The sequence below is a fragment of the Coptis chinensis genome, chromosome 5 (assembly GCF_015680905.1).
Source record: "Coptis chinensis isolate HL-2020 chromosome 5, ASM1568090v1, whole genome shotgun sequence".
NCBI lineage: Eukaryota > Viridiplantae > Streptophyta > Magnoliopsida > Ranunculales > Ranunculaceae > Coptis > Coptis chinensis.
The window spans coordinates 80,452,407-80,524,495 of NC_141460.1; the positions used below are offsets into that span (position 1 = coordinate 80,452,407).

At 37.6% G+C, this 72,089-nt stretch overlaps 3 protein-coding genes and 1 pseudogene across 3 annotated transcripts; 3 read left to right on the forward strand and 1 right to left on the reverse strand.

The window, feature by feature from the left end:
- Positions 1 to 3,124: 3,124 nt before the first annotated feature.
- On the reverse strand, positions 3,125 to 3,583 carry LOC147499204 (uncharacterized). The gene has a single exon (XM_086563438.1). It carries the CDS (start codon positions 3,581 to 3,583, stop codon positions 3,125 to 3,127), a length of 459 nt encoding a protein of 152 aa, XP_086419564.1.
- An 11,708-nt stretch (positions 3,584 to 15,291) lies between these two features.
- Positions 15,292 to 16,698, forward strand: LOC147499205 (uncharacterized; annotated as a pseudogene).
- Positions 16,699 to 37,277: 20,579 nt separating this feature from the next.
- LOC147499206 (uncharacterized) lies at positions 37,278 to 37,670 on the forward strand. The gene has a single exon (XM_086563439.1). The coding sequence runs from the start codon at positions 37,278 to 37,280 to the stop codon at positions 37,668 to 37,670; it is 393 nt and encodes a 130-aa protein (XP_086419565.1).
- Positions 37,671 to 38,941: 1,271 nt separating this feature from the next.
- Positions 38,942 to 44,808, forward strand: LOC147499207 (uncharacterized). The gene is made up of 4 exons (XM_086563440.1): positions 38,942 to 39,715; positions 39,905 to 40,487; positions 40,603 to 40,946; positions 44,437 to 44,808. Exons 1-4 carry the CDS (start codon positions 38,942 to 38,944, stop codon positions 44,806 to 44,808), a joined length of 2,073 nt encoding a protein of 690 aa, XP_086419566.1.
- Positions 44,809 to 72,089: the final 27,281 nt, after the last annotated feature.

Below are 72,089 nucleotides of genomic sequence, written 5' to 3' on the forward strand. Positions count from 1 at the left end.
AAAAAAATTCCCATGGACTTGGGTATTGAACCTCTAGGAACATTTTCACATACACTTAAGACTTCTAAGTTGATACAGTTACTCAATGAAGATAGAAATTCCATATTACTTCCAGCTCTACTTCCCAATCTATTAGAACCAGCACGTATTCGGTAAGGGTGTTACAAGCTTCCTAAATCTTCAGGCACTGGTCCACTTAACTAGCTACCTGAAACTAACATAGTAGTGAGTTAGTCCCTTCTTCAGATGTTTTATGACCTCTGTTCTACTGAGTTTTTTATCCTCTTAGGCCTGTTTATATTTCTATAATATAAAGGGAGAGGAGTTATAAAATGGAGACATAAGGCTATTATAGACTGGGGGTGAGATTTAAAGCTTTCTTTTGCATTTGTTACACTTTCTCTTCTCTGTGTTTCACTTAAATTTTAGAAGCTTCTCAGGTGAAATTGTCATATATTCTGTATAGGCTACTATCAGTAAGGATATAAGAAAATATTTGTTAGAAAGATTTTATTTGATTTTAAATATTTGTTGACATAACATCACAATAAGAGTTTTGATTCTATGACCACCAAATACATCGCTTTTCATTACCAGCATGTCATCTCATGTTCCATGATAACTATAGTATATACCGAACCCTAATAAAAAAGAAAAAAAAAAAAAAAAAAAAAAAAAAAAGCTTTAGTCTACTGCCAAGCATGGAGAAATTAATCATGTCTTGATAGTAAGCATCAAACTTGGTCTTGGAATTGAAGCTTTGACAACATATCAATAGGGTCATACTGTTGTTAATTGTCACAAAAATCCACTGGTTTAGCAATCAAATCTTTCAATAAATCAAATTTGGCTTATATGTTAATGCATCTCATTCATCCGTACGTTACGTTATTTTAGGAAAATTTTTGTTTATAAATGTAATCTTTGTACTAACTTTTTATTGAATTGTTGCAACAGAACGGCTGTAGCTATATTAAGGTTAAATCTACATGCAGACAAAATGATGAGTAAAAAGGTACTTTTGAAACTGAATGCTTAAGAGGCTAGGTGCAGATATAGTTGTAGTTCTTTTGAAAATTTGTAGGTAGACAAAATAATTATCATGTGAGATAACTTGGAAGTGATAAGAAAGCTGAAAAATAAAGGCAGGGGAGTTGGATTGGTGACAAGAAAATAGAGTCCATATCATTGGACCTCCCTTATCAAATTTTTGTTTGGAGTTATAGATTTAATAAGTTTTTGGAGTAACCTTGGAGGCAACTTGGGAGTCTCAATACAACAAGACTTGGGTCAATACTATGTGACTGTTTTGTATATGTATATGTATGTGCATAGACTTTAGTCTTTTCTTAGACGTTCTTTTTTTACTTTTGTCATCTGTAACTTAATAGCTTCTATATTATGGTTCAAAAGTTCAATACAATTCTGCTATGATGGAGATGTACAGTTATAAGAATACTCATTGTTATACAAATAGTTTGGCTTAAAAACACGTGTGTATGCACGTGCATCTTACTAGTATATATATATATGAATAACGTTATGACGCCACTCGAGTCATAACATTATTCATTTTTTTTTATTAATTAAATTAAAAGCTACAAAAGAAACACAAAAATCTAATAACTATTATTTACAAAATTAATATTGAGTGCTTATGGAGGGTGTATGCTACTTAGATTGTTTTGGATTAGGATGACCTTTGTTATATAAACATATGCATCAAATTCATTCATTTATCAGAAAATTTAAGAAGTCATTATCCTATCAAATATTGTATTTTTTTTAATCTAAAAATATCCAAAAAATAAATTCCTCTATCTAGCAAAATGCTACGACATAACAACCAGTCAATATTTCACACTCATTGTTAGCTGATCTAGATTCAAATCCTCACATACAATGAAGGGTTCCTTATTTCCTAACCATATGTATAAAAAGAAATTGAGAAATAAACATCAAAGCTCAAAAGTTATGAAATACACCTTCTCTCAAACTAAAGAAGAACTTCAAGATACACGATATTAGTTGTGTGGTTTGAAGAATCAGGAGGGAGGATGACACTGATTCGTTTTGAAAAAGTGCATCTTGATAACGCCACATATAATTGACCATGGCTAAACACTTGGTTTCACAAATCAATACCAACATACTTAACAGACTGCCCTTGTGATTTGTTTATCGTCATTGCAAACGACAATCAAATCGAAAACTATCGTCCGGGTCATTTGAAATGGTATTTCATTGGTCGGCGGTGTTAATGATATTCTCGGGATAAAGCGTACATTCCTTGCTTTTTCTCCAGTTAAGATTAGAACTTGCACCCCGTGTGGCTTTGTGCACAAAATCATCAGGCGCGTGCCGTTACAAAGTCCATCTGTTGGCACTATATTTCTCAGCAACATTACTGGGCATCCCTTCTTGAGAGTAAGCTTGAATGGAGGCAACCCAGAAGGATCAAGTGAGTTCAAGTACTCTATCAGATAGCTATTTGCGTTACCACTATCAACAACACTGGTAGCACCTAACTTGTTAGCAACTAAGCAAACAATTTCTTCCCCAGGAAACATATCTAGTGCAGTAGCATTTATAGTGCTAACGTCATTGTTGTGTGCTGAAAGGATAGTCCGCTCGATCAAATAATTTGGGTCAGCTTCATACTGCTCACTTAGATCGGGATATACATTATTTAGCAAGTCATGAAGATTGTTACAATTTTGAATCTCTGGCGGCAATTGAATACTTTCTTCTTGTTTCATTCTAACCTGAAAATTTCAAATGAGAGCATATGAGATGAGTGATTGTGTATAATTTAAAATGGTCAGCAAAAAGCATTATTTTTTTCAAGAAATTAAGTAATACCTCCATCAAGAAATTGGAGAATAACACGCTCTCACGGCAAGTCACCGCCTAATCTCATATTTTGCACTAAAGATAAAACATTGATATGTTTTCGTGAGCAAAGACCTTCTCGATGATGCACCTACAATATCCTCACATTCACCTTGTGGTATTAACCGCGAATTTGTCAAGTCACCGCCTAGAACAACAAATGATTCCACCAAATGGTCTTTCATTGTTACAAATATCCCTGAGTGAACGGTCAATCGCTTCAATACAAAACCTATGCTTTGATCAAGACTTCATCCCAAATTATCAGTTTTGTTTCTTTAAATAGACCTGCTTGGAGCGAATCCTTTTTGAAGCCGCACATAGAGTTCTCCAACACATCAAAAGGAATAGAAAAAGTTGAATGAGATGTTCTACCACCATCTAATAAAAGCGACGCAATACCAGATGAGGAAACTGCAATCACAATATGTCTTAGATGACGACATTTAGTCAGAATCGTATTATACACAAATGTCTTTCCTGTACCTGCAACTCCATTTAAGAAGAAAATTCCTCCTGCATTTTGCATGACTGAATCAACCATGGTATCAAACGCATGGCGTTGCTCATTGTTAAGATGATTAATGTTACGGTTGATTTGTTCATCTTGTAAATCAAACTGGAGTTGGTGTTGCTCCCAAATTAGTCTATTTCCAATCCATTTGTTCCATTTTTTGAGTGGTTGGGGCATCGGGGGAAAGTCTTCTAGAGTTTTGTTTTTAGATTCCATGAGGAACTGCTCCAATAGATGCAACCCATAATCACACCGTAGGAAAATTGTGTATTAATAATATAATATAGGCTATATGAAGGAGGCATTAATATAATATTTGTCACCTGCTCTTTTGATGGATTAGAAATGTTGAAGATAGTTCATAATTTGTGCGCCAGGTCGTTCCATATACTTGTTGAGAATCTATTCCACAACAGATGTCGTTGCACTGGATTACATCCCAACAGAATAATGCCGAACAATCTCCTTAGCTGATATCCAGTATTCATTATCGCTGCTTCTTTTAAACAATGTATCCACTCTCTATCATCTTCAAGAAGTCCACATGCAACACACGCATCCTTGAATGTTGGATGAGGAATACCTTCAAATTTGTGTAGATCATCAAATGATGTTGGGCCTTTTACGATGCTCAATAGTAGACGCAAGTAAAACCTCTCTCCCTCGTTGGGCTTGGAAAAATATATCCTGCCAATAGCATAACCACTGCTTCTTTTAGTCCATACCTTTTTTGTTTTGTGCCAAACAAAGTGGTCGGGGAATTCTTTGTAAGTATAGGTCCGAGAATCTGGATTTGAAGCACAACAGTCGAAGAATGAAATAAGACTCGAATTTTGTCATTTCGCCCTCTTAAGAATATTCTCCATCGGTTCCTTAGGGTTGAACACAACATGATGCATACCTGGCAACAAATCATAACTTAACAGTATGGCATTCCAGTATAACTTAATAGTATATTGATGAAATTTGTTTAATCAAGTGTTAAATACCTGGCAAGTGAAGAGATAACCTTACAACAGTTGGAAACTCTTCATGTAAGGAAAACCCAAATAGCCGCCAAGCTGCTTCTGGTGGTCCAATATATCTGGCATCAATGTACTATTTAATCTCATTTCGGCGTGTCAACACCATTGTTGTTCTCATTATTGCTTTGTAGATGGATGTACTTAACACATTGCAATCCTGCACACACTTCAACATTAATGTGACAATTAAACATCCTCACCAACTGTGGATTATATGGGACAATGTTCCTATTATCAACCTCTTTGTCTTTCACCATATAGACACGTCCCGTGTTGTGACGCATATAAAGTGGATAACCGTCTTTTGTATTGTTGTCACGCCCTCAGAACTCATGTGGAAAATGCTTTGTGCACTTTCCATACACGGTGAGTTCATATTTTTAACACCACACGGTCCATGGATCATACAGCTTTTTATTGTATAAAAATGCAAGGGATCCTTATCTGGTTTGGGAAATTCTACAGATATAATTCGATCAATTTGGGCTGCGGTATGAATTTTATCTTCATGCTTGAGGAAAAAGAGTGCATGCATGTGCGGGAGGCCACGCTTCTGAAATTCAATGGTGTACACATGAGCTACTTCACAACCAAACACATTTTTCTTCTTGATAAATTTCATTAAAGCTCTTCTCTTCAGTTCGAAAACACGGGCAAGAACATTAGGTCGATCAAATGCATTTTGGTTCTCCAAAAGGGCATCTTGCACTTCTGGCCAGTGAGGATTAGCCATCATCGTAAAGAATATATCTAGATGCTTATTGTAACGTGTTATAGCCATCGAGTCTTGAAAGATCTCATACATGTACCTTGGACTTCCAATGAATGATGATGGCAAAATAAACCGCTGACCAACCCGGGGATCCGTTACTCGCCTAAATCTGTCAAACTCATGTGCACTTCAGCATGAAGATCCTTTTGGTGGGTTTAATGATAGTATAGCCAATTTTGCTCAGTAGAAGCCCAAGCATCACACAAAAACTCCTGAAATAATTTTCCACCACGGAGTATTGCTGAATATTTAGTATGACGTTCAAACAAACGATATGCATAGAACACCATCTGAGTCAATCGCCTCGAATTGTCGTCATTGACATCATAAACTTTCATTTCGGTTGACCATCCAAGCTCACCTCGAGGGAAAAACAAAGGATAATGCAGGGGTAGATAAGCGGGATTACATTCATCAATCCGCTTCAGTGCATTGCCTGATCTATAATGAAGAATGATATCTCTTGTGCTTCTGATTTTAGTTCCATCCCCAGGTATAACAACTGCAATTTCATTTGCTGAAGGGAGATTGTATCACCATCGGTCAGTAGATGTATTATAATGGAGATAAGCTGCCACGTCATTTTCCTTAGCTGTGCGAGCACTCAATATATCATATGCTTGACAAATTTTTTCAGCAAATCTATTACAATCCGACGATTAATTAATGACATCTAAAACATCACGCCTCAATTCTGGATTTCGCGATGACGCACATCAAGGGCACCGGCTGGGTCATAAACATAGAGTCGGGCATAAGTCGGATCTTTCTCGTGTTACGTAGTAACAATTCAATTTGATGGCGTAATTCACCATGAACGGTGAATGGAATAGACCGCTACCATCAATATATTTGGCCATCCGGTGACAACCGAGGCCGGTAAATGCATTAGCCAAGTTATCTTGGGAAGATGTTGTCTAAATGACCTAGCTTTGGCATCACTACCATCATATAGATCTTGAATCACAGGAGGCAATGGACTAAGTAGAGGAAGACTGACTTTTCCTTGTTTGCAACACATCCCGAAAAAGGGTCTTTTGACTGATGTATTTGCTAGCCTTTCATCTTTCCAGTGCAGAGCTTTACAAAAGGAGCATTCCACATCCATCTTTCTAAGATAATGGCGGACATTGTTGTTCATATTAGCAGGTTCTGCCATATTGACACCAGCTGTAAGAGGCTGAAAATAATCATCCACATCCATTTCGCTTTGGGTGTCACTAACATGTAGGAAAAAAAATCATAATGAGTTAGGAATGAAATTTTTTTTTATTGAAAACAATGCTATAGAAAACACAATGAAATTCAACTTACATATATGAAGACATTGATACTTGAATATTATGAAGGTCTGCTTCTAAGTTCCTTCTAGTTCGCTTGTTCATTCTACCACTTATGCACTCTTTTTCTCTTCTATTGCGTTGGGCCAACTTGCGTCGAGAAGTCTAAGAAGGTGTATAAGCATTGGTCGGACTAACACTAAGATCATCCACTTCCATTTCGTTTTGGGTGTCACTAACATGTAGAAAAAATAATTCATAATGGGCTAGGAATGGAAATATTTTTGACTGAAAACAATGCTATAGAAAACACACAAATAAATGAAACTTACATATGGGAAGACATGGACACAGATAAATTTTGAAAGCCTGCTTCTAAGTTCCTTCTTGTTCGCTTGCTGCTTCTACCACTTATGAGCTCTCTTTCTCTTCTATTAATTGGGCCAACTTGCGAGAAGGAAGGTTTGAGGGTGTAAAAGCATTGGTCGGACTAACATTATGAGTGGATTGTAGAGGAGTAACTACAACCTCATTTTGCATAGGAGGTGATTGGACTTGATGGCCTTCATTTCCTTGTTTTTCCAAAACCAACATTTTATATTTGATAAAACATAACCATCAGAAGGCAGTAAACAACCACTGCATATAATGAACGTATATATGTTACATACCTTAGCAAGGGTAGCAAGCACATGGTCAATGATCCATTGTTTATGCTCATGTACTCGATTTATATAATCCAATTCTCTTTGCTGCATGATGCAAGTACATGAAACGCCGCATAAAAAATTAAATGAGATCATTGTCAAATTAACAAAAGAGTTTTTCTTTGTTACAAAATTTAAAAGTTTGAAATCATGTAAGAATCAAACATAACCAAACTGTGAAAAGGAACTTCAAATACCGAATGATGTAGTAGGGTTCATTGGTAGATTTAGGTGGTGCGTCGACAACAGAAACATCAAGTGCACTTGCAGGTGGTGCCTTATCCATGGCTGATAATCAAACATTGATAAAGAAATTACAACAAATAAATGAAAGTGGTATACAACTATGATCAGGAACAACTATTAAGGGAGGTTTGGAGTCGTGCAAAATGCAACCATGTCACCAGTACCTCCAATTAGAGTTATTGACATTTGTATAATTAAAATATAAAGAGTTTCGATCCACTGGAACTTCTACCAAAGCTACACGCATGTACTATACTTTAGTGTGCATAGCAAAAGGGTCTAAAAGCATAAAAGAGGCAAAGAAAGAAAGTGCAAGAATTGAATAATGGCAATGTTCGTCTCGCAAAAGAAACAAAAACAGCATATATAATCTAAAAAGATTGCTTCCCTTTTGCCCAACTACAACATAGCATTTTTCAGAACACGGATCGCAAGAGATACACAATGGAACACTTCAACATTGCAATCCAAATGATAAATTATAGAAAAAGTTCTTCTCGCAAAAGAAACAAAAACAACATAGTCTAAAAACATTGCTTCCTTATTTCTTCGCGGGAAATCGAGTTTTCTAGTATTATATCAGTACAATTATCTCCAACATTGGCTTTCTAATCTGACGGGTCATAACTTTTTGGTTCATGCAGTTATTATTATGTTGGAACAACAGAGTATGATAAAATGTACAATGTAGTATGAGCTAAATTCGTCCCTGACTAATAAGACGCCCATTAGCCTTTAGGCACACAAATTAAGATTTTACGCTGGGACAAAAGTGAGAATGGTGAGGTCGATGTAAGTAATTATATTTTTGGTGGTAAAGCTAGAGAGACTAAATAAGCTGCAAGTAGTATTAACTTATCGAATCGCTCATACTATAATAAACTTTGAATGTCAGCTGAGGAGGTTCATTTGTCCCAGGAATATGTTCATGCGGATAGTTAAGAGGGCTGCATTGTCACATAATATGAGCACACCATTAATGCAGGTATTCCAAATGGAGGTGGTTCTAAGTTTTTTTTTATTATGGGACTTGCGGATACCTGATCTTGTCCTTACTCTTAGTCCTTTCCATATTTCCTTCTGTGTATTGTCCAAGACCACATCAAGACCTCAATAGTTGGGACTCCCCACCATTGCCCAAAATCACCATTGGTCAGGTACTCAGGTCCAATCCATCTATCTTACATGGAGCCCCTTCACGTACAAAGTGGACAAACTCCACATTGGAATCTCACAAAACATAAAAATTCTCTCCTTAAGTGTCCAATTGTTGATCTCCCTGATAAAACAATTACCCATATATTTTCATTCCCTCTAATTCTAGTTACATATAGGTGTGAGAATAGATAGTGTATACAGAGCATGTCAAAATTTTAAGCTAGAGAGAGAGGACATACATCTATAATGAAAAAGTCAGGTATGTTTATTTTCCAAGTTAAGAAACTCAAGGATACACCAGCTTTCAAATAATGTGGTCCTCAGCCTAAATTACAGGAATATCTGGTTGAATAATTCATACGTTAAAAATTATGGCTTACTTGCTTGGAGACAAAAATTACCTGCATGTTGTTGAAAAAGTACCTGTTATGGGGTTTCAATCTTGTCCCTTCCACTACATATCATATCAAATCTACCCTGTCATAAAACACAAATTAAAACATGCATATGCTGATATGCTAGTACAAAGTTGAATGCTTGAATTGGTAACTACTAATTTACAAACTCTACCACATGTACTACCATTTCGTGTTGCAATAGCCAGAGACACATACTACCATTCTGTGTTGCAATAGTCAGTCAGTCTGGATTAGATTTATATAGCGTTGGATCAATCAATATCTTTTACTATTCATGTTGTAATAGTCAGTCAGTCTGGATTAGATTTATATAGCGTTGGATCAATCAGTATCTTTGAGTCGTAGTTTCCTAATTGGAATCAACTTAGATTAGATTTATAGAGATATCAGATATGATTTAATATATATATCTATGAGGATTAATATCAATGGAATCAAGACGTATTAAAAGATAAAAGATAAAATTGTTTTTATCTTTTATAATAGCTTATTCCTCTTTAGTTTATGACATATATATCTATGATGATTAATATCAATGGAATCAAGACGTATTAAAAGATAAAAGACAAAATTGTTTTTATCCTTTATAATAGCTTATTCCTCTTTAGTTTAGTTTAGAGTAAGTAGGACTCTTAAAATAAATTGATTTATGACCGTAGGATCATCCGAAAACTGCTTTCTCCCCGACCGCTCGATATAAACACATAAAAAAACCAAGCTATTTTATTAGACATACCTATATATATCTATGAGGATTAATATCAATAGAATCAAGACGTATTAAAAGATAAAAGATAAAATTGTTTTTATCTTTTATAATAGCTTATTCCTCTTTAGTTTAGTTTAGAGTAAGTAGGATTTTTAAAATAAATTGATTTATGACATATATATCTATGAGGATTAATATCAATGGAATCAAGACGTATTAAAAGATAAAAGATAAAATTGCTTTTATCCTTCATAATAGTTTATTCCTCTTTAGTTTAGTTTAGAGTAAGTAGGACTCTTATAATAAATTGATTTATGACCGTAGGATCATCCCAAAACTGCTTTCTCCCCGACCGCTCGATATAAACACATAAAAAGACCAAGATGCTTTATTATATACTAGAATTTAGCCCGTGGCTACGCCACTCAAGCCATATTTTATAGTTATGCATACTGCTTGAATTTGAGTAGTTCGATTTATGCAAGTACCAAAATCTGTAGGAACGAAGAATAAAAATTTACGTGAAGTACCAAAATAAGTAGGAAGAAGAACGTATAAGTGCCTAGCAATTATTCTCTAAAAAATTTCTCTAGAAAGAATACATATTATCATAGATCATCAAAGATTTACCAAAACAAAAGGGAACATACTGAATTTTATAGTTATGAATATTGCTTGCCTACAATAATTTGAATTTGAGTAAATCGATTTATGCAAGTACCAAAAACTGTAGGAACGAAGAAGAAGAATTTATGTAAAGTACCAAAATAAGTAGGAAGAAGAACGTATAAGTGCCTAATAATTATTCTCAAGAAAGGATACATATTAAGCAGAGAAAGGACAATATTGTACTTGCCGAATTTGAAAGTTGGCATTTGTTATTGCAGTGACCATATTCCACATCTTCATCTTTTTCCTTTTTCTGACCAAAAATTAAGCTCTTATTTCTGTTGGGTCACTTCCTCTAACAGCCAATTACCAATAGCCAATTTCTATGTAACTCTATTTTACACCAATCAGTCCTTTTTCTTTTCTTCTTCTCACTTGATATTTTTGCGACATATATTGCTTTTAAATATCGTGTTCTGCTCAATCACAATGTGGCTGAGTTCCTCTCCCCATCCTAAATTAAAGAACCACTATAATAATTAGATAATAGAGAGTACCTGAAGAAGTTTACTAAGAAGACTTGGAGGAGTGTCTCTCTTGTGCCCAATCTACTTGCTGAATCCTACAATCAGAAGTTGAGAAAGTAATGAGAATTGCAAAAAGTTCATAACATGAGTATTGAGATTGCAACAACTGATAAACCGAAAACGACAACAAATTTAGGAAAATAAGATTGGTTTACTAATAAGTAAATGTTGAACAGGTATACTAATATGCATAGTACTATTGTTATTATTACTAATGCTAAATTGAAATCCCCCATTTCAATCTCGTTAGAATTAATTATAAATTATGCGTGGTTGTTGTTTTGTGCAACAGTGCAATTGTAAGTTCTCTTTAATATGTAGGTAAGTAAAGTTTGAGTCAAGTTCCAAACTAACGAACTTTATGAAGTAGTGAACTGAATATATGGTTACGATCTTATAACAAAGTGAGAGCGCAATCATGTGATGCAAATTATCCAAGAAATAAAGATATCAATCCCATAAAAACTTTCAATAACAAAGACAAAGAGGAACGTACCTGTTACTGAAGAAAAACTGAACTGGAAGTGGCTCCATTCTAGATTATAAAGTTGATCGATACAAAAAAATAATAAATAATAATAAAAAAATACTCTAGCTAGCTTTCTCAAGGAATATGGTGGACTGTAGTCGACAGTCGGTATAAGTCAACGGGGTAGCATTAGTGAATTGCTAAGAATAAGGCAATAAGGTGACAATCAAACTAAGAATTAAAGACTCGCATAAGAATTGGATGAAAACACCTTCTATTGCCGTTAGAAAAAAAAATTTATATGTAAATTATTTGCATGAACGCAAAGGGGTAGATCTAAGATGCAATGTGTTATTATAACCATTATGAACAGATTTGGTATAGGTAGAATTTTAGAAGCAAAGATGCTGATCACAGTGAAAATCATAGAAAAACTGCCCATACCGGATACACTTACTTTTAGCGATAAGTATGAGAGCCTTAGCTTCAGTTTATCTATAGACAGCCAACAGATGAAAGGGACTACCTCATTTGGTTCTCTAGTTTGGGAAGATTATGGAGCTAAGCATACAGTGAGGAGTCCCATTGTGGCTTATAAAATGGTTTAGGAAATGGTTATGTTCGGATGACAGTGATTCAAGTGGAAGACTGTTGTAGTATTGGCTATTGATGATTAGTCTAGTGTAGCCATTTTAGAGCAAGACATACAAACTTGTGTAACCCAAGGTATAATTTTTTAACACCGAAATAAATGTGATACTTGAAGTTTAGATAAGTATGGCATTTATGAACATCAGGTTGCTTTATGTTCATAAAAAAATTCAATGATCAGAAATTCACTTCAAGTTCCTTAAAAAGATGGTGTTAACTAAAGATATTATCAAGTCAACTATTTCTACTTCTACTGAGTGGATTGAATTGGTAAGTGTCTGATTGAGCTACAGAATCCATGTTCCTAACATCATAACTATGATCTTTAGTAACATGTTGAACACCTTGCATTCTAATCATAATGAAGATTTTATAGCTGGCCTGTGAGACATGGTTAGTATTTCTTCCTTAGCAACTCTGGGTTTCTCATGTTTAGCCGAACAGAAGTTCTTTTATTTCATATATATAACCACAAAAAAACAATCAAAATGAAATATTCAATCCTTAACAATAAAAGCAATCAAACTAAAATGATCCAGTCTAATCAAATAATAAGCTTGTAAAAAAAGTATTACTAATATATTCTATGTTGACTATACTTTTAGTACACCTAACACGAGATGATTATTTGTCAAGATTAGATAGCTAACAACATCATAACTTTTTATAAAAAATTCCATTTCCCCTTACATATTTTTATTTCGCCTGCATTCGGATAAAAAACAATTGAATAGCTTTAAACTAATAAGAATTTACAGATGTAGATAAATGAATAGAGCAGTAGTACTGTAGATAAAATTAAGAAAAACTACAGAGAATCAAAATTACCAAAAGACGAAGTGCAAAGAAAAAAACAAAATAAAATAGGGACACAATACCTGACTTGAAAACTGAAGGTCACGTTGAGAAGAAAGGAAGAATATAAGTTGACGTTGAGATATCACTCATCAATTTCCACCGTAGAAGCATTTTCATTCTCCGGCCACAAAATGGGCAGTTTTTAGTAATATTCCTTCTTCTTTGTCAAAATGCACGGGCAGTTTTTCTATGATTTCACTGTGATCAGCATCTTTACTCCGCATAATCGCTCTATGAGTGAAAGAGATTGACTTGCACAGATGCCGAATATGTAGGTTGGTTGGATAAATTAGTGTTCTAAAAAACGTTAGGTGGTAGTCGGGCGGTGGGAGAACGCCTAGCCCGTCTAGGCACTACCTAGAAGGCCTAGGCGCTAGACGGTTTTTTTTCCTAATATATATAGTAATACATACATATACTACAAGAAATGAAGAAAATCATTTACCATAACTCAAAAAATAAACACAAACAAAGATACTTATTACAAAAATGCGTAATAGTTGAGGAATATTGACTTCATATAAAAACATACTCTTTGTTATAGTGACATATAATTTACATTAGACTTAAGTCTTTTAAACTCATTCAAATCTTAAGCCTACACGGGCCTTTTTTTTACATTTAATCATTAAAAAAAAAAAAAAACTTGACTGGACTGCCTAGAGGCCGCCTAGACCCACCTAGCCCGCCTAATCGGTCTGCCTAGACCCGCCTAGTCGGTTCACCGACTTTTTAAACGACTAGGGCCTAGGCGAGTCGGTTGGGCACTGCCTAGCACCTAGAGACCGCCTAGACTGATTTTTAGAGCAGTGGGATAAATTTTTGTAGGCAATGGAGAATGGAGACCGAATGATTGAAAAGAAAAAGGGGTTTTGCCCTCCATGAAAAAAAACTTGACTTCTTTATTAGAGTCTGCCTTTTAGACCCGCCTAGTCGGGCTTCAATCGACTTTTTAAACGACTAGGGCCTAGGCGAGTCGGTTGGGCACTACCTAGTGCCTAGAGACCGCCTAGACCGATTTTTAGAACAGTGGGATAAATTTTTGTAGGCAATGGAGAATGGAGACCGAAAGGATTGAAAAAGAAAAGGAGGGGGTTTGGTTTTAAATAAAACCTTTTTGTTTTTTATCTATGTTATTTCTTCGGTTGGGATTTAGTTTGTTTAGAGGGTTTTCTTTTTTTAAATAAAAAAGTCTTATAATCACCGTTAGATCATCCCAAAACTACTTTCTCCCTGACCGCTTGATATAAACACATAAAAACCAAGTCTGTTTTTACTTTATATATATATATATATATATATATATATATATATATATATATATATATATAAGCTCAAGCACATTTTCTCTCCTCACCATATCACTCCATTTTGCACCTCGAGCAATATGATTGGCTCCTAAAAAATCTGATGGAATAATAATTAGTGACACCTCCCTAGGTTTGTTTAAATCTCCCTAATCTATTCTTAATTTTCTATGGACTCCTCAAATTAAAAAAAAAAATAACAAATTAAATAAACCTTATACAAATTCTATCGAAAACCTAACTTTTCTCCTGAAACTACGATTGTCTCTTATCTTCTTCCCTACTAAGCAAGAGTTCACAGTAGCCCCACTACTGCATCAAGCCAAACTAGCAGCCATGGCACAAATACTTATGGCTATCAATCATACATAAGTTATCCGTGCAGAAATTAAGGAGAAAGATTTATCCGATTAAAATTTCAGTGGATTCTATATAGGTGAGAATCGTTTATGCCATTTGAGGTTTAATAAATCTGATATAAAATTTCCTGTTTATTGTGTAATTTTTTTTTGGGCCTTTGTTTTTTCTAAATGTTTCTGGGTTGCATGATGAAGGAGCAGGTTTGATACTAATCATCTTCTTTGTCATATGAACACAACAATCAATGTTGGATCCACTATGTTTATCCAAGCAAGGGAACTATTTTTCCAAAACCTATTACCCTAACCAAAAAACCCTCGAGTAAGAAACCAAAAAGTTCCATCAAGAGAACAAAAATGATTTGCCAAAATTGCGGTTGTGTTAGTAATATAAATATGTATATACTAATATACTAATACATTTGTAATACATTTACAGAATAATTATCATCATAAAAGCTTAGATACCAACGTAAAATTTTTGTTTTTCTCTTTGTTTCTCATTTTGCTTCTCTTCATGAGTTATGCCATTAACTTTGAGGATATTACTCTATGAAATAAAAACCTGGAATATATAGTTTTGGGATTCACCACTTTGGTGTATTGTTAGTTACATACGAGCATCTGAGATGATCAAATTCGGGGTACTAAGCTATGAGAATGATAGGGTTGATGTTGTTGTTTGATGCAAGCTGGTTCTATTGCACGAAGCTTTAAATAATAGAAAACATGGACATTGGCAAATCTATAGAGGATCAATTCTCCAAGCTGCATCCATGCTTTCCAGTGGATACAAGAATCGCCAAAGTAGGAGCTGGCCCAAGCGGCTTATCGTCAGCCTATGCACTGGTTAAGCTCGATTACAAAAACATAACCGTGCTCAAGAAATACACACAGTTGGAGGCACGTGTGAATCAGTTGACATAGAAGGTATGCAGTATTTTGAAACCAATGTCCTTGTATCAATTGGCATTTTCTATGCAAAATTCTCATATTGTGGATACCATATCTTTTTACAGGAAGTTGCAAAATTCAAAGAGTTGGATTCCACAAGTTCACACTCATTGAAACTATAAAAAAGTTTCAGGACATGAAATAAGTGGAAAATGATTATGTGTCTGTAATTCCTATGACCTTAAAACTCCAAGTCAGCTTTAGTTAGAAACAACTATTTGATTAGTTTGTCAGAGTTGGCAACTCAAATGTTAAAGATTCAGTTCATCTTTGCAGGAAGAGACAAAGAACTCAAATTGAATTGGGATACATGCAGTAAGTGAATTGAAATAGCATCTGACACAACTCCAGAATTTCTCGAGTCTCATGGACTCAAATCTGTCCCCAAGGCGGTGGCTTATGGATATACATCGTCCGGATATGGCTTTGTCGAAGACATGCCATATGCTTATATACATGAATTTATCTGCACTTCTATGGCAGGTAAGAGTAGGCGTTTTAGAATAGGATATACGAGTGTTTTGCATACGATTAGTCAATCTTTGCCAATAGAAGTCCATTGCAGCACTGAAGTTCTAGCAATCACACGCAACTCTTCTGGCATTACCATTGATGTCAATAACAGTGAGGGAGGAAAATGAATTTTGGAATTTGATAAAGTCATAATCTTAGGCGCTTTTCCTTTCAACAGTGGAAAAACTTACAAATCTCCTTCTTCAACTTCAGCAGGTGCACCAAAATGTCAACTTCGACTGTTTCATAGTGTTTTATTTTCCATCTTAGTAACTTTCAAAAGTTCGTCCTAACACAATTTTCTTCCTGCAGCAATCAAGACGGGAGTCATAGGTATGACCGAGCTCGAAGTGGAGTTGTTTAGTAAAGTGCAGTCTATCGATTACTATACAACTGCTTTGAAAATTAAGGGTGTGGAACATATCCCTAAGGGGTTCTATTACTTCGGGAATTTCATGGAGGATCCCAAAACTATTGGTCATTCAGTTGCAATGCAAAAATTCTATGAAGACATATATTTTTCTATTATGGTCTTATGGAAACTCCAAGGATATCAGAGGACCAACGGTGACAAAGGTTGCAATTGATGTGGTAAACAAAATGGGAGCAGAAGTGCAATCAGTTGTTTTACAACAACGTTTTAAGTATTTTCCTCATGTTAACAGTTAAGGTATGCTCAATAATTTACTCCAATCTGTCCATTTATTTTTGTTCAACATTTATTTTGTTCAACATATACTAACTTTTATGAAAAGTTGGAATCCCGAACTTCAAGGTCTCAATAACACTTATTATGTAGCGGTTTAATGGCATTTGAGCTCCGCAGAGAGAAACTCATCTTATGCCATGGCCTCGGGCAAGCTAGTCGTTAGCTGTTTTTCCTTATGTAAAGGTAATTTTGAAGATCATTGCTTTTCAAACCGGGATTTATGACATGCATACTCTACAAAGCGATTGTTATAACTATCGTGAAAGCGTTATGTTCTACGAGAGATTGTTACCGCTTCATTCAGGTTTGCGATCCTCGAATATTAGAGGAGCTAGTTCCTAGGATTAGAATTTCACGATCCGCTTACTACCCTTGATGGCTATTTAAAGCATTGGGGACTCATAGATAGAATCAACACCTCGGCCCGGCTTTCGCAATTGAAAAACATTATTTGTTCCCGACTCTTCGATCTCCGAGGGTGTGACGCACTTCTCAACTCCCAAAACCCATAAACACCGGTTTAAATATCGCGGATAATAAAACCCATAAAAAATTTTTAACTTGAACAAAAGTCTTCATCATGACAAAGATTCACAAATAAGATTAGGTTACAACTCTCCTTTCAATAACTCTTTAATAAAATTTTACAAAATGAAATACAAAAATATTGTCTAGATCGAAATTCTATATCACCAAAACAAATCACGAGGATCTAAACGCTTAAAAAACCAAAACCAAACTAAACTCCGTCAAAACTTATCAACTATGTTCGTTGAATGAACACACCCGATAAAACTGCAAACATTATAAAATCTTTGGTGTGAGTAGCTCTAAAAAACATCATACAAATAATTAGAAACCTGGCGGCTTTACTTATGGCGTTCGAGTTCTTCAAATAGGAGACTAAACCTCAATCAAACTTATCAAACTATGTTCATTAAAGACGAACAATCACAATTAACTTCCAGAAACCACCGTAAAACGGTCGCAAGATTATAAAATGTTTGGTGTAGAGTAGCTCCAAAAACAAATATATACTTATACAAATATATACATAATCCATTATGGCGCATAGTTTTCCACCGGGCTTTTTTAAACTTTCAATTCGACTAATATGACATGTCTTACATAGTTTCTGATAATTAAATCGGTATAGTTCCTCCAATCGATTCCACATAACTTCCCTTAACCACACAACAAACTATCACAGCGATCATAAATAAGGCATGTAGTTCCTCCTCCATCGAGGCAATTATCTAAGTAAACAAATAACCAACCAAAATATTACCATAATTAGATTATTTCGCGCCTTTCATAATGTCCCTAAAATTCACGTCAGATCTTATTAATTTTTATATGGTTTTAGCACCAAATCGATAACCCAACGGAGAAATACGTGTACATCCACATGCCTCCCGCACATAATGAACCACTCATAATAAATCCACCACTGGCGGGATCGCACCGAATTTAATTGAATGTAAGCCATTATGTAAATATAATGCGGCTCAAAATATTTTCATTCGTATATTTTCGCGCGGAAAAATATCTATTATCTCATCGATTCCGTTATTCAAATTTAATAATCAACGGTCAAAGTTCGGGTCAATATTTGAAGGGCCATTCATACATTTTACCTTTACCAAAACTTAGGTTCTAGTTTCGCCATCCATTTATTGAACATATAATTTTTATGGCGGTTACATTACGTCGCAAATCATCTTATTACGTTCAACCATATAAAATATCAACAGATATTTAAAGCATTGGGAGTCACTCATAGATAGAATAATGGAAAATTTTTAAATAAATTATTTAATTAATTAATATAAATAAATAAATACGATTTTAAAAACTCAAATCCAAATTTAATCAAATTGGGAAAAATTATTTATACTTTTTATTAGCGAAGAGGGGAAGTATGATGCCACAAGACATAATGGATAGCTTCATGCCAATGCATCTTGCATTGCTCATAAGCTTAGGCCCAAAACTGAAACTCGAAACCAAAAACCTAGTCTTCCCTCTTTCACCACCACTAAATCTCATCCTCCAATCATGGCGACCCAAATGAGCAAAAAAGAAAGAAAGGTGTATTCCCTCTTTCCCATTCTCTTACTACTATCTTATTATATTATTATTATTATTATTATTTTATTATTATTATTATTATTATTATTAACTAATGTGTTCATTTTGGGTTAACAATTTGTGGATGAACAAAGGGCCCAGTATTTTTTGAACCCCACTCACTGAAACTAGAATCAAGTCGATTGACAAGAGCACTTGTCAAGATGGTCAAGCCCAACTGGAGCCCAAAGGTCTTGAAATCATTATCCGTGCAGCAGCACCCAAAACCCTTCCACTTTCTCGGAATTAAATTAAAATAAAAATCTCATTTTTTGGCTCGTGCCGATATTTATATTTTGCTTATTGGGTTATTTGGTTTGTTAAAGGTGAGAAAAAGGAGGATTAGGAACCAACATTTGTCGTTTAGAAAATTTCAAGTTTCCTAAAAATAGTGTTGAGCTTTATGCTTGAACCAAGGTTAACAATAGGGGTTTTATCTAGATGAAAGCGCTTATTGCTCAAGCCCAGTATCTTTAAAAACGATATAAAAATGCTTCCTACATAATTTCAAAACAAACCTGGCCTCCAAACATTGTTTGCCGTATAATCTCATTTCTTTCATTAGAAATTAATTATATTGATTTTATGTCTGTGATTTGAGTAGTATTTTGATTAGGTCATTATTACAACGCCTTGGTTATGTCTTCCAAAAACAACTTAATGGAGCAAGTTAAACCGATTTTTAAAAACCCCATATGGAGACACATACCAAAAATTTTACAACTTGATGCTAATTAAATTTGTTGTTTCCTCCATTTTGCATGGTTTTACTTTTTAATTATCATTTTATTGATTGTGTTTTATTATTATTATTATTATTATTTTTTCTTGCTTATTCATTTTGGGTTATATATATATATATTTTTGTAATCAGCCGAAGTATTGACAAAAACTTAAATAAGATGGTCACTCAAAGGAAATCAAATCTAAAACACCCAAAACTTTCTCGGTACAAAATTAAAATAAAAATCTCCTTTTTTCCAGATCTTTTATTTTTTGCATATTGGGTTATTTGGTTTGTTAAAAGGTAACCATAGGAGGAGAACATCTCTTTACAAAATGTTCAAGTTTCCTGAAATCCTCTTGAACTTTGTAAAATTATTTTCCACTTTTGAATATTATATAAAGGTCTCTTCGTCTAAGTTTTGCATTGGCATCATTTGTTTGCGGTTAAAATTTCTTTCAAAAATTAATTGAATTTTTGTAGAGATGTTCTTTATAGTTAGCAGATCATTTGCACAAAAGATTAGGGTTTAAATTAAATGATTGTGTGTTTTAGATTTGGTTTGACTTATTTATCCTTATTTTCTTATATTATATATATTTTATATTGTATTATTATATATATATATATATATTTATTTTTTTCAATATTTTTATTTTTTTTTAGTAATGAAACAATTTCAATCAACTTGACATAATCCTTATCAAATATATTATCATTAAGATTGTTGAATATTTATTTTTGGTATAATATATTTTACAAACTTATGTTTATCAGAACTTTTGATATAATATGATTTATTGTGATACAATACGAGTATAATTTCCACAATTTTTGTTGACTTAAATATTTTGGGTCTCTGTTGTACTGAACTTTGTATGGTTTAGTTATTATCTCTATGATATCTTTTCAATTCCCTGAATATTTCTCTGAATTTTTTTTTGCGTAATCCAGGAATTTGTAGTGTAACAAAAATTAGGATATGGGCTATGTCCAATTTGGATTTATATACCTATTGATCATGATGCAATGAAATGGGTTTATAGTTTTTTCATGTGAAATGGGCTTGGCAATTTTGTAAATTTGAGATTGAACACTTTATAGTCATGATGATTGTTGAATAGACACATTATAATCTGTTAGATGACAAAATGTGTTCAAATGATATTAGTAGTACTAACTATTTGGCTACTGCTTAAAGTTTGAACGTCTCCTTACAGTTGTATTTTGAGGTAAAAAATATTGTAGTTTCATGGCATTAATTATTTATATTTAGGTGTTTCATTGCATTATGAGTAGGTTTACACACACCAAGCATAGTAGCACTTATACAAGTATACATTGGTAAGTATACATTATGCATTTTCACCCTTCAAAAACTAGCTCATGTTCAACATTATAGATGCATAAGAATGCATTGGTAACTTTATTGTAGTCATGGTAATTGTAATAATGACCAATAAAATATTCCAAAATACCGTTGATTAAACAAATCTCCAATTCCATTCCATCTTGCTTTAATGCCTCTGTAAGGTTTCCACATAACTATATATAGTGCAAGTCTAGGGAAACCTTCCCATAGGAATAATTGATTCAAGTGTTTCACACTTGATTGAGCAATTGTACTTAATACTTTGAGTTTCACAATATAATTAGTATATATTTGTTCTAAACTTCCTACACCTTTGATCTCTCCAACTTCACTTTAGTGAAACACTTATAGACTTTTAGACAAGAAAAAGATTTGGTGTGGGTGTGATGTTGAAGAGGTCTTATAAAGAGTTTGGATTGAGTTGTTCACGTTTTCATCTTACGGAAACGTCATACAAGGAGGCTCAATGTTGAGGCTTCGACATATATGACCAAAAGTACTCTAGCACATGACTCCTAAGGAAAAAGAATTGCATTATTTTACTAGCACAACTAGCATGGTAAATAATGTTTCTCATCTATGTTTACGGTAATGCAGTTAGAGAAAAACAAATAAGTTGGGATTTTTGAGCAAGTAGGCACAATAACTTTTGAACTTCTTTCAATGGAAGATGTAGTTTTTTTAGACAAAATGTGACAAAAATAAAATCATTTTGTGGTATGTTTGAACTTTTATACCATAAATTGTATAAGAATTCAGATTATTCTTGAACTTAATTGTTGTTGTATACTCGAAGTAAATTAAACGTCTAAAGCATTTTTTTAGTACATTTTCATTACAAATCAAATTATTGAGTATCCATTTGGATTAGAGTATTTTACAAAATGATCAATGATATTTCAGATAATGGCTCTATTTGTGTGTGTGTGTTAAATTTGTCGATACTTTGCATCTCCGATCCGAATGTGGCTATTATAATATGTGATCCAATTGGGGAACCCAAGCTGTGCTATTTGGGAATTTGGCCCTAACGAATTCTAACCCGCCGCCTCGACCGACCCGACCCTTAAGCCCTATAAATCCCTCACAACTAAAGCCCTCACAGAGAGTTTAGGGCGGGTGGTCGACCGACCCTTTTTCTAGGGTGGGGCTAGGGCTAAGGTTGGCCCGACCCTAATTCAGCCCCTAACCAAGCCCTAGTTATAGTTTTACATTTTCACTATAAATATACGTACCATAATTGTCCAACTCTTTGTTAAATATTTTAAATTAAAATAATATTGTCCTTTGTAATTTATCACCTACAGTCTTACACCCAAGGGTACTTCCAATAACTTGTCTTATATAACAAAAATTTGTCAACCTATATAGCAGCCATGAAGAACAATGAGCACTAGCCTAATAAAAAAAATAAGACTTTATTCCTTTGATTATCAAATCAAAGTCTAGAACTTATTATTCTCAATTTATTTTCCCACTTCTTATAAATTATATTTTTATTCACATCCAAGCCAAGTCTATAACTAAAGGTTTCCGGCCCACACCATTAAAGCCGAAATACGAGCGGACATTTGTAACATAGAAACCAAAAAATAGTTTAATTGTCCTAAAAAATGGCATTTGTAAAACGAAGAAAAATATATAGGCCGACCTTTAAAGCCTTTAAAGAGGGCTTAGGGTGGTCGGGCTTGAGATTTAGACTTGTGACTTATCGACTTTAGGGCCGGTCGACCTTAATAATATCTAAAGGGCTTTTAAATGTTTAGGGCCGGGCTAGCCCGACCCGGCCCATTGCCCACCCCTACCGGAAAGTGGTGCTGGTTTTTTCAGTGCTTTTCCTCTGCAGGTAAAAACTACATTAGTAGAATGATTCTAAATTTTACGCCAAGTATATGTTGTATAACTTTATTGATTTTTCTTTGTTGATTTTACCTATGGTGTTAGACTTTGAATTCCCTCTTCGTGACTTATTTTATAATATAGAAATTTAATGTGTCCTTAAAACATGAAGGGAATTGGAAAAAAAAAAAAAAAAAAAAAAAAAAAAAAGAAATCGAAAAAATACGAAGTTTTTTATATATGACCGATTGTGTTAAGGACAACGGTTTGTTGTTTAAGGAATGCAACAGGGAGCTCTATCTTATGGTGGCTGCAACAGCGCTACCCTCCTTACTGGTCCTCTTCTTGCACCAAAGTCAATTAGAGAAGCTGCTCTACAGGTTAGTATTTTTCCAAATAAAAAGCCGCTCTTCAGTATTCTTAGATTTTTTTTTTATTATTCTTTTGGTACCACCTTGCTCATATGAATTATTCAATGCGATAATTGTCTTTTTACTGCTAAAACAACCACTCAAATTAAAGATTTGATTATTGCTCCCCTTAAAGAAAATAGTGAATTTTAAAGAGATCATATGTTTTAAAGAACATCAATCTTTTGGTTCCACACACATTTTATAGCAGAAAGACCAAAGGCACTAAGGCAGTAGCGTCTTTGGGCATAGATACTAACAAACATTTCCTTTCAACATTCAGGTGGAGGTGGACAGTGGGTACATAGGTAAAAAATGTGATTTACGTGGTGGTTGGCCTCTCAATATTGTTGTGAAGGGTATCGTGCAAGATGTCGACCCTGTCACAATATTTGGCAACAGGAGACTAGGGAAGGGGAACTTCAAAGTTTATGTGAAAACATAGCATGTTACTTCCAAATCAAGATGACTGAAACCAAATGAAAATCAACACATATTCTATCCAGTGTGTCCTCCAATCCGTTCCTACCCCGAGTAAATTCAAATAGAGAATAAAAAATCAATTAGGTGGAACAAAAAATTTGGAACTTTAATATATATATATATATATATATATATATATTCAAATTCAGAGCTGAAGTAAATTAACTGAAAGAGATTAAACAATATACAATCTTGCACGCTCTATGGCTATGGTTGGAGATTCATCAATAGAAAGTCGGTGAAAAGATAGATTGAAATCTAATCAATAAGATCATCTCCACACTTAATATTCAAAACCCGACCCATAATTAATTTCAGAAACCCAACAAATCACAAATCTAGAAGTAATGAAAAAATAAGAATTTTGTTTTTCTGAGAGCAATTAATGGAGAAGGAGCATCCGTGCACTTTTTGGGTTTAAGTAATTTTTTTTTCTCGTTACTTTTTGTTTGTAAGTAGGCAAGGGTTTAGAGATTTTTGATAGAGGCGAGCAAAAAGGAGAAGTTGGTTCTGTGTTTAGAATACGTGGGGTTTTTTTTTTTGTTATTTCTGATTATATTTAAGAGTGAAATGCAGCTGATTTCAAGCTTGGGAGATCAATGTCGATACTCAGTAGTCAATACTATGATGGAAAGGCGACAATCTATCGTTTCATTTTCTAGAAAGTGGAAACCAATGAAGAATTAAAAGAAAGAATTGGGTTTTAACACCTTCCACTACCCATAAAAAAAAAATAGTAAACTGAGAAGTTAGTGAGAATAGTGAGAAAAAATTGGCAATGCAAGAGTAACTCATTGGTGGCTGCTAATAAATATCGTACAAAACTTCACTTTGCTCATCAAGAAGCAGTCGCACCAACTTAAACGCAAAAGAAAAATCAGTAAGCTGTTCATAATAATTAGAGGAATGTTTGCCTCTCTGTAGCTAGAGGAAATACTTTCCCTTCTCTATGAATCAATGCACATACACACAGACACACTTATCTATGGGTTAGACGTCTACCGTGGGTCTAAGAATTCATTTCGTATATTGACTGTGACTTAATATTTAAGAGAATGTAGTAGAAGTCATAAACTTAAATCGATATAACCCAAGAGTTGGTGGCACCGACTATTGCTTTATTAGCTACGCATCGCTTAGATTCATCTGCATATTGTTGCTTCAGACCAATATAATCAAGCCAAATTACTACATACACACATTGTCTAAAATCTAAATCAATACTTCAATTGTGTTACAGTTATAAGAACTGCTATAAAAGGACACCAATGTTGACATTAGTAATTATTGGAGATTCTAATTAGCACTAATACAGTTGTACCAAATGCAGCCACAAAATATCCCCAATCACATTTATACAGCCATATTCTCATTTCCAAATGCCAATCACAATTTTTTTAACAACAAATAACCAAATCAATTGGAAGCAGAATATAGAGAATTAAAGTTGATTCCTGCAAGTTCTTTCTCACTAGAATTTCGTAGAGATTCAATTACGCTATCGGTATAAGAAGCTTTCTCTTGACCATTAATCAGCCTCGCTGGTTCAACCAAACAACCGTGTTGACAGAGTTAATGGGTTATTAAAGAATCTTGGTTTGAAGAGAAGGGTGTTTTAGGTTTTGTGTTCGAACAATTGAAAACAGGAAAAGAACTTCGATTCATGTTTTTTATAGGAATAGTTTAAACTATAGTTTGAGTTTAACTGTTACCATTAGTCCAAATCATTAACTATCACATCTTACTAAACAAAGGCACGCAGAGAGAGAGAATAATTTTAATGAAAGATTAAAAAAAAAACTCAATAAATTAGTAGAAAGTATCGCGGCCAAGACGATGTTTGGGTTGGCACTATAATAATCTCTTCAAATATGTAAAGCAGACACAACGCTTGATTTAATATGTCATATACTGCACAAGACAAGTTGTTGTTACCTTAGACAATTTGCAGTGATTGGGATTTTAGAATTTATAATTTTTGATATGTTGCTTGTAGGTGTGACAACAAAACTGGAGGGAAATCCTAAAGGTGTTACTGATAAGTTGGGGTTTGTATGATTTCTAAAAGAATTCACTAGAAGGAGGGGCTCCAAGCATTCCATTAACTAGGTGATGAATGTAATAAATTATGTTTTTTTTTTAATCATGGTTTATGTTATGCTCTATTTCAGTTGGGTTGGCTTTATTAAGATTTTACGCATTTGAATTGAGTGAATATATATGCTACGAGATGGGCATATTAGCTTAACCAGTCAGAATTTGTTTTTACCAATACACATAATAAATTTAATTTGAGTTCTACTGAAGTAGGAGTGAGGTTACAAAAAAAAAATGTTATGAACGTGTCAATTTCATTAGTTTCCTATGCCGAGTATCGTAAAATATTAGAGTTTCTTATATTGGAATTTTATGGCATTGCTAACGTCAGTTATTTGGATAATCAACCTACATAGTGTCTAACTTAACCTACCTACACCGATATTAATTTGAACAATTCATACATTGTTCAAACACTTTGATCCAAGCTCTATAGATTTTTTGCTAAGCTAGCTAAGAATTTTGATAGACAAGGAATTTTGATCACACATTGTTCTTGATGGGACTTTCAATAAATTACACAAGGAATAACATATTTTCCTAAAGGTATTTTTAGTTTTCAAGAGTTCTAAAACTTTTCAATTGAGGTAATTTTTTTTCCCATATCGAAGATTAGTATTATTTATGTTGTAAATGATAGGCAAAATAATTAAACATAAAGTCTGACCTACCCAAACTTTACCGAAATGTTTACGCCGTTGCAAATCAGTTAAACTCATGCAATTTTATTTCGAATACCCGAGCAACAATTTCAGGGGCATTTTCAGGTTTTAGTCCCTTAGAAACCTTGTTCAGTGCCATTTGAATTTCAGGCCACTTGGGGTTGCAAGTAAATGTGGAGAAAATATCAGGAGTTCCAGCCCATCTGGAAATCTAATAATATTAAAAGAGCCCGTTCAAATAATATACATGCATAATAATGCCTTTTTTATCACTATAATTGGAGTATTAATTATCTTGCAAATCCAGTAATTGAACCCGTTCAACAAACGGGGACCGTTTTCATAAAATTGATTTGATTTTTTTTTAATATTTTTTGAATTATTATGTATCAAAAAGTTTTAACTATAGAATATTGTAATGATTCGTAGAAAGGGTGTTGAGGCATAATAATATAGTATTAATAAAAGAAAAAAAAAATAGTTCAACAAACATAATTAATTTGTTTTATAAACAAACCACTGACAAATCCTAAAATTTAAAAGTAGAATCTATATTTCTTTCATGCACAAATTCAAATTGGAAAACTCATTGAACTCAAAATTTATCTATTGACACTTTTTAATTGATTATATTTTGACAACCACTCATTTCCCCTAATTTACACTTTAATTTATAGGCGGAACATGTTCAGTTCACATTTTGTGAAAGTTTTAAATTATTTACTTAAATTACATAAATTGGCACCCTTCACAAAACGGTGACCGTTTTCATATAATTGATTTTTTTAATAATAGAATGGGGACCCCACCCTGATAAAACCTTTCGACTTCTTTTTGTTGTTTAATAATAGAAGTTTGATTAAAGTTTTGTAAGAATGTCGAATGAGGCGAAGATCATAATGAAGCCACTTGAATAGTAAGACAATCCCAATTATATAAAAAAATATATGATAAACACCATTTTAAATGCAAAATTATATTTGTCGAGACTTTCTCACTACATACCATACAACTATGTTTTGAGGTTAGTATGATGCATTTGCATTCAGTTTCCAATTTTCCGTTAATAATTCTTTGATGGTAGTTCGATGCATTTGCATCCATTTCCGATTTCATTTAATTATTTTTTGAGGTTAGTTTGATGCATTTGCATCCAGTTATTTCCAATTTTTCGTTAATTATCCAAGGTGGTGTGTAATACCAACTTCTATTGATCCTTTTGTAGTGTCCTTGCAAACATGGCATAAAAATATACATGATTCACTATGTGGGATCATCATAGATTATCTAGTTTCTGATTTCCCGTTAATTATTCTTTGAGGTTAGTTCTTTTCATTTGCATCTAATTTCAAATTTTCCGTTAATTATTTTTTGATTAAATTTCATATTAATTATTCTTTGAGGTTATTTCAATGTATTTGCATCCACCGATTTCCTGTTAAATATTCTTTAAAGTTAGTTCGATGTATTTGCATTTAATATTTTTTTAGGTTAGTTCCATGCATTTGTACCCAGTTTCCTATTTCCTGTTAATATTCTTTGAGGTTAGTTCAATTCATTTTGCATCCAATTTTTGAATTCCCGTTAATTATTCTCTGAGATTAACTCAATGCATTTGCATCCAGTTTTCGATTTCCCATTGATTATTCTTTGATGTTAGTTTTATTCATTGCATCCTATTTTCTATTTTCCGTTAATTATTCTTTGAGGTTAGTTCAATGCATTTGCATCAAGTTTTTGAATTTCCGTTAATTATTCTCTCAGGTTAGTTCAATGCATTTGCATCCAATTAATTTTCAATTTTTCGTTGATTATTCTTTGAGGTTAGTTCCATTCATTTGCATAACGTTTCTGACTCCGGTTAATTATTCTTTGGGGTTAGTTCAATGTAATTGCATCTAGTTTCCGATTTCTCGTTAATTATCTTTTAAGGTTTGTTCAATGCAATTGCATCCAGTTGTGTTGCCGATTTCCTATTAATAATTCTTTGAGGTTAGTTCGATGCATCTAGTTTCTAATTTCCCATTAGTTATTAGTTGAGGTTAGTTCCTTGCACCATTGGTTGGATCCAATTTTATTCGATTTCCCATCAATTTTTGTTAAGTATTTTTGACGTTAGTTTAATGCATTTGTATCAAGTTTCCGATTTCTCATTAATTATCTTTTAGGTGGTGTGTAATACCAACTTCTATTTATCCTTTTGAAGTGTCCTTTGCAAACCTGGCATTAAAATATATAATATATATATTATTAGGCTGGGATCATCAAAAATTTATCAAGTTTTCCATGTATTTCCATATAGTTAATTATTTTTTAGTTTTGTTCCATGCATTTGTACCCAGTTTTTATTTTCCGTTAATTGTTCTTTGAGCTTAATTTTATTTCCGTTAATTATCCTTTTTTTCCGTTAATTTTCATTTTCCATTAATTACTCTTTTGAGGTTAATTATATCAATGCATTTGCATCCAAGTTTCACCGCTTTTTGCCTTGTTAATTATTATTTGATGTTAGTTCAATGCGCATCCATCCCATCCTATTTTCCCGATTTCCGTTTTTAAAGGTTAGTTCAATGGATTTGCATCCAATTTCCTCTTTCCAAATGTCAATTATTTTGTCAAATTCAAGGAGGCTAGTTTAGTGGGGCGTATTGTAAGATTTGTTTATACTTCATTTAATTTATACTTAGTTTTATATACTACTTGATGATTTTTTTTTTTAAATAAACGAGCTTCCGGCAAAAAGAACAACTTATCGCGGCTACTACCGATTTTTTTTTATAATCTGTTTTCAAAGCAATGCGGGGACGTTTAGATCCGGAGATGTTTGCAGGTTTTTCATAATCATTTTTTTGATTTTCAATTATTTTGGAGAGGTTTGGGGTAGTTTTTCATTTTAAAGCTATTACATCCAAGAAGAAGACACAAAAAGTTATATTTGAAGCAAGAAAAACTCCGTTCCGGAGGAAAAATGAGACTAATTATTCTTTCAATCCTGAGGGGTTTTAGTTCCATTATAGCAAATATGAAAAAAATCTTTGCATGAAGCCCAATTTTTGATTTAGAGTAACTCTAGTACTATGTAATAAAGGGTGATATGTAATAGTTATCTTTTATTTATTTATTTTTATTTTTTTTTTTGCAATCATGTATTAGTTGTCGTTGTATTCTAATTCATATCAAAATGATCAAATGAACAATTCAAATCACATCAACAACCTCCTAGACTATCCTAATTAACTTATTTGCGGATGAACTCACCCGCAGCGATCAATCGAGTTAGTTCATCATAATCCATTTGCAAGAAGTCTCTCTCTCAACACCGTTTGAAGCCATTTAATTTCATGTTAAATTTATTTTAGATTAAACCAAAATTCAATATAGTTGCATCTAGTTTCTCATCGTTTCCCAAGGCCACTCTTTAATTATTCTTTTAGGTTAGTTCCATGCAAATGACCAATAGACACCTTAAACCCGCATAAGTCTGCAATATAGTTTATAATTTATTATTAATTATTCTTTGAGGTTATCCCCTAAATACCATTTGCATCTAGTTTCGATTTTCCTCCAAGGCCTCCAAACAATAGAAGCATTTTGTGCTAAAATCGATCACGGGTTTCGGCGGAAGTTATTGTTCTTTGCCAGATTAGCTCTAGTTTAGGATTTCCGAAATACTCATAAAACCATACCTCTAAAGAGAATGACATAATCCATTCTTTTAGGTTAGTTTAATGCAGTTGTATCCAATGAATTTTTGCGACCCGATTTTTCGTTAATTATTCATTGAAGGTTAGTTCAATGCATTTGCATCCCCGTTTTCGATTTCTCGTTAATTGTTTTTTTAAGGTTAGTTCGATGCATTTGCATATAGTTTCCAATTTCCCTTTAATTCTATATTGATTTTTTATGTTTCTATGAATGCTTGCAGATACATATTTTGATCAAAAACTGAGAAGGAGATCAAATACATGTACCTTGAGTGAAAGTAGTTTGGAGATTATTATTAGAGAAGGCATACGATTTACAGAACTTGGAGCTGTGAGTGGAGCAGAGTTAGTTATCAAGGTGGTGAAGAACCTCAGGGTGTGTGTAGATTGCCATGCTGCTATTAAGATGATTTAAAAGTTGACTAAAAGGGAAATAATTATGAGGGATAACAACAGGTTTCACAGTTTCAAGGATGGCGTCTGCTCTTGCAAGGATTATTGATGAATTGAACCTAACAAATTCTCGCAATAGTTTGAGTATCGCAATAGACATGCATGTTTGATAAAATAATAGGTAGTTTTCGATAGATTGTAACTTAAAGATTCAAGTCTCTAAAGATTGAAGTGTATGATTGGGGCATTCTATTTACTACATATATACACTTGTACAATTTTGAGCACATTAGCAAAAAAAATTATGCCAAACTACACTGTAGCCAGGGTACTTAGCTTCATATAAATTAGTTTTCGTAATGAAAACTAATGTTTAATTAAGAATATTGTAATTAAAGTGCATTAAGCCTACCCTTAACACTTGGTCGATAGGACATAGAATCAAGCGTTGTTGGTAATATTTTCACTCAGATTAAAGAACATGCAGTTCTTCTATTGTCTATGTTGGCTAGGGCGTTGTGCCAATCAATGATGCAATTATGCAACTACTATGTTGTTAATGATAACTTGGAAAAAATTATTCAATTGATGAAATATATTAAAGGGAAGATGTTTATTTAAATGAAAATATATGATTGACAGGCGTCTCAGACTTCCTATCACAAATGAAAAGTAAGGAAATCCCACTTATTACATGGCAAAAACCTATTGCTATGGGTCCTTCATAGAACACAACGATACTGCTATGAAGTCAACTACATCCTCTATTGCATTGTCGAAAACAGCTAGCATATATGAAATCTTTTACTTCTAACAGCAACAACTAACCTTCACAAAATTTCCTACAACAGCAGTTGGAGCATCTTGGAATCTATGTCCCTCACAATCTCTTGGGGATTTGAAGTCAGAGCTATCCTACTCAACCTTGCTATATATTGTAGAAAATGAGCTCCAATCAATGACCTTACTGTCAATAAGTTTCATCAGTTTCTAAGAAAAAAATGGGATTAAAATTATAATTGCTAAGTACAATGTCATGCAGACAGCTAGCTAATACTAATCCTTGTTACTGCGATTGAAAATCTATAGGCTAAGAAAACTATACTCAATATTTGCTAGAAAATGGAATTAAGAGAATACATTTTCTTTTTTATTCCATCAATATATAGTTTCTTAAGAAAATAACAATAACATGGGTATCCATTTTGAACATTTCCACCTGCATCTATATACTTCCAATTGCAATTGTATTTCCACTTGCGGTTTTTCTCAGTTTCAGATTTCATGTGAATCCTCAGCTCTTCCACCTGCAAGGAAAATTGATTTTATACTCAAGTGAGTGGAGTTCATGGATATTAGAGCCGGCATCACACTTTGAGTAATTGGAAAGACTAATGAACATGCATCAGTACAGGGCTTCAATTAGAAAGATTAATAAGCATATATAAAAGAAAATTTTGAATTTAACCTACACACTTCCTGTAATACCTAAGCACGACTTTTCTAGAATGTAGACTAAATTGAAATACCATCATTATTGTGAGATTCCGGAGATATTTCCATAAATTATTTTGAAAAAGTTGTTTGAGTAAATCGTTGAGAAAGAAAAGAATACCACGAAAACAACAATAGATGATATGTGGCACAACCTTGGTAAAAGGACCACACATAGACACAACATTGTAATATGGACGGACTTGATATAAAGAGTAACTGTGAATCACATTTAGTATTATGAGAATTTCAATGGAACTTAGCAGTCCACCCAATAGAATTAGAGAAGACACAATATTCGGCCAAAATTTAGCTACTCCTACCAAGCTACAAATTTGATCAATAAGCTATAAATAATTAAGAATAAGAAAAATATAATGATGAGTGGCTCTAGCTACTATGTTCATGCATGTTTAAGCTTATTCATGTATTTCAATTTGATACGATTGACTAAGTTTAATTAAAGGTAGCATATAAGTTCCACGATAACATACCAAGATGCTTGAAATGGAAACTATTGATGTGCCAGCAATGAAATAAAAGTAGATAACTCGATCTCCAGAAGCAAGGGTCGAGTTGGCTTTTAACCTGTGAGGAGGTACAATGAGATATAAAGACTAAGAAAAATGCCCTAGAATTAAAATGGAGATATCAAAGGATTACTATGTTTAACTTCTTGAACTTTTGAGAATTTAAATTTTCCTAAGAAAGTTTGAACAGACAGAGACTTTATTGAATTGGTTGCAAAATCTCAAAATGGTTGTTCCTGTGTATCTGCTAAAATAGTCAAAGAGATCAATAAACATCAGATAACATCAAAATGATAGTAGATAAGTTAAGCTATTAGGAAGTTGATATCTTTGTCCATATACGACCTTGGTCTAGAATAGTTTTTTTTCTTACATGGATCCGTGAATGTCTTGGTCAATTTTGAAAAGCTACATAGCAATCAAATTGGAAATCCATTCCAAGAGCAATCATTTATAGACCTTTACTTGTTTCTTTCTATTAAGGCTTAATTTATTATGCTATCTAAGAGAGTTATACTGATAGGTGGAAATCAGACGTACATAGATATGTACTTGAATTAGTGTATCACTCTAAGCAGGTAATTTGGCTCCTTTGGATATACGTGAGTGCTTTTTCTTGTCTCTAAATATTAATTTCTTAGAATATGTTGTCATAGCTTCTAAAGCTATGTCTTTCCGTTTTGATATAAAGCCAAACTCTACATTCTCCAAATAACAAAAACGAAAAAAGTTTGTTCAGGGAATGATGTACATTGCTTAATAAGGTTAATTAGTTAATTATGTATGCAAGCAAGTCAATTAAATAGTTGGACGGGATACGTGTTTCCAGCTTCACCTAACGTCTCAACTGTGTAATTAAGTATTTGTTCTTATTAAAGCAACAACTGTCAAATGTCAAGTTGAATCTAAATCAAAGTGCAAAATATCTTCTAAAATGTTTACCACTAAAATCATACTTAACCCAATAGGCCAAATCCTAAGGGGAAAAAAAATTGAATTAAGAAATCAATATATAAATTAACATAACTATACTTTATAGACTAATAATGATTGTATGGTTACCTTTTATTGAACAAATCATCTTTTTGCCCAAAGGAACAAAGGCTATGTTCCAAGTTCCTCTTCTTCCTTATTAACAGGATAAACAACGAAGTGACTACTCTGAAAAGTTTAAAGAGAGAACAACTACACCAAAAGGTTACCTAAACAATGCTTTTAGACTCAAAATCTTATCAAGAATGTAGCACCTGATTGTTTCACAAAATCATTATCTTTTCTCTTCGTGATCAACATATAGCATCGAAGGTAAGCCTTAAGGCATTATAAACTGTATGTTCGCACGTCAAATATAACCATTGTTTTCAAATCCTGATAAACAAAAGTTCGGATTTTCTACTAATATCTCTGAATTACTTGTACATGACAATTTTTAATCAAGTATTGCATCACTTGATATCTTGTCCACAACTTTTGAGGATATATATTAAGATCAGTCCAATAACAATATATATACCTTTGAGATCCACATCCGCTGAATAGAAGAAATATTCTCCTTCACTTATATCTGCAACACCCCTGCAGATTATTGGAGCTTATTTCTACTTACAGATGTTGCTTAAAAGTGAGATTTATCATTCTCCTTCACTGATATCTGCAACACAGATCGATCTATTTATCATTCATCTTTGGAATAAGAATAGTAAACAGGGAAAAAAAATGCATTGTTATCTGTTTAAAAGAGAATAAACATGGCCACATTTCGGACAATGATAGATCTCAACTTGAGATTTTACTGTTAACTCTTGGTAGCCTAATGTACTAAGAGAGCATAAATTAGTGATTTGGTGATAGGGAGCACCTTCGCGAGTAAAAATAAGCTCCCATTATGTCCTCTCAGATTAATTGTAGATAGTAGGTCTCTTGACTGCAAGATATGTACACAAAAATCTAAGCATGAAGAACACTGCCTTCCAATGGTAGCTTACAAACAACTATACTTGTACTATGGTGTCTTAGGTCACAGATGTGTAAAATACTAATTTTGGTATTCGTCAATGATTCCTCTAGCAGAAGCAACATATTGTTTTAGCAAATATATTCAATCGAGGCTATGGTTTTTAAATTACTATAATTTGTAGTGTTCATCAATAAAATGACCAAAAAGTGGATTGTCTTGATAGATTATCAAGAAATAAGCAAACTCTATATATCTTACCTATTTTCTAACAATTTAGCAATGTTTTCTTAGCTTAAAGAAACCAAAAACTCTAACATAACAATAAGATAAATGTGTAATTATAAATTACCAAATTAATATGTAACTTAAGACTTAAAGGATCACCTCAAGGAAAACTAGGTTCCTTTCCATTGCTTTGAAGTGTACCAATTGATCGATCAAGAACGACTTAGTATCGACTACCTGAAAACCACATTATGACAAAAAATCATGAGAAAAAAAAAAATATAATATTCCACTCATAAAAAAAAAAATGACAAAATAGGATTATAAGATTATGAATATATCATTACTTTTGTATGCAGCCCGAAAAAAAATTAAGTTTCTCAACAAAAGTTGAAATATTAAAAGGCGCAATCACCAAGTGAGCATATACTCTGTGGTGACCCAATTAGGAAAAGGGGACCAGGTCAGCGGGACACAGAGTGGGGCGTAGCCTATTATGATAGCCTGGCATGCAAGGGAACAAAGCCGTGGAAGAGACCAGGTCAGCGGGACACCGAATGGGATGCATCATAACAATATAGCTCGGAGAGTATGGGAACATAGCCGTGGAACCCTAGACCGCGGACGTGGCATAGGTACGGCAGCAAGGGGAACCATCAGATGGGAGGACAGATAGACGATCCAGACAGGGGGGGGAGGGGTATAAAGAGAAGAATATGAGGATAGAAAGGGGGGAGGCATCACAATAAGAAAAGAAAAAGAAAAGGAAATGAGAGAAAAGAGAGGGAGAAGAGTGAGTTATGGTTGTAATCTTAGGTTCTTACCAAACTTAACTTGTTTAGCTTTTTGAAGTTCTTACATTTGGCGCCGTCTATGGGGACAATAAAAGCGAGATAGATATAAATGGCACCTAAGAAACAAGTAGGTAGACCGAAGAGGGTGGCGGTGCAGGAACCGATGCCAGAGGCGGTGATCGATGAAGAAGGGGACAGGAGAAAGGAGCAGGAAGCAGAAGAGACGCGGCTTATGAGAGAAGAAATTAGGAGGTTAAGAGAGGAGAATGATGAGTTGAGAAGGGAGATGGAAAGGGAAGAGGAAGAGACAGGCGGAGAGGCAAGTGAGGACGCGGAAGAGGAAGAAGATGGACCGAATCTCATGGAAAATCCAGTAACCGGCTTGACAGTCGAACAGGTGCAAGAGATGATAAATAATGATAGGGAAGCTAACCGGCAGCAGGCGAATGGTCGTGGGGGAGCAGCTAGTCAGGTGGTGGTGGGCTAAACCGCAACCCATTAGCGGATGGCATCTGGGCTTCGGAAGTCCCAAAGTGTTTCAATTAGCCTAGGTTTAAGAGATATGACGGTAAAGGAGACCCAGCGGATCACATCCTTCATTTTCAGCAGCAGATGCCACTATGGCAAGAATCTCGATATGTCGGTCTGCGATGTATGATGTTCCCAGCTAGTCTAAAAGGAGGGGCGTCGGACTGGTATTACCGGTTACCAGCGTGAAGCATAAGAAACTTTCAAGAATTGGAACAGGCGTTTATAGATCACTTTATACACCAGAAAAAGTGGTTGGTGGATATTGCGGCACTATTCAATGTTCGTCAGCGCTCAGCGGAGTCAGTGAGGGAATACCTGTGTCGATTCAAGGCCGAGACATTGAAGGTCGAAAATCTGGACGAGAGAACTGCAATGATCGCATTTGAAAGAGGGGTTCGCGCCGTGAATCGAGTACACCGATCGCTGGCGAAGAACGAGATTGCAACCTTGCACAAACTGTATCCGCGAGTGGAAAAATACATCAGATATGAGGACAGTATGCAGAAGGAGTCTAAGAGATCCGGGAAGGCAGTGCTATCGTTGGAGAAAGAAAGGTGGGCGCGACCGAAAAAAAAAGTTGGGGGTACTGCGGATACCCATCAAGGGCAGAGAGAAGCCGGGAGGGGATTCGAAGGGAAAACAGAGAGAGGAAGCCATACCGCGAGATAGAGGTGACACCGCTGAATAGACCCCGGAGTGAAATATTACCGTTGATTAAGAACATGCAGGGATACGAAGGGCCGCGGAACACCCCAGGAGAGCTACCTGATAAACCTTTCTGCGCCTATCATCAGATACGTAATCATGAGACTGATGATTGTTATGCACTAAAGTGGATGGTTCAACGATTGGTGGAAAAAGGAGGATGAGAGAGTTTGTAAAGGGAGCACAGAATGAGGAGCGCATGCCGCGTCAGGATCGTATACTAGGAACTATTAATGTGATTTTCAGTGGAGAGGTACTAAGTCATAATGCTCATAGAGACAGGGTGAGAAGAACCGCGAGCATCCAGCAGATCAATGATGGGACGCATTGCACCGAGAAAAGAGTAGGGGTAACGGAGGACAGAGATAGGATCGTCTTTAGCAGTGCGGACTTACAGGCTATGGATTTCCCCATGAGGATGCGTTGGTCATCACAGTGGCAATGGGCAACTACATGGTGAAGAGGGTGTTGATAGATTGCGGCAGTGCAATGGACTTGTTGTTTAAAGGAGCTTTGGAAGAAATGGGGATTGATCATAGGCAGTTGAGACCTCCGCGGACTAATTTATACGGGTTCAATGGGAGCATGACGGAGCCTATGGGAGAACTCTTGATGCTTGTAACCACAGGTCTGGTGACTGTATTTGCGCGGTTTATGGTGGTAGATTCTTCTTCTCAATACAACACAATTTTAGGGAGGCGGTGGATTCATGAGATGAAGGCCATCCCGTCAACATACTATCAAGTGATACAGTTTCCCACCCCAACGGGTATGTATGAAGTTTGCGGAGATCAAGTGACGGCCAAGAACAGTCACAGGGGTACAGTAAAATGGTTGATCCGCGAACTTGAAGAAGAGAATCCGAACCCAAGGAAGAGGTAGGCATAGCAATTACAGTGCGCCTCAGTGGAGGAGAAGGCGGAGGCAACTGCGGGTCCGAAGACACTGGACGAGATTGAAGTAATGAATATTGGAGGGGAGGATGAGAGGTTTACCGCGGTAGGATCCAGCTTGTCGGAGGAATGGAAAAGTAATTTAATACAATTCTTGTTAGAAAACAAGGACGTGTTTGCGTGGTCAATTGAGGAGGTTACGAGGCTAGACCCGGAGTTTGCGTGTCATCGGCTACACATGAAAGAGGATGCTAAACCAGTGAGGCAAAAGATGCAGAGCATTAGACCGAAGTATGCGGAGGGCATTCGCGAAGAGGTTGCGCGGTTGAAAGGAGCCGGAATAATACGAGAAGTGGAATTCACAGATTGGTTGTCCAATGTGGTCGTGGTACCAAAAAAGAATGGCAAAGTGCGTATGTGCATCGATTTTATAGATGTGAATGTAAAGTGCCCAAAAGATAGCTATCCCATGCCGCGGATGGATGAATTGGTGGATAGGACAGCAGGATTCAAAATATTTTCGTTCATGGATGCGTTTATGGGGTACAACGGGCCAGATCAGGAGAAAACAACATTTGTTGTAGAAGGCGGCACATATTGCTATACAAGGATGCCATTCGGATTGAAAAATGCAGGAGCCACATTTCAGCGGTTGGGGGAGAAAATGTTCGAGAGCAAGATCAGGAAGGGGATAGAAATATACATAGATGACATGGTGGAAAAAAGCATGTCTGAGGTGGAACACTTAGAGGGATTAAGGGAAACGTTCGGAATACTGCGGAAGTACAATTTGAAGTTGAATCCAGAGAAATGCACATTCGGGGTGACCACGGGGAAGTTCTTGGGCTACATTGTTACTCATTTGGGAATAGAGGCTAATCCAGAACAGATAAGAGCATTGGTGGAGATGTCATCACCGCAAAATGTCACAGAGGTGCAGCGGCTGGCCGGAAAGGTCGCGACATTGAATAGATTCATTTCCAAGTCATCGGACAAATGTAGGCGGTCAGACGTCGATCGAGAAGCACCCCTGATTTCTTGTGGACGTCAGAATGTGAGGAGGCGTTTCAAGAGTTGAAGAGGTATTTGGACAAGGCTCCATTACTGTCGCGGCCAGAACAGGGGGAGAAGTTATACCTGTATTTGGGGGCCACCGAGTATGCGGTCAGTTCAATTCTTGTCAGGCTAGTTGATCGAGTGGAAAAGCCGGTGTATTTTCAAAGCAAAACATTGTTGGACGCCGAGACGCGGTACAACAGAATGGAGAAGTATGCCCTTACTTTAATCTTTTCAGCCATGAAACTAAAACCATACTTTGAGTCACATTCGGTGGTGGTGGTGACGAACCTACCTCTTAAACAAGCATTGAGGACAGAGAAATCAGGCAGAATGTTGAAATGGGCAGTGATGCTTAGCTCGTATGAGATACAATATCATATAAGAACAGCGGAGAAAGCGCAGGCAATCGTAGAGTTTCTGGAAGAGTTCCCCGCTGAGGACCTGACGTGGGGAGAGGAGATGGTCATGGAATCGGAGAAGGACGTGGAGCACGATCTACTAGACCCTTGGGATAAGAAGAATGGGTGGAGAGTATTCACAGATAGATCTGCCACGGACGCATGCAGCGGCATAGGGGTTGTGTTGGTTACACCTGACAATAACAGAATAGAATTGACCATGAAACTAGGATTCGCGGGATCTAGTAACGAAGTAGAGTACGAGGCCGTTATAGCGGGATTGAGAATGGCTGAGGACTTGGGAGTGAGAGAATTGACTGTGTATTCAGATTCAAATCTGGTGGTATGCCAGGCAAATGGTGGGTTCACTACTCGATGTCCACAAATGGCAAAGTACTTAAAGGCAGTGCACCAAAGGGCCAGCAAGTTTACAAAGCTCCGGTTTGTACACTTGGCGCGTGGGGAGAATAGACACGCAGACGCTCTGGCGTACGTGGCTGCAGCCATGCCTGGGTCAGAGGAAAGAACAATAAAGGTGGAAAGACTAGAGAGGCCAAGCACAGAGGAGGTGATAGAGGTGTGTTAGGTTACAGAAGAAGAAGGAGGATGGATGGAACCCATTAATCATTTTCTAGAGGGAAAGGAGGTGGCCGATAAGAAAGAAAGAAGAAGGTTGGAACAGGCTGCTCAGATATATGTTTTGTTGGAAGGAGAGCTGTATTGAAAGAACTTTAATGGGCAATTGTTGAAATGCCTAGGGCCTCAGTTATCTTTGGAGGTGCTTGCAGAATTACACGAAGGGGACTGTGGGAGTCACTCTGCTGGGAGAACTACGGTGCATCGATTATTGACGCAGGGCTATTTCTGGCCCCACATGAAACGGGATGCCGTGGAATGTGCTAAGAGGTGTGACAAGTGTCAGAGATTTTCACAGCTGATATTCGCACCCGTGGAACCTTTACATAATGTCTCAAGTCTGTGGCCTTTTGCCATGTGGGCGATAGATATCGTGGGTCTGCTGCCCATGGCTAGCAGCAAAAAGAGGTATATGTTAGCGGCCACGGACTACTTCACCAAATGGATAGAAGTCGTACCATTGCAACAGGTGAAGGAGACACAGGTGATTAAATTTCTATGGGAGAATATCATATACCGGTTTGGGCTGCCATATGCAATCATTGCAGACAATGGGACACAGTTCACGGGAGCAAAGGTGATTGAATTTCTGCAGGCATACAAGGTGAAACAAAGGTTCTCTGCCCCTTACAGCCCCGAGGGCAACGGACAGGCGGAATCTTCCAACAAAACGATATTGAACAATCTGAAAAGAAAGTTGGAAGACAAGAAGGGTGCGTGGGCCGACGAGTTGAACCATGTTCTATAGGCTTATCGAACTACACCTCGAATGACCACCAAGGAGACCATTTGCCTTAGCATATGACGTCGAAGCCGTGATTCCTGCAGAGATGGTGGCAGCTACTATGAGAACAAAGGCAGTGGAGGAGGGATCAAATTGGCGCATCTTGGTAGGGGATCTGAATTTGGCAGAGGAGAGAAGGGACTCAGCTCGCATTCAATTGGAAGAGTATCACAGGCGACTGCAGAGGCAGTACAACAAGCGGGTCAGGCCGCGGCAGTTCAAGATAGGAGAGTTGGTGCTCCACCGGGTTACTCCAAGCACAAAGAAAGAAAAGGATGGGAAGTTGGGTCCCAATTGGGAAGGGTCATACACCGTGGTGGAAGTAGGAGGGTCTGGTACTTACAAGCTACGAACAATGGAGGACAAACTGGTAGAAAAGTCTTGGAATGTAAGAATGTTGAATTTTTTTTACAATTGAATGTAATGGAGTTATGAAATGATGTAAGGAAGATCAAGCGCAGAGGGCTAGAGCTGTTTGTAAATGTATAAAACCACAACACTTTTGTGAAAGGAAGTTTGATTTTTCTATTTACTAATTAATTAAATTATTTATTTAAAAAAATTGGATTGGATTTGGGATCACGTGGGCCTAATTTTTTTGGAAGAAATTGGTTGTTGGGCTTGGGTTTCAGACCCATATATAATCATTGTTCGGAGAAATAGGGTTGAAGAAAAATAAAATAATAAAAAAAAATAGAGGTAGAGCTAGAAGCTTCGTTGGCTAAAAGCGTTGAGCCGACGATTCGGACGATGACGATTCGTCGAGCTGTTAGTAAAGGTGAGTAGCTATTTTTGCTATTTCACCGAATTTATAGTTTTCCTGTCGCATACCGGATCTTGTTAAAAAGTTTACGCTCATAGTTTCGTTCATTATTTTGTTATTTGCATTAGATCTGTCGTTGTCAAAAATTGGTTAAACTCGTATTTTGAAACTCTGTTGAGACTTCGAGAGATCGACAAAGTTTGTTAATGGCGGCGCCCCAAAAAAGAAAGATGTCGACCTTGTGTTTCGTTTAAACTCTGTTTGGTCGTGGTTTTGGAAACTCTGAACTTAAGTTGTTCAAGCTCGGAATGGGCATCAATGGCGTCGCCCAGCCAAAGGAACGGAGTCGTCCTGTTCATATTTGTTTAAACTATGTTTTTAATTGTGATGTTAAACTGTTGTATTTTGTTTATGGGTTGTTGGTAATGGGGTTAGGAGGATTAATTGAGGTTGGAAGGAGACGTTAATGGCGTCGACAGTTGTGAGCTTGGAGGTTGTCATGGGTGCTGTCAAAGCTTTTAGAGGGCGTTAATGGCGGCATTAAGGAAAAATCGCCAGTAAAAGTTAGGTGAACTGTGGTTGTTGTTTTTTGTGTTGATTGAAGATTGGGGTAGTAAGGGGTTGAGGTTTGGGTATTGATGTTCGAATGGGGGCTGTCGGAGGTTGTAGAAGTCGTTAATGGCGGTGCGATTCTAGGATCTAGTTTTGAAGAAATATATGGATCAAAGGATTTGAGGTGTTTGTGTTAATTAATGTTGTTTGGTTTTTTATGGGGATTAAAACCGATATGATGAAGGGGAGAGTTGGTGGCCGGCGCGATTTGGTGCTGGTGGTGGAGGAGAAGCCTGAGGAAGAAGATGACCGGCTGGGCTTGGGCCTGGGTCGGTTTCTCTTGGGTTTGGGGTGTTTGGTTGGGCCGGTTTGTTTTGTTTTGATTGGACCCGGTTATGTTTTAAATTGTTGGGCTTTAGTTCTAGTTGTTGGGCCAGACCAGTTTTGTTAAGTTTGGACCAGTTCTATTTTATTTTGTTTGGGCCTTTTCCAATTAGTTTCTTTGGGCCGGTTTCTAATTTTATATGGGTTGGTCCTTATGTCCCCAATTGGGTCAGGTGAAATAAATAAGTTGGTTTTAGACTTTCGGGTTCTAAGGTTTGGGCTTGGCCAGTTGGGTCCGAACCATTACCTTAGTCATGAGCCCATGAGCCATGCACTGCACCTTGACCTTAGCCATGAACCATGGCTATGACCACGCACCTGTTGAACATAGAAACGATAGTTTGACTTCGACCATGACGTGTTGACTTTGACTTTGACTTTGACCGTTGACCATTGACTTTGACCGTTGACTGTAGAATGTTGTTTTTCCAGTTTTTCACATATTTGAGAATATGGACAAATATAGTAATAAAATATTGTCGAAAATTGTATAACTTTGTTTGTCATTATCTAATTAAGATTTGACGTGAGTAGTGTGTAAAGCATATATATATTGGGTTTTGATTGTGGATTGTGGACTGTTTAATTGTGCTACATTTTATGTTGTAACTTGTATGGACAAATCAAATGCCAAAATGCTGTGGAAGCTTGTATAAATTTGGTGGTCATTATCTAATTAAAATTTGACGTTGATATTGTGACATTATATAATATGTTGGGATATATATATTAAATGCAATAGTTTTGGAGAAATAAATGTATAGACACTCTATTATTTTATCTGTGAGATGCTAGTAGAGTATTTGTGGATATTTGCCCACGGGATTGTGGCGTAGTGCAATAATATATTGGCACGTGAAAGAATGAAAGTGGTTATGAGATATAATTGAGATATTTCTAAATATTGTGGCTTAGTGCAATAATGTATTTGACATGCATGTGATATAGTGAAATATTTATAAGTCATAAATATATGACACCTGAATAAATTACGTAACGAAAATCCTAGAACCTGACTACCACAACTCATGTGATTTGCCCTGTGTGGGGTATGTGATATGATTGGCCCTTGTGTAGGTGTATATATAAGATGTTGTGAGACCCATGTGTTGGGCAATCGTGTAGCCAAATGGTGGCTTGATTATTCCGTTCGCAAAATAGAACGAGACGTGCGATATTTTTATGCCGAATAGTGACAGTACTTGCATAATGGCTTCCGTGTGAGGGTTACCCGTCGCGCATCTCGCCGTAGTAGTTACGCATTGGTTCATTATGTAAGGGAGGCATGTGGATGTACATGTTCGGCGTGGGAGCGATTGTGGTAGCTAGGGAAACTAGGTAAAGACATAGATCTGACGGATTTTAGGGCCACGCAAAAGAAAGCCTTAAATAATATAATTATGGTAATATGTTGGTTATTTGTTTAGTTCGAACCTAAGGCGCCTCGATGGAGGAACTACATGCCTTATTTATGATGCATATAGTTTGTTGTGTGGTTAGTGGGAAGTTAAGGCGCCTCAGTGGAGGAACTACCTGCCTTAATTATTATACTTAAGGATGTTATATTAGTCGTTGAAAGTTAAGGCATCTCGGTGGAGGAACTAACTGCCGTATGGATTGTGTATATATATGTATAAGTATATGTTGTATTTTAGAGCTACTCACACCAGCATTTTTATAATGCTGACTCGATTTGCATGTTGGCTTATCGGGTGTGTTCATTAAATGAACATAGTTGATAAGTCTTGATAGGTTTAGTGTTGAAGAAGATTGGTTGCTGCTTGTGGTTTGCGTTAGCGTTGCATCTCAGGATATGTTTTGTTTTCCTTTGAGGTGATATAGATTTTCAGTCTAGACAATGTTTTTTGTATTTTCATTTGTAAATTTTTATAATGAATAGGACTCTTGTTTAAGTTAAAAAAATTTTATTGGTTTTTAATTATCCGTATATTTAAACTGTTTATGGGTTTTTGGAAGTGGAGAGTGCGTCACACCTCGGAAATCGAAGAGTCGGGAACAAATAATGTTTTTCCGAATTCTGTCGAAATTCAGGGTGTGACAACTACTGAATAGACCCCAGAGCGAAATATTACCGTTGATTAAGAACATGCAGGGATATGAAGGGCCGTGGAACACCCCAGGAGAGCTGCCTGATAAACCTTTCTGCACCTATCATTAGATATGTAATCATGATACTGACGACTGTTATGCACTAAAATGGATGGTTCAACGATTGGTGGAAAAAAGGAGGATGAGAGAGTTTGTAAGGGGAGCACAGAATGAGGAGCACATGCCGCATCAGGATCGTATACTGGGAACTATTAATGTGATTTTCAGTGGAGAGGTACTAAGTCATAATGCTCATAGAGACAGGGTGAGAAGAACCGCGAGCATCCAGCAGATCAATGATGGGACAGACAGACCGAGAGCAAGAGTAGGGGTAGCGGAGGACAGAGATAGGATCGTATTTAGCAGTGTGGACTTACAGGCTGTGGATTTCCCCATGAGGACGCGTTGGTCATCACAGTGGCAATGGGCAACTATATGGTGAAGAGGGTGTTGATAGATTGCGGCAGTGCAGTGGACTTGTTGTTTAAAGGAGCTTTGGAAGAAATAGGGATTGATCATAGGCAGTTGAGGCCTCCGCGGACTAATTTATACCTGTTCAATAGGAGCATGACGGAGCCTATGGGAGAACTCTTGCTGCCTGTAACCACAGGTCCGGTGACTGTATTTGCGTGGTTTATGGTGGTAGATTCTTCTTCTCAGTACAACGCAATTTTAGGGAGGCGGTGGATTCATGAGATGAAGGCTATCCCGTCAACATACTATCAAGTGATACGGTTTCCCACCCCAACGGGTATGTATGAAGTTCGCGGAGATCAAGTGATGGCCAAGAACAGTCACAGGGGTATAGTGAAACGGTTGATCCGCAGACCTAAAGAAAATAATCTAAACCCGAGGAAGAGGTAGGCATAACAATTACAGTGCACCTCAGTGGAGTAGAAGGCGGAGGCAACTACGGGTCCGAAGACACTAGACAAGATTAAAGTAGTGAATATTGGAGGGGAGGATGAGAGGTTTACCGCGATAGGATCCAGCTTGCCAGAGGAATGGAAAAGTAAGTTAATACAATTCTTGTCAGAAAACAAGGACTTGTTTGCATGGTCAATTGAGGAGGTTACGGGGTTAGACCCGGAGTTCGTGTGTCATCGGCTACACATGAAAGAGGATGCTAAACCAGTGAGGTAAAATATGCAGAGCATTAGACCAAAGTATGCAGAGGGCATTCGCGAGGAGGTTGCGCGGTTGAAAGGAGCCGGAATAATACGAGAAGTGGAATTCACAGATTGGTTGTCCAAAGTGGTCGCAGTACCAAAAAAGAACGGCAAGGTGCTTATGTGCATCGATTTTATAGATGTGAATGTAGAGTGCCCGAAAGATAGCTATCCCATGCCACGGGTGGATGAATTGGTGGATAGGACAGCAAGATTCAAAATATTTTCGTTCATGGATGCGTTTATGGGGAACAACGAGCCAGATCAGGAGAAAACAACATTTGTTGTAGAAGGCGGCACGTTTGCTATACGAGGATGTCATTCGGATTGAAAAATGCAGGAGTCACATTTCAGCGGTTGGGGGAGAAAATGTTCGAGAGCAAGATCAGGAAGGGGATAGAAATATACATAGATGACATGGTGGAAAAAAGCATGTCTGAGGTGGAACACTTAGAGGGATTAAGGGAAACGTTCGGAATACTGCGGAAGTACAATTTGAAGTTGAATCCAGAGAAATGCACATTTGGGGTGACCACGGGGAAGTTCTTGGGCTACATTGTTACTCATCGGGGAATAGAGGCTAATCCAGAACAAATAAGAGTGCTTTGGTGGAGATGCCGTCACCGCGAGAATCGTCCGAAGTCAGGCGGCTGGCGGAAAAGTCGCGACATTGAATAGATTCATTTCCAAGTCATGGGACAAATGTAGGCCGTTGTATCAGTTACTGAGAAGCACCCCTGATTTCTTGTGGACATCAGAATGTGAGGAGGCGTTTCAAGAGTTGAAGAGGTATTTAGGCAAGCCTCTATTCTTTATCCACGGCAATGGGGGGGAAAGTTATACACCATTTTGGGGCCACCGAGTATGCGGTCAGTTCAGTTCTTGTCAGGCTAGTTGATCGAGTGGAGAAGCCGATGTATTTTCAAAGCAAAACATTGTTGAATGCCGAGACGCGGTACAGCAGAATGGAGAAGTATGCCCTTGCTTTAATCTTTTCAGCCATGAAACTGAAACCATAATTTGAGTCACATTCGATGGTGGTGGTGACGAACTTGCCTCTTAAACAAGCATTGAGGACAGAGAAATCAGGCAGAATGTTGAAATAGGCAGTGATGCTTAGCTCGTATGAGATACAATATCGATAAAAACAAATGAGAAAGCCGCAGTCGTAGAGTTTCCGCGAGTTCCCCACCGAGGACTGGCGTAGGGAGAGGAGATGGTCATGGAATCGGAGAAGGTCATGGAGCCCGATCTACTAGACCCTTGGGATAAGAAGAATGGGTGGAGAGTATTCGCAGATGGATGGATCACGGGACACATCACGGGCATATAGGGTTAGGGTTGTGTTGGTTACACCTGACAATAACAGAATAGAATTGACCATGAAACTAGGATTCGCGGCATCTAGTAACGAAGCAGAGTACAAGGCCGTTATAGCGGGATTGAGAATGGCTGAGGACTTGAGAGTGAGAGAATTGACCGTGTATTCAGATTCGAATCTGGTGGTATGCCAGATAAATGGTGGGTTCGCTACTCGATGTCCGCGAATGGCAAAGTACTTAAAGGTAGTGCACCAAAAGGCCAGCAAGTTTATAAAGCTCCGATTTGTACACTTGGGGTGCGGGGAGAATAGACACACAGACGCTCTAGTGTATGTGGCTACAGCCATGCCTGGGTCAGAGGAAAGAACAATAAAGGTGGAAAGACTGGAGAGGCCAAGCATAGAGGAGGTGATAGAGGTGTGTTAGGTTAATTACAGAAGAAGAAGGAGGATGGATGGAGCCCATTAGTCATTTTCTAGAGGGAAAGGAGGTGGCCGATAAGAAAGAAAGAAGAAGGTTGGAGCAGGCTGCTCAGAGATACGTTTTGTTGGAAGGAGAGCTGTATCGAAAGAGCTTCAATGGGCCATTGTTGAAATGCCTAGGGACTCAGTTATCTTTGGAGGTGCTTGCAGAATTACACGAAGGGGACTGTGGGTGTCACTCTGCTGGGAGAACTACGGTGCATCGATTATTGATGCAGGGCTATTTCTGGCCCCACATGAAACGGGATGCCGTAGAATTTGCTAAGAGGTGTGACAAGTGTCAGAGATTTTCACAGCTGATATTCGCACCCGCAGAACCTTTACATAATGTCTAAAGTCCGTGGCCTTTTGCCATGTGGGCGATGGATATCGTGGGTCTGCTGCCCATGGCTAGCGGCAAAAGGAGGTATATGTTAGCGGCCACGGACTACTTCACCAAATGGATAGAAGTCGTACCATTTCAATAGGTGAAGGAGACACAGGTGATTAAATTTCTATAAGAGAATATCATATGTCGGTTTGGGCTGCCATATGCAATCATTGTAGACAATGGGACACAGTTCACGGGAGCAAAGGTGATTGAATTTCTACAGGCATACAAGGAGAAACAAAGGTTCTCTGCCCCTTACAACCCTGAGGGCAATGGACAGGCGGAATCTTCCAACAAAACGATATTGAACAATCTGAAAAGGAAGTTGGAAGACAAGAAGGGTGCATGGGCCGACGAGTTGAACCATGTTCTATGGGCTTATCGAACTACACCTCGGACGACCACCAAGGAGACCCCATTTGCCTTAGTATATGACGTCAAGGCCGTGATTCCTGCAGAGATGGTGGCAGCTACTATGATAACAAAGGCAGTGGAGGAGGGATCAAATTGGCGCATCTTGGTAGGGGATCTGAATTTGGCAGAGGAGAGAAGGGACTCAGTTTGCATTCAATTGGAAGAGTATCACAGGCAACTGCATAGGCAGTATAACAAGCGCTGCGGCAGTTCAAGATAGGAGAGTTGGTGCTCCACCGCGTGACTCCAAGCACAAAGAAAGAAAAAGATGGGAAGTTAGGTCCCAATTGGGAAGGGTCGTACACCGTGGTGGAAATAGGAGGGTCTGGTACTTACAAGCTACGAACAATGGAGGACAAACTGGTAGAAAAGCCTTGGAATGTAAGAATGTTGAAAAAGTTTTACAATTGAATGTAATGGAGTTATGAAATGATGTAAGGAAGATCCAGCGCAGAGGGCTGGAGCTGTTTGTAAATGTATAAAACCACAACACTTTTGTGAAAGGAAGTTTGTCTGTCATGTGTGATGTCTAAACCAGAATGTGAATCGCGGACAAGAGATGTAAAAGACACATGGGGCAAAGAGAGTGACCTCATTAGGCTCCCACACCTATCGGAGAGAGAGGCAGCAGAGGGGATGAGCCCTTCGCTGGCACCAGAGCTGGAGCGAGCCTAGAACAAGATGAGTTATTCTAGTTTCACGGCCTGACCATGCCCTCGGAGTGGGATGAGCCCTCCACAGATCAGAGATGTAAAAGACACATGGGGCAAAGAGAGGCTCCCACGCCTATCGGAGGAAAAGCAAATGAGGAGGGATGAGCCGCCTTCGCTAGAGCGAGCTGGGCCGAGCCCGAACAGATGAGTCTTTCCAGTTTTACAGCCTAGTCGTGCCCGCGGAATGGGATGAGCCCTCCGTGTGTTAGAGATTCAAAAGCCACATGGGGAAAAGAAAGTGACCCCATCAGGCTCCCGCGCCTGTCAGAGGTAGAGGGAGAGGCAGCGGAGGGGATGAGCCCTTCGCTGATGCTAGAGCTGGAGCGAGCCTGGAACAAGATGAGTTATTCTAGTTTCACGGCCTGACCATGCCCTCGGAGTGGGATGAGCCCTCCACAGATCAGAGATGTAAAAGACACATGGGGCAAAGAGAGGCTCCCACGCCTATCGGAGGGAAAGGCAGTGGAGGGGATGAGCCCTTCACTAGAGCCAGAGCTGGAGCGAGCCTGGAACAGGATGAGTCTTTCCAGTTTTACAGCCTAGTCGTGCCCGCGGAGTGGGATGAGCCCTCCGTGTGTCAGAGATTCAAAAGACACATGGGGAAAAGAGAGTGACCCTATCAGGCTCCCGCGCCTGTCAGAGGTAGAGGGAGAGGCAGCGGAGGGGATGAGCCCTTCGCTGATGCTAGAGCTGGAGCGAGCCTAGAACAATATGAGTTATTCCAGTTTCACGGCCTGACCGTGCCCGCGGAGTGGGATGAGCCCTCCGTGGATCAGAGATATAAAGAACACATGGGGCAAAGAGAGTGACCCCATTAGGCTCCCATGCCTATTGGAGGGAGAGGCAGTGGAGGGGATGAGCCCTTCGTTAGAGCCAGAGCTAGAGCGAGCCTGGAGCAGGATGAGTTCTTCCAGTTTTACAGCCTGGTCGTGCCCGCAGAGTGGGATGAGCCCTCCGCAGGTTAGAGATTTAAAAGACACATGGGGCAAAAAGAGACCCCATCCCATCGCTCCGGCGCCGTCGAGGTGAGGGAGAGAGGCGTGCGGAGGGATGAGCCCTTCACGACACCGAAGCTGAGCGAGCCCGAGCAAGATGAGTTGTTCCAATTTCACAGCCTGACCATGCCCGCAGAGTGGGATGAGTCCACCGCAGATCAGAGATGCAAGAGACACATGGGGCAACGAAAGTGATCCCATGGGGCTTCTATGCCCATCAGAGGGAGAAGCAGTGGGGGGAATGAGCCCTTCGCTGATGCTAGAGATAAAAGAAGCCTGGAGCAAGATGAGTTGTTCCAACAGTCCATGGCATAATCGAGCCCGCGGAGCGGGATGAGCCCTCCACATATTAGAGATGCTAGGGACACGTGGAGCGATGAGAGTGACCCCATCACGTCTCTACGCACATCCGAGGGTGAAGCAGCGGAGGGGATGAGCCCTTCGTTGACACTGGAGTTGGAGGGAGTTTGGAATAATACGAGTGTTTTAACGAATCCTGGCTTGATCGAGCCCGTGGACTAAAGACGCAAAGACAATTGGGGCAAGGAGAGTGATCTCATCAGGGTTCGCGCCTATCAGCGACACGGAAGACTCATGGGGAAGAAGAAGAGACATGGAAATCTACTTAGGGATATGTTTCCAGTTAAACAAATAGATAGAAGCAATAACACACTGGAATAAATCAAATATCACATTCAGGGAAACAGTAGCAAAACAGTAACAAAATAAAGGGCGTAGCAAAACACAGGCCAAGATATTGTAGAAGTATCATATTACAGAAAGAAGTTTTCTAAAGCTTTTCAATGGTGAACTCATTAACGAGCATTACATCTGCGGTGTCTGGGATGGTAACAACTATGATCCCTTCAGAAGCTTCTTCGGCGATGGTGGTCTCATGGGTGACCGGCATCTGGGTGGATGGTTCGGCTGTGCCGGGGTGTTCGTGAGGGATCTCTGGGGCCGGTGCTTCTTCCCTCCTGGCATCTGGAGATTCGATCACCGGGGTGGAAGGTCCTTCAGGGAGAAGACGCCCTTCCCATGTGAGCCTTTCATGCTCCTCCTGAATTTTCTTAGACACCCTCTTGTCGGCCAGGAGTTCGAAGAGATCGTGGAGTACAGTTAGGTATGCCTGGTGTTGTTGCAGTGACGCGGTAGAGGCCTCTTGATGCTGCTGTTTGGGGGCGTCCACGGCTTCTTTGTGTTGTTGAGTGAGGGCATCCAGGTTGAGCTAATGCTGTTGGAGGAGGACTTCCCGTTGATGGCTGAGCCGTTCATTGACCTTGTCTATGTATTGTTTGTGAGCTCTTTCCGCGGACTGGAGCTCATCCTAGGCCTTAACTTTGGCCAAGTTGGCAGCTTCTAGCTCGGATTGAAGATCGGCATAGGCAGATCGCAGGCCACCAGGGTCGTTAAGTTCTTTCTCCAGAGATGCCACCTTGGTCTTGGCACTGTACAGAACACAAATCATGAAGGAGACATCCAAGCTCACCTAGGATCAATGAGGAAAAAAAAATGGTACCCTCTCCTAGTTGGTATAAAGGGAAGTGCGGTGTTGGTCGAACGAACCCCCGTCAGCATACGCTATGTCTTTAGGTAAGTGAGCATTGTAAAAGAGAGAGGAGGCTACGGCCGCATTGTCAAGTGCGGAGTTCGCAGTATTCATTCTGCAATTGCACACATTGAAGATAGGACAAAAGTCATCTACAGGTGCGAGCTCAGAGGCCGGGGCAGTAGTAGGAGTGGGCTCTTTGCCAGACCAGCGTGGACAGGGGGAAGAGGCAGCAGGGCGGAGAGGGGAAGTGGTAGCAGCGGCGGATGTCCGCTGAGTGGTAGAGGTAGGTTCAACAGATGCTGAGGTTCGCGGTTTCTTGGATGGAGGTTGGTCATCAGGGGCCCATACCTTGGTTGGGGGAATCTCCACCACCTCCTATTCGTCGGTATCACTGTCAAACAGCTTTTGTTTGTGAACGTCCATGTCTTCAGGAGGGGAGTGTGGGGAGGTATACTGATCGTCCCAGTTGGAAATGGAGCGGTATGAAGGGACGTCCTCGGGTGCAAAGGAGGCAGGAGGATTGTGAGACTCACGGGAGACTGGGGAAGGGGTGGAGGTTCAGGAACGTTTGCGGCGGGATGTGTGGGAGTGAGACCTTTTCTTGGGAGGAGGGGATGCTCGGGGTTTGCGTTCTTTGGGTGGCAGGGGGCGATAAAAGGGAGCTGAGAACCCGCCTATATTGTGTAGGTCGGGGATTGGTAACAGGGGCGTAGCAGTAGTAGGGTGGATACCCAGGCGGGCGGCTTGGGGACTAGGGGTGGGAATTTGGCCCTAACGACCCTAACCCGGCCCTAACCGACCCGACCCTAAGCCCTATAAAGCCCTCACAGAGTTTAGGGCAGGGCTGACCCAGGCCTAATGCCCTCTAAGACAGGGCTAGGGCTAAGGTTCTGAAACATAGGCCCAACCCTAATTCAACCCTAATTAGCCCTAACCAAGCCCTAGTTATAGTTTGACCACTATAAATATACATACCATAATTGTCCAACTCTTTGTTAAATATTTACAATTTTTACAGGGGGTACTTCCAATAACTTGTGATATATAACAAAAACTTGTCTACCTAAACCTAATTGTTTCTATCTCTCCGGAACTCCTAATCTAACCTAGGAGGCTCGCATCCAAGAAGAACAATGAGCACCATTACGAATTAAATCTACGCTACTCTCTCACTCTCTCAAAAATGTATCTCTCTCACCATTGCAATGATCAAAGGAAAAGGTATCTCTCTCACCATTACGAACAATGAGCACCATTACAATGAGCCTAATAAAAATAAAACTTTATTCATCAAATCTCCTGATCCCTTCTACTCTACTCTCTCACTCTCTCAAAAAGGTTTCTCTCACTTATTTCCCACTTACTTCTACACAGAAACCAAATAACAAAAACCAACCTTTGTCATTTGTTATGTGTTATGGTATTGGTGATTGCTTATTATGCTATTTCATTTGTGTACAGGTTTCAGTAGCATTTCTTCCCTTGTGATATACGTGTTGCATGTTTTCGAGGTTTGTTGGTTTCTGATTTTACTCAAATTTTTGTTCATTGATTTGTCATGGATGTTGATGTTGATAATATGGGTATCGATGTTGATATGGGTGTTGCTGAGGAACCAAATGTTGAACCTGTGGTTCAAATTCCACCTAAATTATCTACTAGGAAGACGTCAATTGTTTGGAAACAATTTGACCAAGTTTCCGAGAAAGACAAGGACGGGGTTGTGATTAAAAAACCTGATGGGAAAGCTTTAATGAAAGCCGTTTGCAAAAAATTTAGTTCAAAACTGGTTTTTGGGGGTTCTAGTGGGACAACCCACCTTAAGAGACATATGATCTGGTGTGTGACGCGAATCAACGCGTGTTGGGGACGCACCCATAGTAGGCGAATCAAACCGGTGGGATTTATTGTTTTACCTTTAATCAAGAAAGAGCACAGAAAGAAACTGTTAGGTACATCATTCATGAAGAATTGCCTTTCAATAAAGTTGACAAACCTGCTTTTAAAAGGTATATGTTGAAGGCATTTGGCCCTCGGTTCAAAACTATTAGTCGTAAAACCTTAAGAGTGATATGTTTGAAATGTTTTCAAAAGGAAAAGATGATCTAAAAGAGCTTTTGAAAAATATCCCCGTAAGGTCTGTTTCACATCCGATATGTGGACTTCAAATCGTTTTAGGGTATATGTGTCTTCTTTGCCCATTTTATTATCAAGACCTGAAGTTACACAAGAGAATTATTAGTTTCTCTATGTTTTGCCTTCACCTCATCACGGGTAAAGCAATCGGTGTTGCCATCTATGCTAACTTGTTAGCGTGGAATCTATGTGACAAGATAGGGACTATAACATTGGATAATGCTTCCAATAATGATTTGTGTGTGTCTAGGCTCATGAGTTCACTTTTAGAAATGATAAGGTGGGTAGAGAGTTGTTCCACCAACGCTGTTGTGCACATATTTTAAACCTGTTAGTGAAAGATGGATTGAAATTTGTTGAGAGCTCTCTTCATAATATAAGAGAAAGTGTGAGACATGCCAAGTCTTCTCAATCGAAGCTTGAAAAGGTTTTCGATGTTTGTGAAAGTTCCAACATGAAAAAACGAAGGTTGCCCATTGATATTCAAACAAGATGGAATTCGACTTACCTCATGTTGTTAGCTGCTGCACCATACAAGGGTGCATTCGAACTGTTTTTTTATGATTCAGATTTTGTGAATATACCTTCTGATGCTGATTGGCATAACGCAGTTGTCATTCGAGACTTTTTGAAACCATTTTATGAGTCGACTAAGCTGTTTTCTGGGATGAAATATGTCACCTCTAGTGTTTTTTACTTTCAGCTGGCTAAGATTACAATGCTTTTGAAAAGGTATGAACATGAACCTAGCTTTAGGAATCTGTGTGAAAGCATAAAATTGAAGTATGACAAATATTGGAAGGAAATTCCAAAGGTTCTTGGCTTAGCTTCTTGCATGGACCCTCGTTATAAGCTCACAGTCTTAGAGTTGTGCTTGGACCTTAATTATGACTATGTTGCCCCTCCTGTTACCAAAGCTAATCCTATTCCTAAAGAGAATCCAAAACTGAAAGATTATAGAGTTATGTTGTATGAACTCTTTGAGGAGTATTATCGAAAGATGAATCAAGATGGGAGTGTTGTGACTGAAGCAACTACCAGTTCTGTTGGAGATGATAACATGGTATTTGCCTTGTTATCAAAGCATAGGGAGTTGGCTGTTAAGATATGCAAATCTGATTTACAGCGTTACTTAGACCAACCGACTATCGTTGATTCTAGCAAATCATTTGATGTTCTGGAATGGTGGAAAACCCAAGGAACTGAGTATCCTATTCTTGCTGCAATGGCACGTGATTTATTAACTATACCGTATCTACCGGTGATCAATCGAATCGATCCAAAGGCAAGTGAACGTGTCGTGAGCAAATGTCAAAGTTCTTTGTTACCTAAAATAGTTGAGGCGTTAGTTTGTTTAAAAGATTGGTTTCAAGCTGAGGAAGGGTTACAAGATGAAGATTTGGAAGACTTCGAGGCACACATGTTAATGGAAAATCAGGACCTGTAATTTTGTATGTGCAGCGATCCTTTTTTGCGTAGGAGAATCTTTTGGACTTGGAACTTATTTATTTTGTAGCTATCTCACAAGGTTCTCCCACTTTTTGTGACTCTGTTTTGGCAGTGGAGGAATTATGAAGATTCACTTCCTTGATATTATTTTGGAGGTGAGCAATACTCTACTGATTAATTATTTATAACTTGTAAGAATTTCTGTTTACTTTATTCATGATTCATCTCATTTAATTCTTATATCCTTTATGTTATATAATCTAGTAATAATCTCATTTTCTGCTTTTCTTCTTATTATATGTTGATTTATGTTTTCTTATAACTGTTGCAGGTACTTTCTTTCACTTGGCCATGTTGCTTCTTTGTTTCCTAGAATGTTTTGTACAGAGTTAGTTTCTTCATTTTCTGAAATTTTCACTGCTGCAACTCTTCGCTCAATCAATGGTGTCTTGGCTGTCATCTGTAGCCTTCTTGTATATGAGATTCTCACCCTATCAAGACCATAGTGCGTGCTATGTACCTTGCTTGTCTGAAACAACATTTTCAGCTTAGTGCACTGGTAAAGTGGTAAATGCAACATTCTTTATTCCCTCGGAAACATGGATAGTATACCTGTTTCATTTGTGAAGGATTAAGAACTTTCTATATAAAAAATCAAGTTCCTTCTTGTTATCTTTGAAGCATGGTTATATTGGGGGAGTTTGAGTATGTCGATGATCACAGATCTGGAAAGATTGTGGTTGAACTCAATGGGTGACTTAACAAGTGTGGAGTCATTAGTCCTCGTTTTGATGTTGGCGTTAAAGACATCGAGCCCTGGACTGCAAGGTTGCTTCCATCTAGACAGGTTAGTCTGATCCTCTTCTTTAGTCCTTTAGTTTGAATGAAGTTACATGTGCTGCTTCCATCTAGAGTCTAGACAAATTATGAGTTCCTTGCATGAGCCATTAACAATACAAAGGATGTAATGCTCTAGATCATGTTGTATGTGAAGCGTCTAAAATTGTTTTGTTGGACACCTGCAGTTTAGATATATTCTTGTGACAACTTATCTTTGGCATCATGGATCATGAAGAAGCCGAAGGAAGAATGTTGGTGGTAAAGTACCTAGATTCTTTTACTAGGTGGAGTCCATGCGAGTTTTGTTCTAGATTGGTATTCTTTGTTGAAAAAGATCTTGGAGTTTTGTGGAACAAGTTACTTTCAGTTTATGTTTTTTTCGGTTCGAACTTATTCTTAAGAAAAAAATAACTTTCTATATAATATCCTAAAAGCATCAAGGGTTAGTTAGACTTACCCCCATTACTAGTTGCAATTAGTGCTACCCTCCCATTTGAGTGATCTAACAATCAGATTTCTTCACCAAAAAAATCATCTCTCAGAACCGTTGGATCTTGCAATTGGGGGGGCATCACTAATATTTTTGAAAACGGGGCGAAGTCTAACTAACCCAAGCATCAAAGATGGATGGTATACTTAATTAATTTTTTCCTGAGATGTGCTTGCAATCAAGTGCTAAAGTTGCTTTACTGGAAAATTATGGTATGCCATTCTATTTCACATACGAAGCGAGCATAATTGAGCATAGGCCTTCCAGTTTGATTGCCAAAAAGATTGTCATGGCCTTGGAAGACGTTAAGGCGTTGTCAAGTTCACACTGACAGTCTTCCTCTCTGTGAACTAACATTCAATTATTTTCTATAACATATATACTTAATTAATTTTGATTATTTTCTATAATATATATTATCCTAGTTCATTAAGGGGATCTTAAGTCTCTATTGTATTAACAGTCAGCGAATTTTCCTTTAGCAGGCTTTCCTTTTGTCTTTGCATAGTGAAGTAGGTCATCTATTTACTTAGGCCAACAGACTGGGGAATCTAATAACATTTTGTAACTATCAATGAAGATAAAAATTATCTTTGGATGGATATAGATTGTAACATTTTATATTGTGGATGTGCATTTTAAATTGTTGAACTTATCCGGGATTATTACTAGATTGGTGGGACTTTGAGTTTGTAGATTTATGTACATTTTTTTAATATAAATGACTTTTTAAACTGATGCAATAAAAAGAAGAAAATATATAGGCCCAGCCCTAAAGCCTTTAAAGAGGGCTTAGGGTAGGGTCAGGGTTTGAGATTTAGACTTATGACCAGGCCCGACCCGACCCTATGCTAACTTTAGGGTCGGGTCGGCCTGACCTTAATATCTAAAGGACTTTAAATGTTTAGGGCCGGGCTAGCCCGGCCCGGCCCATTGCCCACCCCTAGGTGGGACTGAGAGGTCACGAAGCCTTTGAAAGATAGGACTCGAAATGTCGGAGTAGATTTGGGACTTGGAATCTGGCCGCCAACCTACAAAGTAAAGAGAAATCATGGTTAGAAATAATAGGGGCAATATATCAAGAGAGAAGGGGAGAACAGAGATACACACCGCGGGTTATGAAGGCAAGATGGTTAAGAGTTAAATCGGAAGGAAGGTCCACGGACAGAAATTGCCCTAATACATACAACGGGTAGTGATGCCACACTTTATCTGAGGAGGTGACGTGAAGTAGGAAAGATTGCTTGCGAGGGCGTACACAAAAGGACTGGTAACCCACACCGACATCTTTGGTACTTTTCTTGATATAATAGTGAGAAAAGATATCGTGGCTCGTGATCTTAGGGTTTCCGGTCATATTGTACGAGTTCACAGCATACATAACTCTCCAAAAAATTTCTATGCCTTGGCAAGGGGGAATGTTGAAATGATTACATACCTCGACATCCAATAAGGTGAGAGGTAACCGTAAACCGGCGACTATTTAACCCACCTGTGACTACAAGATACCCCGGACGTCGGGGAACCAGGTGGGGGTAGTGGGTGATAGAGGGCACATGTTCTAACACTATGTCAGCCGGAATGCCATATGCAGCCCTAATTGCGACCAAATTAGGTCTACGGCACCGGGAAGGGGGCGGCAATAATGAGGTCGGGCGTCATGAGGTCGAAGGGACCGCAACAGGGACTGAAGGGGGTGGAGACACTACTCTACCAGATCGGGAAGTGGAAGAGTCACCGGAGTCAGAACCCGACATCGAGAAGGGGATGAACAAACGCGAGAATTTGAATAATTTCAAATAACAGAGTAAACTGAAGAGAGAAAAGCGTAGAAAATGTACCGAGGGAAGCAAGTAGGGAAATGAGGAGCCTGAAGAGGATGCCTGAGGGGAAAGAAAGTCACCGAAAGAAGAGAGGATGTACCCACAAGCCGGAAGGTGGTTGGAGAAGAGAAAAATGGCAGAGCAGTAGAGGAGCGAAAGAAAAGTGCAAAAGGTAAAATGCGAAGGAAAGAGAAGGGGAAAAGGTTATATAGAGGAGGGGTAAAAAGGTAATTTTGGAGAGTTAGGAGTATTGAAGGGATGAGACGGGGGCCCTAGCCAAAAGGAGATGCGTGTCAGCACAAGGTACGAGGGCGGTCGAAAATGCGCGTGATGATTACAATCAACATCACATGCAAACCAATGAGTGGATATTAAGTTGTACGAGGCGGTGAAGGTTCTCGACCTCGGGTCCATAAATATTACCGCGGAGTTGAGAAGGGGCATTTGTGGTGGCCCAATCAGGAAAAGGGGACCAAGTCAGCGGGACATAGAGTGGGGCGCAGTCTATTATGATAGCCCGGCGTGCAGGGGAACATAGTCGTGGAAGAGACCAGGTCAGCGGGACACCGAATGGGATGTAGCATAACAATATAACTTGAAGAGTATGGGAACATAGCCGCGGAACCCTAGACCGCAGACGTGGCATAGGTACGGCAACAAGGGGAACCATCAAATGGGAGGACAGATGGACGATCCAGACAGGGGGGGGGGGGTATAAAGAGAAGAAGATGAGGATAGAAAGGGGAGGCCGCACAGTAAGAAAAGAAAAAGAAAAGATAGGGAGAATAGTGAGTTAGGGTTGTAATCTTAGGTTCTTACCAAACTTAACTTGTTTAGCTTTTGAGGTTCTTACATACTCCATTGAAAACAGGTAATTTGAATAGAAAATAACTAAGCAAGAAGAAGCTTGTATGAATGGAAACTAATTTCTTAGCACAGTTAGCTAGGTAATCAAAGTGAACCAAATACATCAAATGAGAGCAATATATATATGAAATTGGGCATAGTTAAGAAAAAAGAACCCAACCACATAACCGATAGAACGACTCAACCAACTCATTTAATGAATGACTCAAACAATTATATGAATGTGCACTACTGGAAAAAAAAAATGAACTACATTTTGAGGTGTATTAGGACTGAAGCAGGAAAACATTATAAAAACCGCATCACCATTGTTTTAGTGACAATGACAGATAATATTCGCATTTAAAATTCATCTATTTGGATAAAGAGATAATCTTGGTCTCAAACAAAAGGGAAAGGCTACAACACAATAAATCAGTACCCTACCGTTAACAAAAGAAGTTTGGAATTGCATCTTAAAACCTTATCAGTTGCAACAAATCAGCTGCAAAAGAGATGATCAAAGGTAAAACAATATAATATAGATTGGTAAATATCTAAGGCCTAATCACAATACAATAAGCTACCAGTACTAAAAGAAGTTTTGAACCTATTCAAATAATTGATATACGCTCTCATAAGATAGAAAAAAAAATCAGAAGCTTCTAGCTAGGATGTACTTCTGGAAAATCAAAAGGCTTTCTCGAGCAACTAATTAAAATCTCCCAAGATAGAAAATAATAGCAAAAGCTTCTAGGGATACTATTTACATTAGACTTTGACAATCATTCGAGAATGAAGCAGTGGAATCAATTCAAGTTGATCATACATGTTAACTTCTTAATGTGCATAGTGAGAGATTCAATGTAATCTAGTGCATTAGTCAAAATTTATTTATTTCATAACCTATACAAACAACTTAGCAGCTTAACATGTTCCTAATATTACCATACCCTAGCTCAACCTATCAAGTTCTAGAGCTTGAGAAAGTGTATCAATAACCTATATATGCACCACCAATTCTTATAAATGTATCCATGTCTTGTGATTATTGTACTCTATCGCAGGAATAGATGTACTCAAGCTTCACATTATACTAATAGAAAACACAGTAACCACCTTTCATTTGTCTAGCTCTAATCTATACTATTAAACTATAGTTTCAATCCTTCAAGCTTTCTAGCTTCCAAAACTGTATAAATATAACATAGCACCCATGTAGAGAGTATAGAAAAACATATTGACTCGCATGAAAAGTAAAAAATATAATGACCACTGGACATTATATAATAGCTGAAAATAAAAAATCATACCTTCAAGCCATCGCTCAATTCATAAACTAATCAAATAATTTCAATAGATAATAACCAAAAAAAAACTTACTTGAGGTTTCCAAACCTAGAACACTCACTGAATACGTCCATTAGCGAAAAATAGGTTCATTTCCAAGATTGATAAATCCTAGAATAACTTACAATGATATTCCCTAACTTCTTAAACCCAAATCTCGTTTTTCAATTGAGAACTTGCAAAAAACCAAAACTTCTAAATATTTGTGTGATTGATTGCCCCTAATATTTGTGTCGATAGTTTGCTTATCGACAGAGAAGATGAGTGTTGAGACGATAGGGTAGATTAGGTAATGTTGCAGTTGTTGGTTTTTTGTTTCCAAAATAAGCAAACCACATTTTGGAAGTATGACCGACTTCTTAAGACCCCTCTCCCCACCTTCCTTACAGTTGTACAATAGTCAAGGCAACACATTCCAAACTTGTTTATTTCTTTTATCTAGGAGAGTCAACTGCTTTTAGTTTGCTAAACTAACCTTTAGCCGAAGTTGGCGTATGCATATGCATTAGGATTTTGGCTCCTAAAGTACTTTAAAACTTTTCTAAGGTGTTCTTACCGACTTTTGTTAAGGTGATTTTTTGTGTTCCAATTGTGGCAAAAAACTTTGCCAGTGTTCGTATTATACTTGTTTACTGCTCATACTCCAAAGAAATAAGCAAGATGTACTTACAGATGCTGTGGAGTCATTTTTGTAAATTGTAATCATCAGTGGCAATCAGTCATTTCGTTTAGAAGTTTTCAATATATACTGACATAAGCCAATGCTAAGAGTTTACATTTCGGTTATGCAAAAGATTTACAAAGATGATGTTGGCTATTTCGACCTAAAGACATTACTGTATTTGACAACTTAAATAGGTATGAAAAAATGGCCGTTTTGTACCCTGAATTTTGCTAGTTTTATCAATTTGGGCCATGAACTTTTTTTTTGAGCAAATTGGGCCATGACCTTTATTTTTTGTATCAGTTTGGGCCACCGTTACCATTCCGTTACTTCACATGCTTATGTGGCGTGCCGGATGTATATGTGTCCGACCAAATGCTTATGTGTCACCGTGGAAGTGCACACCTAATCACCGGTGACGTGGCATCGAAATTTCAAAGTGTTTCGAATCCGAAATTTCACCGAAATTTCAAAGCCCACATATTGATTTTGGCCCAAGCCCAACAAAACCAAAAAAACTTCATTGTTCATCTTCCTCACCAACGCTTCCACAACCACCACCAGATCAGCTCTCGTCCGGCCACCACTTCTCCCTTTCTCATCACGTCTATCTTTGTTTCTTTTGTTCACCTCATTTTGAATCTCGTAATCAAACATATTGTCAAATAGGCCGTCTGAACCAACAACTATTATATCTCCATTTTCAATTGGATCAACCTTTATTACCTATTATAATGAACATTACAAAAGATTAATGGAAGTGTTGATTGTAGAAACATAATGAGGCATTTATGTTATAATGTTTGTTTGCCCAGTTTATCATGGCTAAAATATCACCCATTTGTTGGGATGGATCATGCATGGGTTAGTAACTGATACACACAAACATTTATACGTCTAGTTTTTTTTTTTTTCAATTTAAGCTCACTGGTGTTATCTTAATGCCGAAATAATCTGATTAGTCTAGCAATATAAATGATCAAAATTCCATATCTAGAGTTTGTCGTTATAAACGCTCAAAATGGAGAGTGATTTGGACCCCAGCACTACCAAAACAACCCGCTTATGGTGTTTGTCCATTAAAGAGGACGCACACGGCATGTTGCACTTATACTATTGGAATATAGTAGAGCTAGTCTTGCTACGCATCTTGGTCTCAAAGAAGCAACATTATTAGTGAGAACGGACATGCACACAAAACAACCATTACTATTTCCACTAGCCTTACTATGGTGAAGTTGACTCAAGTTCAGCAACTTCTTCCCCATAAGTTCTCCATTAGAAAACTTCCCAAGCCTTCCATTTCTTCCAGCCAACCCAGTAGTGGTAGATAACGATATGCCACCGTCCATCGGTAATGCCATTTTAGCATTGTAAGAGTATAACATGGCCACCTGATTTCTTTCAAGGAGCTGCTCGTCCTAGTATCGCTACTTATTAACTAAGAATGTAGAAATTAGAGTTATGTTTGATCTGTGCATGCTCATATGAAGAAGATGAGATGATGCATGGTGACATCATCACTATTTAGTTTGGGCATGATGCATGATTTTTATGTAGCGGATTTGGGCTCATTGGGTCCATGGGTAAGTCCAGCACACATAACAGACGTTTGTACACATAGGCAGCCGTTTGTACACATAAGCAAATTTTCTAACGGAAATACACCGGTGGCCCAAACTGATACAAAAAAGAAAGGTCATGGCCCAATTTTCTCAAAAAAAAAGTTCATGGCCCAAATTGATAAAACCAGCAAAGTTCATGGTATAAAACGGCAATTTTATGAATAGGTATATATGTTAACTGTTGCATTGAGATTTTCTAGACTTTCGAGTAAGCTTCAACTTCTGCCAGATATTATATATAGTAGTCCTTGTAGCTGCATTATGTGTGTCTCTCTCCTTCAATACATTTAGGACCTCCTTTGGCTTCAAATCACTCAATGACATTTCCCGCACAATTGCTTCCTCTTCAGATGTGAGTTTCCCGGCATAAGAGTGACCTTCTGGACGTAATCCGAGTGGATGGTTGTGAAGACCACAATCCAATTCAACTACCCATTGATCATCTTTTGGCATATTTATACCTTTCAATACGAAAGGACAATCACACTTCTTTGATTTTGTCTGTTCAGTAGGTAACTGCTACTTACTTCCTTTTTTAGCCTTATATTTCTTGAACCACTCGCAACCAAAAACAATTCTAGGTGTCTTACCTGCAACAGAACCCAAATCTGACTTCTTTATCACAATGCCTATCCAAACTGATTTCCCAAGTTTTCGAGTCCATTTAAGGAGTTCATCGCGACTATTAAAGACCTATAGATCAATACGTTAGAATCAGGATTGTTGCCAAAAATAGAAAAAGAATGTGATACTAATTGATAAAATATAAAATGGTAGTTTTACCTACGCATAAGCGACGAAACTCAAACGCAAGTAAAACTAAAACTACTTTCACGCTTAATGTTATCAAAGTTTTCTACTCTCGATGCTATTGCAATATAGTTGGAATATAAAATTCATTCCACTCCTAGTTCTTTAGAATTTAATGTTAACTACGATTATCAGTTTATCAAAGCCAATGAGAGTAAAGACGGAATTATACTACGATGGGAAACTACTAATCAAGATACGATAATTCAAACTACGAAATTACTAATTTGACAATATGAGGAGGAATTAGGGGGATTTGATTCCACCTTAATTCGACTTAATCAACTAGCGAGGAATTGTCGTAATTCGAATTGCAATGCTTTCGCATAACAATTGGGTCTTCATAATCCCTAATTGTTCATGGTAATCTCTACCAACTAACAACTAGCATGTGAAACAATCAAACCCATTCTCATAGTGAACTAATTGCTTTCTAGAATGGAATAGAATATTACGAACTATTCTATGCTGACAACAATCAAGTTTTCATCAAGGCTTCTTCCCCCTCTAATGGAGGTTTTAGCCTTGAATCATCATATTATCATTGATATATAAACAATAACAAGACATAAATAAAGAATATAAATTTACTTATTTTATTTAAAATGAAAGTCTAATCATGCAAGATTGAATTAAAACTAGTAATGATTATTAACTAAATCTATGAATTAAAGCTAAAATGATTTAATAAAATGAAACTAAAATTATCAACAGCTAACTAACTTTATTGATCTAATGAATAATAACAATAAACTAATTCAAAACTGAATTCAAAACAAGGTAATAAAACTAATTAATGGAGTCTAAACTAATTTATTTTCTAATCAACTAAATCTATTCAATGTAAGAAAAAACTAGATCTAAAACTAAGCTATTCGATAATTGCTAAGTAAAAAACTAGATGCTTAAGAGCTAAGTCTTTGTCTCCCATATGGAGGAGACAAGATCCACTTTTTCATACATGGGCTGAGGAGCCATGTTTTGGGCCGGAAAATCGAGCCCAAAACCCAATTTCTTCAGTCCATAGGGGGCTTTTCAGTTGGAAATGACTTCAATAGTCTTTTTGTCCACTTATGATCCTCTGATTGGGTCAAGGCTTGGTCCATTAGAAAGATCATTCCGAGCCGGTCGTTTTGACATAAGGTAGGCCTAATTCCGAGGTTTGAGTCCAAAGATATAGCCTTCGTAAGTTCAGCTAACTTTTGTGCGCTATTTCTGCCCGCGTTGACTTTGACTTTTTAGCTTTGACCGAGCTTTAAAAAGGCTTTTTCTCCTTGAATTTTGGCCTTTTATCATAGAACTTCTTAACAACCAACATTTGCTTCTTTATCTCGCAAAAGGGACGCATTTCTACACATATTCGACTCTAATGCCTGAAATACACAAGAACACGATAACAGTACTAACTCTTACTTATTAATCACATAATTGGTCAAAAGCGATATTATTAAAGGGGTTAAAACTACAGTTTTGGGCTCTTATCAAACCACCCCCAAACAACATTTTGCTTGTCTTCAAGCAAATATGAGAAATTAGAATAAGTGATCAAAAATGGAGTTCTAACTAATCTCGTTTCGCCGAGTGCAATTGCATTAACCATATACAACAAGGCCTTAAACCACTAGGAATTCCCTAGTGGACGAGTTATAGCCTCATAAGAGTTTTCCAGTGAAGGTACTCACAAACTTCAGCTATACTACAACGACTAAGAAATAAAGCTATTGTTTCCTTATTTATGTCTCAATTATCTATACATCTCACTAGCAATGAATACAGAATAATCAAGTCGAAACCTAAGTTAATATATGCATAATAATCAATCATTTAGGAATAAACATATATACAATGAGTAATACTATAAAATGCACTAACAAGTCCGTTTCTAAAACTTTGGAATAGCGTCCTTAAGTAGGTCCTCACATAAATGTCAAGACAAAAACACTCTGATTTTTCCGCTCAAGTTTCGCTACTCTAGTGTGCAGTGGGCACACTTTACCTTACAATCTCATTGACACACAAGGAAGCCGAAGTCGATCAAACACATCTGTCACTTACTATCATACTAACCTATTCCTAATTAAGCTAGAGGTCTTTATTAGGTGTTGCGGGAATTAGGTGATGGTTTTAAGAATGAAGGAAATAGATATTCAAAAAGGACAAGTCTGAGATAATAGAGTCTTCATATTATGTAACTAGAGAAAATCTTGTTCTTTACTTTTGCTTCTGCACTTTGTTTCCATCCTTAGCCATTTTTTTCTTTTTCTTTGGCTTTTGACTCCTTTGATTATGTTTTTAGAGTTCTAACTCTTTATTTTCTTTTATTTATTTATTTATTTAATTGGATGGAAACTTTTTTTTCTTATTTGAAGCAACTAACAAATTATTGATTTCAAAGGTCTTTCTCTTTTCTATTATTCATCTCTATTCTCAGACTCATTCAAAGAATGGGTAGGCTGATTTTTATTTTTATTTTGTTTTGTAAAAGGGTAAAGGATTTATGGGTTTATGAAAGCTAAAAGAAAGGCTCGAGGGGCTACTAAATGGAAAATAATTTCATAAGGTTTGAATTTCGGCTATATCGATCCAAAGAGGACCTAAATTCTCGTTTAGGATATGGTATAGTGATCAAGCAAGTGGACGTGTGATTTCTCTATCCGGAATTTACTTCTCCCTTGTGTCATTTCTCAAATATTTCACTCATATAAGGCTTTAGGCTATATTCTCACAGGATTTGTAGAATAAGTACTCTAGCCTATATTTCATAAACTTACTGCCAATACGACAGAGATACTCATGCAATATGTTTATAGAAAGATGCAAAGATTGTTACCTACATATTAACCTAAGTTTCTAAAAACTATTCTAATACAAAAGCTAACATGAAACTTCTAGATTATTAAGAGCATAGAGAAAGAAACAAAACCAATATTCCTAAGTGTATAGCATAAACTTTTTATTTATATTTTTGACTTTTTGAAATTTTTAATAGAAAACAAGTGCATATTATACATATCTATATCCTAATAGATGCCTTAAATTACGCGTGTTTCTATGTCATCCCCAAACAAAAAGCATGCTTAGTCCTCAAAGTATTGAAATAAAAAGGGTAGAAAAATACCATGGAAATGCGTGAAATTTTGAAACATCTGCAAAACAAAGTTAAAACATACTAATATAGAAAAAGAAAAACAGACGCAACTCTATATGAGTTCTACCCATTATGGGGTTAACAAGAGTAAATTGCTTAGGACGTAAGCAGACACGAACAAAAATAAAAACTTACCTTATCTCCATCGTTTAAGCGTCATCCTCCTCCTCTATAAAGAAATGAGGTTCCTTCGAATCCTACCACGCCATGATGATTTGCCAGGGTTCACGCCATTTATCATCTACGATCGCTAACCTGTTAAGCGCCACTTGGTCGGATGGGGTGTAAGGTGCAACCTGATGAGGTTGTATCCTCCACCCTTGCCAAGTCATTACACGGAAAGATTGAATAATACAATTGGTGGGTCTCACAATGTCGACCCTAACCCAATCCGTGAAACGGGTACAAAAAACAGGGAAGAAACATAGCATAATACGGCAAACTAAAACAGGCATAAGAAGGTACTTATGCCTCATGTTATGGGCTCGCGCTAAACTAGAAACTAAGGTTCGGGGAAGGTCATAGAGCATACGTCCCGTGGCTAAAGCAAGGAAGACGCTGCAAGTGGCGTCATTCACAAAAGAAAAACACCATTCCCCTAATATGTTTAGCATGATCCAAAACATAACAGTGCTCACATTCATGGACAGGCTACCAAGGGCAACGTTGTATTCCCCTTGGTCCTCGATTCGGAAAATTCCTGCCCCATAGGCGGCATGCAAAAACTCATAGGTCTACATATACATATTATCTACCCAATAGCCCCATGGGTCTTGTATTTCAGCAGGCATAGCAAGTCCAAGAACAAAGGCTAGCAAGAACCTGCTAATTTCCATTGGTTCATCCTCAATGGTGATGGAGAATAAGATAAGATGTAAGTGCTCAGAGAACTTACAATTATCATAAAAATAAGATGTAAGTGCTGAAGAATAATGTTCATCAGGTCTTACCATTAGCGGTTCCCAGCCTACTTGTATGATCACCTCGCGAAACTAAGCACCATAGGTGTCGTTTTGGAACAAATCTTCAAAAGAATGCTCTGGTATAATTGTAGGAGATGTCATCACAATAAACTACTCTCTAGAAGAGCTGCAAACAACCTTGGAAAACTCACGAAAAATCAGAAAATTTCCAGGGCTACGAAGGTCGGGTGCTGTGCGCCGAAAATAACCTAGGTAGAGGCTGGTCGCTCTGTGTAACTCGAGCTCCAGGCGTTTCAGCGCTAGGCGCACTCAGAAGTAGCCTATGTAGGGCGCGGGGTGCGCTCCATGTGTGAAGAGTAGGATGAAGTGAAAAATAAAAGGAAAAAATTAGAGGTTTAAGGTGAGAGATGAAAGTAAGATGTGTGGGTTTTGTGTGTAGAATGAATCAAGTATATTTAGGGTTTTAGTTTCTCGAACGAATTAACAAGTTGCCAAAAAAATTTAAGGTAATTGCCGAAAACAAAATATTTCCAAAACCTAAAACGGAAACAACCTAGATTCATTATTCCAAAACCAACCTAATATCTTTTAGAATGAATTTAGAATAACAACTTCCTAACTCATTGAAATTTCATCCTACCACAATATTTAATCCTAGCCACACCTATATTGGCAACATTCGCAACCAACTCATTGCAAAATTACTTCTAAAATGGTGGATCAGATAAAAACAATGCTAAAAATAATAATACCACCCCCAAACAATTCGGGAATGTGGGATTTACGCAAAAATCATCGCATGCTTAGACAAAACCCAATTCAATTAAAATAGAAATTCAAATAACAATTAATTACAGAATTCAAATTTAACTACTACATTTAATAACTCAATATCCAATCTACTAAAAACAATAAAAACAACATCAAAACAACAAATTTCCTAAATACCCATTTTGTCCCTATGCGCGCACAATTAAAATTGAAATTCTCGACTCGTTACCGGTCTGATTTTTGCGAATGAGATATGAAAACGATCAAGAGAGAATTTCTAATCCAATGATCCATAAAACACTCTATTCTAACTATAGGTGACATATAAAAAGATAGAAAACACCTCGAAGTGCGTGAATGACGTAAGTTATGCGAACAAATGAAATCTAAATTTATAGATAATGTCAACCCGAATCAAAATACGATTTGACAGCATAAGCAACAAAAATGGAAAGTTGAGCAATCAAGGATGGGAAGACCAACATCCCACCCCCAAACAAATTTTATAGAACAGAGTTTAGAAAATTTGTTTTAAACGTGAGTCTTTTAAAGTCAGATTCCCGAGACTTCTAGATTACTATTTTTATAATTTTGATATTTTTATTAACACAATAAGCAGTAAAGACGTAAATCACTCTATACATAAACATGACTCAAAAACCGAGAAAATATGCAAAAGTGGAAAGCGTGAATTACGTTAAATGTGGACTTAAGATCCAGTACTTACAACCACACACTCCAATAGGAGGGCCCGGTTACCTGAATAGTGCACTTACCAATATATAGAAGTGGAATGGAGTACACTGAACAATAAAATGAGCCGTTTATAGTCAGATACTCTAGACTTTAACAAATCAAAATATATATATACATACCCTGCAGTTTACCATATATCAACAACCGAAATAGTTGTGAATCTTGCCATAAATCATTATCACAGAAAACACATCCAAACACAATCAAGTACCATGATTTCTCATGACGTGGCATAACGGAATGAGAGAGAATATTGATGAATCTAGAATCGATCCTAGCATGCAAAGTCTTCTAGTTTTTCCAACGAAAGGGTGTGCAAGTGAATGATTTTGAGAAAATAGATATTTGTGGAAGATATGGTGGATATGGATGAATTGTAGAAGTAATAAATGGAAGAAATGAGAGAGTGGGTTTATCTTAAATTTCATTGGTGGAGTGGGTTGGTATTATCACACAACTGAAAATGAAAATATTTGGTGGCTCTGTAGGTAGTAATGGCGTACTAGGAGATTTTAGAAAATCATGAAACACAGGAGAAACAAGAGTGTCAAGTGCAAACTCAAGGTTCCTTTGAAAAAATGGAGGGTGGGGAACATTGATGGAAGGTGAATGAGTGACAGAATGATGTGAGGTGAATGAGTGACAGAATGATGTGAGGTGAATGAATAGGGCTCAGCTAGAGCTCTCAGGTCTAGATCATCAGAAGCCTTGAGATATGCAAGACATTCCTCAATAGGTGGGTCAAAAGAATCAACTGGATATGGGGTGAAAAATTCATCTTTTTTGTCATAAATACAAGGGATGAATGGATGTTGACAGGGAGGGACTCGCGAGGTGGCAAGGAAGAGTTGCAAAAGAGTCGAAGGAAATCTTCCTCGACTTCCAGGGAGTTCTCATCGAAGTTGGAACTTCCAAAGGAAAGAAATTTGTGCATCTGATTATCAGGAAATGTGGTTTTGAAATAATCTTGAGCTAAACTCTTGATCATACTAACCTCTCCATCCAAAGTCATATCTGGAAACTGTTTCGTCATTTTAAAAACATTTATCTCAACAAAAAGATGGCCAAAAGACATGGACATCGAACCATCGCGGCAGTTTATGAGCGCGTTGGCAGTAGCCAAGAAAGGATGCCCTAAAATGATCGGAACAAAGTCGTTAACGACTTCTATATCGAGGATAACAAAATCAGCAGGATAGTAGAAATCCTAAACCTTAACAAGCATATTTTCAACTACACCCTTAAGATACTTAATATACCGATCAGCTAATTACAACGTCATTTTAGTAGGTTGCATCTCCTGTAGACCTATTTGTTTATATAAATAATACAGGAGTAAGTTAACACTCGCTCCCAGGTCTAATAGCGCAGTAGTCGTGTGGAAATCTCCTAAGGTGCATTGTACAATAGGACGACCAGGGTCCTTGTACTTAACGATTCCATTATGTTCAGTTAAAGTTGGAAACTGTTTAGTTAAAAAGGCGTCTTTAGGAATATTTGTCTTACGCCTAGTAGTGCACAACTCTTTGAGAAACTTAGCATGGTAAGGTAACTTTTTAATCGCTTCAAGAAAAGGTAGGTTTATTGTTAGATTTTTAAAAACCTCCCTAATCTCATCAAAATGTGTATCCTTGTTTAACATAGCTAATCTCTGGGGAAACGGTGGTTTCTCTCTATATTTAGCATATGGATCAACAGAATGTTTAACCTTGGTCTTTTGTTTCTTAGGTTGTGGTTTAACTGGTACTTCTACAGGGGTAGGTTCTTCAGTTACTACTTCAGTATCTAGTAAAATATCCGGTGTAGGGATTACTGGTGGGGTAGCTACAGGCATAGTTACGGCATTATCAACCACTCTGCCAGAATGGAGAGTGGTGATGGCATTTAGCTCACCTACTTTTCCATTTTCATTACTAGTATTACCGTTTACTTCAATGTCTGTGTTTGTTGTTTTAGGGTTAGGTATCGCTTGACCTGGAAACACACCTTTGGGTTGTACTTTCTCTTGGGCTAACTGCTATAAGGAAAATTTGATGGACTATAAAATCTGTTGTTGGGTTTGCATAAAGGCGTCGAAACGATCTGGTTGTGGAGGAGTGTTTGTTCTGAGTTGTGTGGCGGGGAACTATGTCCGTTGATTATTAACAATGGGTTGTGATAGTTCTGATTAACCGGAACGATACCTCTATTAGTATTATAATTATTATTGTTATAATTATTATAATTACCTTGTCCTTGTTCTTGTCTCGGTGGAGCTTGATTGTAATTGTTTGCTAGCCTAACATTTTAATTATTATACGCTGGAGGTGTAACTTGTTAATTATTTCGCCAACCGTAGTTGGGGTTTTGTCGCCAAGGTGCGTTAGGTTCGCTATTAATGGAACAAATATTGTCCGGCTGTGCGGATGGTTGTTTATAGACAAGAGGACAATAGGAGTCGGGATGCGCAGGACTCAAACAGAAATTACATGGAATAAAGTTGATATTCATGACAGGGATATGCTTTTGTTGAACAGAAATAGCTTCTACCTTTTTAGTGAGAGATTTGATTAAAGTTTTAAGCTCAGGATCGGGTTTAATCTTAAACATACTGGCGGCCTTAACTGTTGAAGAACTAGCGGAGCGAGGGATATCGTCACTACCCCCTCCCCCCCCCCCAGTTATTATTATGCTTTGTTTGATCTTCTAAAAACTTATAAGCCTCTGAGGCTCCTTTACTGAGGAAACTACCCCTATTCATTATATCAAGGACCTCTTTATGGTGATGTAAAAGTCCCTTGAAAAAGGCACGAACTAATGTGTCTTCCGCAAGGTTATGATGTGGACACTCTATAAGAAGGTCAGTGAAACGATTCCTAGCCTCTGAAAAGGATTCATGAGGATTCTGTCTGAAAAAATGAATCTTGGAAAGCATTTCATCTGTCTTCAGTGGTGGGTTAAAATGTTCCATAAATAGTTGAACAAGTTTGGCCCATGAGTCCACAAAATTAGGCGCTTGGGCAGTTAACCAAGACGTCGCCTTGTCAGCTAGGGTGAAAGGAAACACCCTCAGTTTTATTTGTTCCGCACTAATCG

Bases quoted from the DNA above. Each gene is read 5' to 3' on its own strand.
- LOC147499204 (XM_086563438.1), bottom strand. From the start codon at position 3,583: ATGCCCCAACCACTCAAAAAATGGAACAAATGGATTGGAAATAGACTA.
- LOC147499206 (XM_086563439.1), top strand. From the start codon at position 37,278: ATGGACTTGTTGTTTAAAGGAGCTTTGGAAGAAATGGGGATTGATCAT.
- LOC147499207 (XM_086563440.1), top strand. From the start codon at position 38,942: ATGGAGAAGTATGCCCTTACTTTAATCTTTTCAGCCATGAAACTAAAA. The intron at 39,716-39,904 runs GTGTGTTAGGTT...CTAGGGCCTCAG, and splicing joins GCACAGAGGAGGTGATAGAG to TTATCTTTGGAGGTGCTTGC. The intron at 40,947-44,436 runs GTAAGAATGTTG...ACCTATCATTAG, and splicing joins TGGTAGAAAAGTCTTGGAAT to ATATGTAATCATGATACTGA.